Genomic DNA, 72089 nt, shown 5'->3' with positions numbered 1-72089 from the left:
TCATAATGCCTTGGGACAACCAAAGCTTGCTTAAGAATTCACGAAATAGGCAAAAAGAAAAACTGATAAAAGAAGGCAATGTGGGTTTCTCTTTCTTTCTTTTTTTTTTCCCGAATTTATTGCAGTGAAAATGACTGCAATATTGTCTCCCCCCTTTGTTTGGTCCCCCTTTCTGGTGCGGGAAGCTTCTTTACGCTTTCCTATGTACGGAGAGTTCCCTGTCTGGAAAGGGAAAAAGAAAGTAAAAGAAAAGGAACACTAGTTGACGCAAGTATGGGAGATCATAAATGTAGTAGTGTCTCTATGTACATGAAACTGAAAGATTTAACTCCTACAACGAAGTTAAAAGCTTCCATGGAAGGCAGCATCAATCCATCTCTTTCTTTTACTTCTCTTCATTATTTCATTTATACACCCACTGCATTTATTCTCAACATTCAATTGAAGATACATATATACATGCATGTATTCAGACATGCATAAACACACGTATACACATATACATATACATATACATATACATATACATATACATATACATATACATATACATATACATATACATATACATATACATATACATATACATATACATATACATATACATATACATATACATATACATATACATATACATATACATATACATATACATATACATATACATATACATACATATACATATACATATACATATACATATACATATACATATACATATACATATACATATACATATACATATACATATACATATACATATACATATACATATACATATACATATACATATATACATATACATATACATATACATATACATATACATATACATATACATATACATATACATATACATATACATATACATACATATACATATACATATACATATACATATACATATACATATACATATACATATACATATACATATACATATACATATACATATACATATACATACATATACATATACATATACATATACATATACATATACATATACATATACATATACATATACATATACATATACATATACATATACATATACATATACATACATATACATATACATATACATATACATATACATATACATATACATATACATATACATATACATATACATATACATATACATATACATATACATATACATATACATATACATATACATATACATATACATATACATATACATATACATATACATATACATATACATATACATATACATATACATATACATATACATATACATATACATATACATATACATATACATATACATATACATATACATATACATATACATATACATATACATATACATATACATATTTTAGGTCTAATCTTGATTTTCAATCTATCTATTAAATTGAAATATGAGATTTAATCTATCTACTTTGATACTTATGGTATTATAACATATGGATTCATATTGGAACTTAATAGCCACGTGGGAGAGGAGGCTAATATTTTTTTCTTGAATAATCTATAATGAATATATAAAGTAATATTGGTTCAGAATTTAGTAGATGAAGCTGTTCAAATCCAAATCTTTTAAGAAGAATAATATTTTTGTTTACGATTGAGACTACTCAATGAATTTATCCGCCAAAATATTTAAATGCCCCTTTTATGTCCTTTAAATTTCAGGTTAATCCACGGTTGATATTAAATTCTTACATTTATATAGTTAACGAATAAATAAATAATTTTTAAGGTGGTCCAAAAGTTTGTTAGTTTCTTTTCACCCTTAAATGTGAAAAAGAAGCATTTATTGAAAACGATCAAAGGATCCTTAATCGGTAGCTACAAAGTATAAACAGTTATAGGCAAACCATAATCATACGCACATATATCATCTATGGCATTTCTAAAAGATAAATACTCTGAATCTAACAGTTCAGTTATTATATAATTTTTTTACCCATTAATGATTCATTTGCCACCATTAATTTTGCAGCATTACCAACTTCATATAACCTCCAAAAACCTTTAAAAAAATTTTTGCACCAGCTATATAGTAATTTAAACAACAAATGATAATTGAAACTAATGAAGAACAAAAAAGAATCATCAAATTTCATTGCATGGCAGAAATATGTACTTAAGAAGTTAAGATATGAAGAATTCAATGATTTAGAACAAAATTTCAGCCTCTCGTTTATCTCTTTTCAAGATACTTAAACCCTTTATTGTTATTAATCTTAAGTTGTGCACTTATTAAGAGAACCGCATTAAACACAATTTCCTATACATAAAATTCTCATAATCAGTTGCTTAAACATTGTACAAACCCATCCTAAAAGAGTGTAAAATTTGTCAAATAGTTTCTTACCTCTTGAAAGTATACCCATTTGCATACATCAGATGTGGGATTAGAATAATTTAGAAATCTGTTCTTTTTGGGGGGAGCTTTCATTACCTTTATTGAGCTTCAAACCATAGCTTTCCCAATAGTTCTCTCCATCGTTCATTAAGAAGCGAAAGCAACTGTCATTTACACCATTGCCAACTGTGTTGAAGTTAGAAGGGGAAGAGCCATCATTTTCTTGGAGTCTCAGTGTTTCACTGTAGAGTGACTCATTGTTCTGATAATAGCCACAGTGATCTCTTGTGTTCTCCTTTCGCTTTTTATTACTCTCCTTTGTTTTCATCAAGTAAGCGCCAATGCTATCCCATTTCTCTTTGCACATTAAAGCACTCTTTTCAAAGCCTAAACAAGCCATCTTAGCAGCTATTTCTTCCCATAGAATCTCCTCAGAGCACCCTTCCATGGTGGTTCTCAGCTGTATTAGCTTAGAAATCTCAGTTTCTTGCCACCCATCTGCAATAACGGTGTCCTTTAACGTTTCACTTTGGTTTTCCATTTCATTAGCCATTATCACTACAGATGATGAAACACCCTTCAATTGTTTCCCAGTCAAATTCTGCAAAGCCTCCATTAAAGCAGAATCTCTAGCTTCAATCCAAGCTCGCTCTTTAGCCCAAAACTTATGCTCTCTATCAGTCCTTGCAGCCTCTTCTTTCCTCCATTGTTCCTCCCTTAAAACCCTCTCTTTCTCCTTTTCTTCTAGAGTCTTTGTCAGCTTCTCAAGCCATGCCTCTTGCCTCTCTATTAGTTTCCTCATTTGTGAATCAATAAACTCTTTTATCTTTGCCTTCCAACACCTACTACCACCCCTTTTCTTCCTCAATGAAGTGACATTCTCCATTGCAGCTGCAGTGCTTAAACCATTGTCATCGGAGGAAGTAGGGTCGAATTCAAAGGAATTTGAGAAGCTTAGACTATCACAAAGCTTTTGAGAGTGATAGACATCTTGATTTGCTTGAGTAATATTGCAGTTTTGAGTGGCATGGAACCGAAAATTGTTGCCAACGAGTTGAGTTTCTTGGCCTGAAACTGAGTTGCTGGTTTCTCCATATAAAGCGTCAAGCTGTCTAAAGAATCTATAATGCTTACCATCTTGTCTTCCAGCTTTCCCTTCCTTAGTTTTCTTGTAATACTTATACAAGTTCTCAAATTTCTCCCTACATTTTTTCCCACTCCTTTGGTACCCATGATCCTCGCACATGATCCTACAGTAACAAGAAAATGAATGACAATTGGGATAATAAGTTGAAATTATAAATGGGAACACTAATTCAAATTTGGTAACTGAAACATAAAAGATGACTATCAAAAGGTCATGTGATGATTTTTACCAACGTTATGAATAAAAAAAAACTGGGTTTCCCTTGCTGAACATTTTGCAGTTAACCCAATAAAGCATGTTATTGACCATTCAAATATGCAACCAAAGATGGATAAAACTAGTAGATGTGTACTTAAACATCCAAAAGGTTAGTCATTTTTATAGGCAAATTAAAAAAGAACAGTTGAAAAAGCTTTGCACGATAATGAAGGCAACACACTTTCAAAGGAAAAAGCAAGTCAGTTGGAGACTGTTGATTATTGAAATGATCAACCATCCTTCGTTTTCTCAATTAAATATAAAAAATAAGAAACAACACCTGGTTCACTGGTCCAGAACTGAACTTGTTTCAGCATAGTCGTTTTACTAAAACCCTGAATTTGTTTCAAAAGTTTGCTCTAACAGCAAGAAACTCTATGACTAGTCATGTTTTCTTTACATAAGTTAAGATTTGAGATACATATCTTTCTGTGGGAATCATGTAAGAAGAATGAAAGAAAGAAGAAAGGGAAATCTTTTTATTTTTCTTTGTTGGGTAAAATTTGTGATAAAATGAATAAAAAGGCCCCATTTTCATATCAGTAGAGCTAGTAACAGTGAAACCAAAAGAACCCAATGTAATTGATAACTTGAAGAAGAAGAAGAAAAGAAACCCTTTGCAAATGAAAGAAAGGGAAAGGGAAAGAGAAGAGAGAGAGTTAGGGTATGTTTATTAGTTAGTGAATACCTGGAAACTTCCTCCCACAAAGGACCCTTTTGATTAGCTTCTTTGAACTTGGGATCAAGCCGAGATCTAATCTCAAGAAGTGTTAAAGTCTCTTGACGAGGCCATCTTCCAGTTTCTCCATCACCTCCAAAGGGAATAGCATCACCATCGAACCCACAACTGGCACTAGGAGTCGAACCACTGTTGACAGCCGCAGAAGCCGTGGTGGTAACATTATTAGCAGTAGCATCTGAATGGAACTCGTGATGAAGTCCACGAGGCATCAATTCATGACTAACTTGCCTACCCTCGGCCATTTGCATCATATAAAACTGGTGGTGGTGATGATGATGGGGAGGTTGAGGGGACGGCACATTCCGGTTGCCGTAGGAGAATAACTCAGGACCCTGAGGAACTGTTTGGAAATGGCTTGGTCTTCCGTTGAGCAGTTGCCTAAGATCAGGCATGCCATATGGATGATGATTCTCCGTTTCCATATCGAAGAGAAGCGAAGCGAAGCTACAAAGAGAGAGAGAGAGAGATAAAAGGTATCGAGAGAGAGTGGCAGAGTCGGATCGTGTCTTCCACGAAAAAGCTAGAATTTCAAGCAAAGGACAATGGCCCCATATACGTGTATAAATGTACGTATTGCGTAAGTGAGACTGTGGGAGCGTAGGGAGAATGGGTTTTCACTGGTTTGGACAAAGTAAAAGGAAAGTGGAGAGTTCAACACCCGTATGGCAGCATCAGCAGCAGGAATAGAGAAAGGGAAAGAAGAGAGAGTAATGAGTGACAGAGGGACACATGGTTAAAGCTAAGGAAGACGACGAAAATATATGCAGGAGAGATATGTGAGTCGTTTGCTGATGCATACACAGTATCTAAGCATCCTTCCTTTTTGACCGCCCAATATCCCTCTCTCTCCGCTCGTTCTAGCCTTGTAGGGATTCATTATCATTAGCTTCCTAATTCTACTAATTTAGAATTAATTGAGTGGCTGTTGTGATTTCTAAGTGTCATATTTCATTATTTATGTTTACCGGATGTGTATATTATAAATGATTAAAAAATTAAATAGATATTAATTATTCAAAAAGAATTTAAACTATTTAAAATTAAACAATTAAATTATAATGATAGTCTATTTATTTTATGATTAGATTACTTTTAATATTATTCTTAAAATAAAATTGTAATACTATATAATTTTATTTGGACCACTTAATCAAAATATAAAATTATGGTGATTGGACGAGGGATGTAAAACTATCTAAAGACACATTTTATTAAAATATTTTTTATAGAATTTGTTTTCTTTAGAACAAGTTTATTTTTTTAATAATTTTTAGTTTCAATTTCATTGAACTATGATAAATTATTACAGTTCTTATTTTTATTATAATTTGTATATTAATAAATAAATGCATGAACTCTTGACCGAGAATTATCCACTCAGTGTGAGTAAACAAAGTGATTAACCAGTATGCAGCCATAGCATTAAGATGTCTCTCGATTGATGAGGGTGTTGAGCCACCTCTGTTATACTTTGACTAAAATGATTTTCTCATTATCTCTACATCATCCAGCCAATATTTGAGATGACTTTGTTACGAGCAAGTAACATCGAGATGCCTCTACCCATTTCCTGCAATATTCATCCAAAAACATTGAGATGTTTCCACACATTCTGCAGTCTCCCTACCCAAGGGGTCGAGTTGACTCAGCTTCAGCAGTAGGAATGCCTCTATTGTATTTTAAAGAGTGTCAAAATGTCGTTGCTTTTATGATTGTCAAGATGCATTTGCCCTAGAAAAAGGAAATTGAAAATCCCTTATTAATTCTATCAAGGATAAGATGCTTTCGCCCACGTACATGATTTTTCAGAGTGTGTGGAGTTGCCTCCTATTTGACCAAGAGCATGGAGATGTCTCTACCCCACCTTAACTAAAGAGACTATACCATAACCTCTATGACAACCGACCAAAGAGAGTCGAGATACCTCAATTCTAGTAATATGAGTTTCTCTATTACGGCTAACAAAACATTGAGATGCCTCCAATGCTTGTGCAAGTGTTTCTTCATAAAGCATGGAAGATTCTCAGCTATATATTACCGTTGATGAGCCTTCGTTCTTTCTACAGAGTTTCTCTAAGGATGTTGAGATGCCTCTCATTCTAGCTACTACAACTTAAAAAATCCTTAAAAGAGTGTTAGATGTCTTTACTCCAGTAATAAGAATTCTCCATTGCTTTATAAGTGTTTAGATGTCTTTGCCTTAGCGAGGATAATGCCCCATTGTTTGTACCAAGGAAAAAATGCCTTCACTCATCCTCTAAAACTTCTATAAGGGTATCGAGTTGTCTTCTCATTGACTAGAGTGTTGAAATGCCTCTGCTCCATCCTTACTAAAGTGAATTTTTGCTATCCCTCTGATGATCGACCAAAAACAGTTAAAATACCTTCTCTACGATTATAGAAATTTATCTATTTCCCTTGTCGAACATTGAGATGTTGTTGTTTCCTTCATTTCTTCTTTACAAATATCGAGATTCTCTGTAACATATTTAACATTGAGATACCTTTACCCCAACCCTCTCATTATCTCATCAATATTTTGTCGTATATTTTAGGCATCGAAACAATCCCACTCAAAATTCTATTTGATTACACAAAGGAGGCTAAACCAAAATATTGCCAACATAAACCTCTGAATTACAAAATGTGTTATCTGTAACTATAACACCCCAACCCGTACCCGATCCGGATACGAATCCGAGGTGTCACATTGACCTTTCAAAGCTCATACATTTAAAAAAAAACCATAGTAAATTTAAACTTTTATTAATACCAAAACTATATTTACATCGTTAATTTCAAAACATTACAAACTTGATCAGAGCTTACGTACCATACAACTCTATTTACATACCAACAAATAGATTACATAAACAAACATACTGTGCAAGAGGCTTCTGATCTTCAAGTTGTGATAGCTGCTCTGCTGCTCCTAAGACTGGTCTTCTTGCTTTTCTATACCTACGTGTAAACCACTTACACACTAAGTCATGGACTTAGTGAGACATAAACTCGTAATAATGCATCTCTTATAAATATGAACATGCAACATAATATTCAGAATTCTATATCATTTCATATGAATCATCATAAACAATATTAATACTATAACATATAAGGCAATACACACTTTTCATATGATTTATAGGCCCATGTATATACTGAGAACTTAAGGTATTCGAGTACATAGAGGTTGTGCTCATCTGTTGTCACCACAGCTCGTATAAGTCCCACTGACTGACATATGATATTTGTCCCGAATGACCTATGAATATGTCCCGAATGACCTATGAGTATGTCCCAAAGGACCTATGAAACCCTCGACTCTTGGCATGCCAACTATACCTAGAGCTATCATATTACATAACATGGGCATTAAGATTATACTTCATATAAACATGTACTCGTGTCATTTCCCTTGTAATCACATATATCTTTTCTTCTTTCGCATTCCACATATGCATATAATCATCCATATCATATTCTATAACACAAGTATTTGAATACATTCATATGATTCATATACCATGTAGTGAATCATATGTAAACATATATGACTTACACACATTTAATAAAGACTATGATGTATGCATGTTCATACTATTATACTATAAAATTTATCTCGGAAATAGACTTATCGCAAGTCTTATTTCCATTAAATTATACATATATTATGCACTCACCTTGGCCTTGCTTGCGTTGATTCAATCCTAATTCTTCAATTATTCTAAAAAAAATTATGTTCTATATATACACAATAATACATGGGTTCATATCAATATTCGAATTGATATACTCTAATCGTTCATTCCTTAAACTAAAAGAAAGGCTACTTTCATCTTTTATTTAAGGTATGTATCGGTACACTCTGTAGTGTATCGGTACATTCCTTAACGTATGTATCGATACACTACCTATGTATCGATACACAGTTTACATTCGATGTTTTCATTTTAAGGGGTGTATCGATACACTTCTTGTGTATCGATACACACTGAATAATTTCTGGAAGTTTACCCTTGATGTATCGGTACATGTTGAATGTGTACTGATACACACCAACCCAGAATTCACATTTTATGCATCATATTTCATCCCCCTTATATATTCCTAACTCACATCCATATACTTAAATCTATTACTACTTAATTATTACCTCTTAAACTTTAAAATCATATCATTCATATGTAATTCAAGAATTACACCCACTTTGCAACATGTTCTAAATCCAACTCTAACACTTCATATTCTTTAATTAGATTGATGACAAGTCAAATTTAGTCTCAAACTTCATTAGAGAACCCTCTTCCAAGATTTCACTTATTTCCTTCTTTTCTTTAATTCTCTCTTTTCTCTTCATCTTATTGTTTCAAGACAATTTAAGCTTTCCTTAAGCTTAATTATTACCTAATAATCAAAACCAGACTTGAATTTCAACTAATTATCAATTAACAATGAAACTTAACTTTACTTGGCTCTCACGTAGGAAAGGAAGGAAGAAAGAAGAAGAATAGAACTATGGAACTTATTTTTGGCTTCTTTCTTTTCCACCTGGGTTAATATAATACCATCCCAAATAATTATCTTGCTATCAAAAGACACTCTTGTCCTTCTATTCCTCATTCTTTATAAATTGTTCCTATACAACATTTTCATATAAGTCCTTGAACTATTTCATTATTCTACTTTAGTCATTAAATTCTGAAATTTAATAATTTGGTCACTAACCCGGTATTGAGGATGTTACAAATCTCCCCCTTAAGAAAATTCGTCCTCAAATTTTCATTACACAAAGAGATGGGGGTATTGATTCCTCATATCTTCCTCACGTTCCCACGTTGCTTCCTCCACTTTGTGATTCCTCCACAAAACTTTGACCAGCGGAATAGTCTTGTTTCTCAATTGTTTAACCTTATAATCTAATATTTGAACCGGTTCTTCTTCATAAGTCAAATCCATTTGAACCTCGATCTCTTCTGGTGTTACGATATGGGAGGGATCAGATCGATACTTTCGAAGCATTGAGACATGAAAGACATTGGGTATCTTTTCAATTTCAGGTGGCAAAGCTACTTGGTATGTCATTGGTCTCACTCTTTTTACAATCTCATATGACCCAATAAACGAGGACTCAACTTTCCTTTTCGACCAAACCTTAACACCTTCTTCCATGAAGACATTTTTAAAAATACTTTCTCTCCAACTTGGAATTCAATTTCCTTTCTCTTTAGATTTGCATACGATTTTTGTTTATCTACTGCAACTTTGAGATTACGCTGAATTACTTGGACATTTTCTTTCACTTCCTGAATCAACTCAGGACCCAGAACTTCTCTATCTTTGAGCTCATACTAGTTCAAAGGCGTACGACAGTTTCTTTCGTATAAAGCATCATAAGGAGCCATTTTAATGCTTGACTGATAACTATTATTGTGCGCAAATTCAGCAAGTGGAAAATATCTTTCCCATGATCCCTTGAATTTAATCATATAGGCTCTCAATATGTCATCTAGGATTTTGATCGTTCGCTCAGAATGTTCATCAGTCTGAGGATGAAATGTTGTGCTAAAATTCAATCGAGTCCCCAATACTCCCTGTAAAGACTTCTAAAACCTTGATGTGAATTTAGTATCTCGATCAAAAATAATGGAAACATGTAAACCATGTAAACGTATAATCTCCCTGATATACAGCTCGACATATTTATGCATGGACAAACCAGCTCGCACTAGAATAAAATGAGCTGACTTAGTCAATCTGTCTAAGATCACCAAGATTGAATCTCTTTTGTTCGGAGTCAAAGGTAACCCCGTTACAAAATTCATCGTTATATTCTCCCGTTTCCACTAAGGAATCGACATGGGTTGCAATAATCCTGACGGAACCTGATGCTCAGCTTTGACTTGCTGACGAGTGAAACATTTAGACACAAATTCCGTAATATTTCTTTTTATTCCTGGCCACCAATAATGACTCTTGAGATCCATATACATTTTGTTTCCTCCTGGATGCATTGTCAAAAGACTATAGTGAACTTATGTTAACAAATCATTCTTTAATTCATCATTATCTAGAATTACTAATCTCCCTCGAAAGTATAGATTCCCATCCGATTTAACCTCGTAATCAATAAGTTTTCCATTTTGTACTTGATGTAACATTTTTAAACATTATTCATCTCTAGCTTGCAATTCCTTGACTTTGTTTATCCATTATGGCCGAAGGGATAATTTCGCACATAAAGCACCATCATTACTCAATGACAACCTAGCATCCAGAGCTCGTAAGGCTGCAAACGTCTTCCGGCTTAAAGCATATGCCACTCATTTTCTTTTCCATGATGGAAGTCAATTACTATATCATAGTCTTTTAGAAATTCCACCCATCTTCTTTGCCTTAAATTTAACTCCTTCTGAGTCATTAGATACTTCAGACTCTTATGATCTGTATACAAATAACATCGTTCACCATACAAGTAGTGACGCCAGATTTTAAGAGCGAACACCACGACAGCCATCTCCAGATCATGCATAATTCTTCTCGTGCAGTTTTAACTGCCTTGATGTATACGTAACCACTTTACCTCTTGCATCAATACACATCCTAAACCATTATGGGACGCTTCACTGTACACCACATAGTTTTTACTAGACTCCGGTTGAACTAGTACTGGAGCTTCTGTCAAAATCTTTTTTAACATGGTAAAATTTTCTTGACATTCAGGAGTCCACACAAATGTTACACCCTTTCTCATTAACTTAGTTAAGGGTAAAGTGATCATCGAAAAGTTCTTAACGAACCTTCGATAATAACCGACAAGTCCCAGAAAGCTTTGAACTTTAAATACATTCTTGGGAACCTCCTATTCAAGAATAGTTTTTACTTTTTTAGGATCTACTCGAATTCCTTCCACAAAAATCATATGTCCGAGAAATATTACTTCATTCAACCAGAATTCACATTTGGATAGCTTGACATATAACTTTTTTTCTCGTAAAATCTGCAACATTGTCCTCAAGTGTACACTATGATCTTCTTTCGTCTTTGAATACACCAATATGTCATCAATGAAGACCACTAAAAATTAGTCTAGATACGGTTGAAATATTCTATTCATTAAATCCATAAAGGTAGTCGGTGCATTTGTAACTCCAAAAGGCATCACAATGAATTCATAGTGGTCATACCTCATTCTAAATGCAGTCTTTGGAATATCTTTTTCCTGAACTTTCAACTGATGATATCCAAATCGCAAATCAATCTTAGAGAAAACAGAAGCTTATCTCAACTGGTCAAATAAATTGTCGATCCTAGGGAGAGGATACTTATTCTTAATGGTTACTTTATTGAGTTTCCTATAGTCGATGTAGAGACGCATTGACCCATCATTCTTTTTCACGAACAACACTGGAGCTCCCCATGGTGAAACACTCGATCTTATGAATCCTTTGTCCAATAGCTCCTATAATTGTATCTTCAACTCTTGCAACTCTTTTGGAGCCATTCTATATGATGTCATGGCAATAGGTATTGTTCCATGCATTATTTCAATCTGAAATTCTACTTCTCTATCCAGAGGTAACCCCGGTAATTCTTCTGGAAAAACATCAGGAAACTCATTTACTATTAGAATTTCTTCTAACCCTTTCTCTTTGGTTTTAATATCCAGTACATTAGACATGAAACCCTGACATCCCTATAACAATAGCTTCTTTGCTGACATCACTGAGATGACATTTGCCAATGGATTCCATCTTTCACTAAACACTACCACTTTCAATCCATTTGAACTAATTAATGTTACCCTCTTCAATCTACAATCAACATTTGCATGATAGCGATATAACAAATCCATTCCCAATATCACTTCAAATTCTTCAAAGGGTAATTCCATCAGATTAGCAGGGAATTCAATTCCCTGAACCTGTATGGAACACCCCCGACTCACCAAATTCACACGAGCAATATGCCCTAATGGATTTGTCACTATCACCTCATTGTTAGTAGCTTCTAGCGGAATGTTCAGTTCCCTCACTAACTTACTACTAATGTATGAATATATAGACCCCGGATCAATCAATACCATAACACATTTATCAAACAGTAGGAATTTACCTGCAATTATCTCTGGATCATCCCAGTCTTTATTAGTTTTGAGGTTATATACTCTAGCAGTTGAGTGAACTTCCTGCTGAGTAGAAGATTCAGGTTGACTTCTGCCTCTTCCTCTACCTCGTCCCCTCTGAGACATTGAAGCAGATCTTTCCGGTGAAACCTGTTTCCCTACATCGGAAACAAGCTCTTATTTTGACCCTGCATATCCCGCTATGGTTTCTTCCATAAATCTGACACTACCTAACTTGACTCTGTTGTGCTCGCCCATCACCAGACCCTAAAGATTGAGTCTATCTAGCTCTTGCCTGATTTGATCCTCTAGCAGAGGATGCCATAGATTCTGACCTCGCTTGAGATCAAAAGCCAGGATCTCTATCTCTCTTGGGTGGTGCAGAACTAGATGGAACTCTAGTTCTTTTTTACTGTTGAGATCTTTATTCCCCAAACCGTTCACTCTGAGATCTCTCTACAGTTTTAGCACGGTTTACTACCTCTTGAAATGAAGACAAGTTCAACACAATCAACATATCTTTTAGCCTTGGACGCAAGCCCTCAACAAACTACTCGTAGGCATCTTTCTCTCTAGGCACCAATTTTACTGCAAAACGACTTAACTTATTGAATTCACACTCATACTCATATACAATGCGGTTCATTTACTTCAAATTTAAGAATTCCTGCTTCATCTTCTTGATGAATGGTCTCATATATACTTATGCTGAAAGTCTTCCAAGAATAGAGACCATGTCACTTGATCACTGGTCATCCTCAAGGTGACATTTGTTCACCAAATTCTTGCTTGCCCACAAAGCAAGGAGAACACCTCATCCAGCTTCTCCACATCAGGACAATGAAGTCCATCTAACATGATCTTTACGTCATTAAGCCAAAGGTTCGTAGCAACAGGACCCTCCTCAGCTTCACTTTTGAACTCAGGAGCTCCTAATCCCTTGAGCTCATTTGCGACATTCATCCTCTGCGTTGAGGAGGCAGGAGGTTGGAAACGCGTCAAGATTGCGTCCAACGTCCTGAAGAAGACATCTTGGTCTTGTACAGACACTCTAGAAGGTGTCTGCTCTTCACATTGTCTGGCCAGGACAGGTGAATTACTACTTTCAGCTAGACTCTCATCTCCCGCTTCACTTTGGGAGCTATCTTGTCTAGAAATATAATAAGATATAACCAAATATCTCTATTAGCTAAACAATATACTAATTACTCTTATCAGAGCAGATGTTCTTACTACTATGTTGGTATGTACACTTTTTAAGACACTCTAAACTTCGGTTTATACCGAGAATAGACTAAACCTTAGTTATGATACCATTAAATGTAACACCCCCGACCCGTACCTGACCTGGATACAAATCTGAGGTGTCACATTGACTTTTCAAAGCTCGTACATTTATAAAAAACATAGTAAATTTAAACTTTTATTAACACCAAAACTATATTTACATCATTAATTTCAAAATATTACAAACTTGATCAGAGCTTACGTACCATACAACTCTATTTACATGCCAACACATAGATTATATAAACAAACATACTGTGCGAGACGCTTATGATCTTATCTTCAAGTTGTGATATACTGCTCTACTGCTCCTAAGACTAGTCTTCATGCTTTTCTATACCTACGTGTAAACCACTTACACGCTAAGTCATGGACTTAGTGAGGCATAAACTCGTAATAATGTATCTCTTATGAATATGAACATGCAACATAATATTCAGAATTCTATATCATTACATATGATTCATCATAAACAATACTAATACTATAACATATAAGGCAATACACACTTTTCATATGATTTATAGGCCCATGTATATACTGAGAACTTAAGGTATTCGAGTACATAGAGGTTGTACACATCTGCTATCACCACAACTCGTATAAGTCCCACTGAGTGGCATATGATATTTGTCCCGAAGGACCTATGAATATGTCCCGAAGAACCTATGAATATGTCCCGAATGACCTATGAGTATGTCCCAAATGACCTATGAAACCCTCGACTCTTGGCATGCCAACTATACCTAGAGCTATCATATTACATAACATGGGCATTAAGATTATACTTCATATAAACATTTACTTGTGTCATTTCCCTTGTAATTACTTATACTTTTCTTCTTTCGCATTCCACATATGCATATAATCATCCAAATCATATTCTATAACACAAGTATTTGAATACATTCATATGAGTCATATAACAGGTAGTGAATCATATGTAAACATATATGACTTACACATATTTAATAAAGACTATAATGTATGCATGTTCATACTATTATACTATAAAATTTATCTCGGAAATAAACTTATCGCAAGTCTTATTTCCATTAAATTATACATATATGTTCTATATATACGCAATAATATGTGGATTCATATCAATATTCAAATTGATATACTCTAATCGTTTATTCCTTAAACTAAAAGAAAGGCTAATTTCATCTTTTATTTAAGGTAGGTATCGGTACACTCTGTAGTGTATCGGTACATTCCTTAACGTGTGGATCGATACACTACCTATGTATCGATACACAATTTACATTCGATGTTTTCATCTTAAGGGGTGTATCGATACACTTATTGTGTATTGATACACACTGAATAATTTCTGGAAGTTTACCCTTGATGTATCGGTACATGTTGAATGTGTACTGATACACACCAGCCCAGAATTCACATTTTATGCATCATATTTCATCCCCCTTATATATTCCTAACTCACATCCATATACTTAAATCTATTACTACTTAATTATTACCTCTTAAACTTTAAAATCATATCCTTCATATGTAATTCAAGAATTACACCCACTTTGCAACATGTTCTAAATCCAACTCTAACACTTCATATTCTTTAATTAGATTGATGACAAGTCAAATTTAGTCTCAAACTTCATTAGAGAACCCTCTTCCAAGATTTCACTTATTTCCCTCTTTTCTTTAATTCTCTCTATTCTCTTCATCTTATTGTTTCAAGACAATTTAAGCTTTCCTTAAGCTTAATTATTACCTAATAATCAAAACCAGACTTGAATTTCAACTAATTATCAATTAACAATGAAACTTAACTTTACTTGGCTCTCACGTAGGAAAGGAAGGAAGAAGGAAGAAGGAAGAAGAAGAAGAAGAGAACTCTGGAACTTGTTTTTGGCTTCTTTCTCTTCCACGTGTGTTAATATAATACTATCCCAAATAATTATCTTGTTATCAAAAGACACTCTTGTCCTTCTATTCCTCATTCTTTATAAATTGATCATACACAACATTTTCATATGAGTCCTTAAATTATTCCATTATTCTACTTTAGTCATTAAATTCTAAAATTTAACAATTTGGTCACTAACCCGGTATTGAGGATGTTACGGTAACTACCTTGAAATCTAGACAAAGTCATTTCTAACGTCACATATGAATCTAGATTTAGATCACTTCTAGCCCTATCTCACTACCTCACTGGCCTCTAGGGCAATACAAGTCGACATTCCCTCGATTAGGTGCGACAGTTGTTATACCTCATTGGGACCTCCTCCAAAGACTGCACTCCTGTTTCCTTTACTCCATCTGTCAAGTTATGAGGCCTCCGAAGTTTGTAGTAGCTCTCGAAGCCCTATATCCTCTAAGATTTCTCGAATTCTCTTGGGCTTCATGCCCTTCGAACGGTTACAGACCCTTGACATGACCTCTAAAATAGTCATGTGATCTATAATCTAATATTTGATAGTCAGATCTATTTAGTTTGTCGACCTATAAATAGTCATCATCACCCTAGGTCTACCACCAACATCAAGGTCATGTATACGCAAGACTTAAAAAGGGAATTCTCTCTCTCTCTCTCTCTCTCTCTCTCTCTCTCTCTCTCTCTCACTCACTCCCATGTTATCTCTTAATGACTGTTCATCATCGTCTTCAGTCTGTCTACTCTCTATTTCTCCTCCATTAAGTAAACAACCACAATTGTCTATCTAAAAAAAAAAAAAGATGAATCACTAAAATCCACCATAATCCAATTTTCCCATCAACAATTATAAATAAAAATTAATTTTAATGTAAATATTTAAAATATGCTAAATTTTAATGTTTAAAATTTTAACAATATAAAATATATTAGTGTACTAAAGAAACATATTAAAAATAATATATGTTAAACAAAAATAATATATTTAAGAAAAACATAAAATATGAATGAGTTAAATAGGTTTACATAAGTTATTAACAAAATGAGCATGTTTATATTAAATTTAAGACTAAGGAAAGTTCACATAATTATGCATAATGTTGTTAGCATATATGAGCGCTAGAACGCGACAATGAGTCCATACACTTTTTACTGTATTTTGGTTGCGGGTCTTTCTACCATTAGTTAGAAATTGAATTTATTACCTAACTATTCAATTTCAAACATTAATTACCAATTTGCGTTGTTTAAAAAGTTAAGGTAAATTACACTAATGACCACTTAAGTATGGACAAAATTTTGTTTTAGTCATAAATCTTTTAATTTTATCAATCAAACCACTTAATTATTTAAATGACGTTAATCAAATCATCTTTCATCAACATTTGACGAAGATGCTAACGTAGCAGTTAACATAATTGATATCATTATGCATTTGATCCTCATTATTTATACATCCTATCAATTTATCCTTAATTTTAATTTAATTAAAAAATAATCCTTCAATCAGGTGATGAAACATATCAATAATAACATGTGTTATGACCTAATTCAAGGGAAAATAACTAGAAAACAATGGTGTTAGAGAAGACTTAAACATGGGATCTAGAGAGAGGATAAGATGTGCCCTAATCACTGCGCCAAACCCTACTCATTCCACATGGATTACAACATAATATTTATGACTTGTACTATAATTAATGCCAAAAAAATTAAAAATGGCCAAATGAGGTGTTTAAATCCAAGTCATTTAGAGAGTATGAAGCACCTAAATCACTAAAGTAAATTTAATAGTTTTTTTATTAAAAGTAAATTTAGTAGTTAGTTTATAATTGTATAGATTTTATATATATTTTAAAGTGTAGTTAATTCAAGATTAAAATTAAAAATGAATTTAAGATGTTTGATATTTTAAACTAAATTTATTTTTTTTCTTTTCCATGATTATATATATAAGTATATTGAAAAATCATTTAGCAAAATCAAACTCACAAGCACAAATTGAAATCATAAGATAAATTTATAATTCAAATCTTAAATATTTATCATGAAAAAGTTTTTTGAGAATTATTTCTCATTTACATGCAATCAATTTTAATCATGTTAATGTTATAACTTAAATTACACATTTTTTTACTACACAATCCAATAAAAATTAATTAAAATATAAATGAGACATACATTTTTTTATTTTTAATAAAAAATAATTTTTTTAATTAAGTTAAAAATTTCAATTTAAATATTTAAATGGTTTGATTTATAAATTTAAAAGATTGTCTGTCACAAAATGTGAGTTTACTATGCACAATAGCTATTCAAACACCTGCTAAGGGCAAGGTTCTCTAGAGATTTTTCATCAACAAAATTCATAAGGAATGAAGTGCGTGCAGGACATTTGTAACGCCTGGAAATTTTAGGTCTTCGAACTGATAGTGATCCGAAGAAGAGAATCATCAGTGGAAGATTTAGAGGTATAAGAACACTGCCTCATTGCATAAACGATTCAAATAACAGTAGAAAGCCACTGGAAGTGGCCTAGGGCTGAACAAAACATCGAGACAAGTTGAGATCAAGGATTAATTGGACGTTGAAAAGAGGGAATAGAAGGGTGACCTATAGAGTAAATTCCCCTAATTCCTTGAGAGTCTGGACTATGTAAGAGATCAGATGAGGAGAGTTCCACCCCACTTCCTCTTCTCCTCCAACACAACTCTCAAACTCTTCCTTCTACCATCCTTCATCCCAATGACGAGAAAGCAAGGTAATACCATTTGTAGCCCAATGAATTATTAAGTGCAGACCATGATTTAAATTGTGGTTCCAATTGCATTTTCAGTTTTGTTCTTTTTTATTGTGGTTGTAGACATAACAAATACTATTGCAATCATTTTGGTTATCATGGTGATGATTTAAAATAAAATCATACAACTTATTTTAAAACATAATAATTTCAATTACCGCAACAAACTTCTATATTAAGAGATAAATATTCTAGTTTAAAACTTCGTATGCAAATATGTGAAGTACTAAATAAGTAGTTTTTCCTATTTTAATTCATAGTAATTATCAGTTTCCATTTTAAGAGATAAATCTTCTAGTTTAAAATTTCGTATGCATGCCATTTTTTATGGAGCCAAACTTCTATGTCAAGAAGTTTTCAATGGGTTGTCCTTGTCATAGACAACAGAGAAAAAGCTACAAGCCTACAACATTTAATATTAAAACGTAGACAGAAGCTTCATACCTGTTGTTGCCTGTTTGCAATTCTAATCAGAAAACAAGTGAAGATATATCTGTTTTTATATGTTTTGCCATGTACATGTACAATCTAATATATTAAAGTGCAGATGGTGGGGTTATTTAGACTGTCAAACACTTGTAAAATATAGTGTCTGTAACTATTTCATGTATAAATATATAAAACATGAAACCATCCATAAATCATTGAAGTATTAAATGTAAAATAAAATCATACGTGAAAATTTAAAATGATGAAATGCATGGAATTATAATTGAAGGTAGAGGCATGCAGAAAGAGGTAGAAGGGCGGTAGGGGACAAGAACTGAAGAGAAGAATCTCAGTGCTTTGGGTTTGGTTGTGTAAGTAAGACAAAGAGACAGAAGCAAATGGGGACAGTGTGGTCAGAGGGCAGGCCTCAGTCTCAGGTCTGATAGCTTGTTATCCAAGTAGCCCCAGAACGTTCCATCCATGCACATGCATACTATACCCTCTCTTATCTCTCATACTTCATACTACTACTCCTTTTCTCTTCTTCTTCTTTTTCGCAACGTATTTATACTAGTTACTAAATATTTGATTTCCAAGATTAGATATTTTCGTTTAAGAATTCAGTTAAATTCAGTGGACCATAAAATTAGCCGATGAGGTGTCAGGTTGTGCTGGGGCTGACGTGGCAAATCATTAGGTGAATGATTAGGGTAATGATGAGATTAAATGGTGTGATCCAACTTAGACAATAATGGTCAGCTCATGTGGGTCCTCTCCCTTAGCTGGATATCAATCAATCTCTCCATTGATGGACATGATGTGCGAATAATGAACGGTAATGGATTGGGATTGAGTATTTCGTTTCACCCGGCCCTCTATCTTTTCTTCGGCACTCTCGATATATATTTTAAATTGTTGAATCACATCATATTTAATTTAAAATAATAATGGACTAAATTTTATTTAATTTGCTACCCTTTATTGCCCTAATAATGTTGTGGGAAAATTTTCCATTTAGAGTATCCTGTAAATTATTTCTTAAAATAAGGTAAATGTGACGGTATCACTTGAAAGACATTGAAAATATATTGTCTTTAGTTTTTCTGGAAAAAAATGCATGGTTTACAATGTGTGTTCCTCATGGCCGACCATGTTTTCTTTCTCTGTATTTCCATGCGTTTTGTTCAAAAAAATTGAAGACGAATTACAATACATGCATCTTCCACGGCTGAACTGAACACGCGTAGTACCCCATGCGTTTTCCTCACTACTCTGTAGCATTCATCCTAATCTAGAAAATAATTCTTGAGGTACACTATGTGAGAAATTCTTTTTTCCAAAACATTATCTCGCCCATTTTTCCCATTTCACTGATTAAAAGAAAGAGAGGATCCTAAACAATTTAATCATCCTTTGTTAATTAGTATAACACTTTCAAATTGAATAATTACAATTTAATCTTTGATAACTTTAAATGCAATAGAATTTACATTGTTATAATATATTTTCCATATTGGGTTACAATTTAAAAATAATTGATATGGTGTTTACAATCTATTGGCATCTATTTTGGTAGATAAATTGTTCATATAGCATGTAATTAACGGCCCCTTTACTATTATTATAATGGAGTATTATTATTAGGTAATGGTCCTTTCTAGATTTGACTCGTGAAGTTTGTCTTCAAAACGTTAGGCAGCCAACATATTCACGACTTACCTCCTAATTAATGTGGGTCTCAATATCCGAGTCAACTTCCCATATTGTTGGTTGATTATTAATAACCAAGTTCAATTTTTTTCCATAAATAAATCAAGGAAATAAGAGTACATTGAAGAAATAAAAAAAACAATGTTTTGAGAAGTTTACGATTGTTTTACCAATAGCTTCGACCCGGCCAACATTTAAATATTCCATTAAACTGAGAAAACCATTACATACCAATTACCTTTGATAATAAATATAATCAATTCTTTTAAATCGCTGCTATTCAACATATCATTGTAGTGGTAAGCCGGGATGATTTTAATAAATATATATATATATATATATAATGTAAAACTCTTTTAATTTTATATAGATTTAAGATCAATAGATGAATGAAAATAGATAGTTTAAATTAACTCTTTTTTTTAGTAAATATATTCTCATTTTCTACTGTTAATTTCAGTCATTTATTTGATTTCATTTAACTATCCTAAATCTTTATCAAATTAAAAAAAATATTATGTAAGTGGATCTCTATGTATATTAGGTTGAAAATATGCCTCGTAAAAATCAAATAGATAATTATGAAATGAAATAAATGTTACTGTTAAGTGGGGTCGCATTGTGCATGTCTTGCATTCTTGGTGTTACATCTTCATCTTTGTGTTGTAAAATTAACACTGTACCTCAGTTTCTCAAGGTATGATAAAACCCATCCTACTTTTGATGTAAAATTTGTACGCTTTTAGTTTAGACTTTTGTGTTATAAATGGATTTTACAAATATTCCAACATAATATTAGTCAAAAAGATTAAGTTTGAATAAAAATATAAGACTGTATATAAATATCTGTTGGACCTGATGAATTTAATACATATTTCTAAATGATATCATTTCGTTTGATTTCATAACATTCGTTAATAATAAATATTATTTGAGAATACATGAATAATAATATAATATCATAATAATCTGCTTTTTAAATGATATAATATTATTATGGGAATGTTATATTTTATTCTTGAAATTTATTATTTTATCAATTTAATCTTTATAAATTAGACATGTGTATGACATATAAGGAGCGATATGTTAGAGCAACATTTGCGCAAAGTGTATGATGATAGAAGGGCCTACTTAAGATATTAGGCTAGTGAAAGCTAAGCTCATCCAATGTCTCTTATCTTGCATTTACATTGGGGGCATTTGATGAATGGTTGTGATCATCCTCATGACGAGAATTTTCGATTCATCGAGATCCCATGTGGGCCACGTTTAGGCTACTAACCCCATGTTTGATAATGAGGGCGATTGCTCGCACCAATGCAGAATTAATGAAACATGGGAACTAAACCTAAATAAATTAATTCTGCTTTTCCTTTTTTAACTTTCCCGTTTAAAGTTTAACCAAAGGAGAACATAGTCAAAGAAAAGGATGATTGGTGGACGGAAAACAGACGCAAAGAGAGGTAGGAGCTGGTGACTACGGACGAGAGTTTTTTTCTTCTCTTTTTTAGAGAAACGGTCAGTTTTATTAAAAAAAATATCTAGAATTATAATAAAAATTTATAATCATATGTATAATCTAAACAAATAATTAAGATGTTTTTGTATAAAATCATTGACACAAAAACTAGTCACTTAAGATCATGTAAGGAAAAATTTTAAAAAACCCAATAGAAAACTCGAAGAAAAGATAGATATGAACAAATTTGATTGAATCGGAAAACGAATCATAAAAAAAGATTAACTATTAAAACACCACCGACAAATCACAATTTAGAGTCAAGCGACGTGAGAAAATTATATATGAATACAAATAACGTATCAAATCCAATCCGAAAGTTCAAAGCAGAAAAAATCAACATGATAACAAATAATTCTAATTTTTGACTAATCATGACGATGTCAAATTAAACTATAAGACAAACAAAAATAATAGTTAAATAATTGAAAACTTACTGAAAGATAAAAAAAATATGTCACCAAAGTAGAGAAAAATCTATCATAAATATAAAATTATTAAAAACTAAAATATAAGAAAAACAAAAATATAATATAAAATATATATAAAAAATAATAAATATCGATATCACGACTAATATTAAAGTTACATCACCACCTATCAATTAAAATTGAAAAAAAAGGTTTTGGTTTTGGTTTTTTTTTTTTTTAAAAAAGAGTTTTGGTTGATTGCAGTAAAAAGTTGTACCGATTTGAGGGCATGAGTTGTCACCCTTGCAAAGCTTAATCATGAAGCATAAAGAAAGTTGAAAGGATTTGATTTAGGCATTAATTAATTGAATTTATATGTGAGTTGCTGTCCAATTTTTTTATTTTTTTCAAGTTCAAAGATATTGTGGAAGAATATCTTTATTTAAACAATCAAAATCCCACCAAATGTTGACAGGTGTCTTCCATAAGCTACAGTTTCAAATGTTTTCTATGTGATGTTTAAGTTCCGAGAGTTCATTACCAGCTTTGATTGGTTGATATGATGACAACTTTAGTGGAATATCAAAGAAAATAAAGTGAACCGATTTGTGCCAAATTTAGTCAACCGGCATTAAAATGAAAGGGCAAGAATAATGTGAAATAATAGGATTAGAACATAACTATAAAAATAATGATTGTATAATAAAATAGATATTATTTAACATATAAATTTACTTGTTTTTTTTAAAGAAAATCACGAACATAATATAAGAAAATTCATTAATGTTAAAGAAAGAAAAATACAAGAGGAATCTCTACAGGTAATTTAGTCTCTGTCTCTAATACTTGTTATCTATTTATAGAGATAATTACTTGATGAAACATCCAAACTCAACAATAGAATAAGTTCTCCATATCAATAAATAAATAAGTTCTCAACTTCAAAAACACATTCTTCATATTCTTTCACGAAACATCTTAAAAGGTAATTATTTAACAATGATGACCAATCGAATCCAAGTCTTACCAAAGCTTGGATGTACAAGGTAATTTAGTCCTCACACCAATAAGATCATCATAGGTGTCAACTTTGCTCGCAATTATATCACTACGAGTAATATCATGCAAAACACGATCTTGATTATCAATGACAATTCTATCCTTAGCCACCATAACACTTTAGCCTCATTAAATCTCTGTAGATGTCTAGTTTATTTTCTATGCCTACTCTCGATAATAGAACATTGTGAAGAAACAATCATTCCTTTAGCGTTATTAATCTCGGTGGCAAATTGAAATTTCTTTCAAAATTTTTTATACTCGCAAAAATTGAATTTTTTACTTCTCGAATTTGTTCTGTCCATGAAATTGAACTCTATTTTACTTCTCAAATATGTTATGCTCACATAATTAAACTCTTTTCTACTCTCAAAGACCATTATGTATTGTCTTGCTCAATAAAAAAAAGTCTCCATTACTTGATTCAGTTAAGACGTGTTTAGTATTAACATCATCATCTCTACCTACCACAAAGTGAATATAGTGTTGTGATCCAACAACGAAATTTCATAGTTGAAAGTTGAAGAATACAAGAAGAATTTTCATAGATAACATGATCTCTAATCCTAACCCTTAGTATCTATTTATAAGGATAATTATAGATTACAAAGGAAACTTAATTAATAGAGATATATTAAAATTAGATTATTTTATTTTAATTTTAATCAACATTGAAAATATATATGTTTCTTATTTCCAATTAAATTAGGTTTTTTTTTCCAATTTTCTCTTAATTCACATTTTCATTAATTGAATTAAATTAAATTAAATTCAAGCGAAACTCTATCAAATAATTCCAAATTTAAAGCCTGAAAAATACTCTGATGAGATAAAATCAAGTATGGTATATAATATGAAAATAGACAGCTTATTTCAACGATACTTGTGATTATAAAAGTGGGCTGCAGTCCAACACTGTAACTGGCAAGTTTTATATAGGAACCCAAGATACTAAAAAGTAGTCCTACCTTACTCGAAAACGACTGGCTCGTAGGCTCAATAGCCCCTTGGATGGTAAAAATCCATTAAAGAGAATGCCAAATGAAATTCGAATTTTACAAGGCAAAAATGCTTTCTACAATTTTACGAAAAAAATGGCTTATTAATAACTTACAATACATCAACTGTTGTGAAATTGTGAAGCTAGTCGATCAGAACCATCATACTTGCCAATCAACTATAAAATCCACAAAGAAATCATATAGCAATTCAAATGCCAAAGCTTAGTTGTTGGGCCAATAAGATCACTAACCCAATAAACCTGGCAATCTAGTTGGTGTGAATTACACTGTCTACTTTACTCCGACCGTTAATCCCTCCAAATAGCTATTTAGGAGTCATCTCCCATGAATCTATTCAAATACCTTAGTGATATAAGTGAGTGTTATTTTTTTTAGATGTCACGAGTGTGTTATTAAGAAACTAAAATTTTGAACATATACTATTTTATAATCATTCCAAATTATTACAAAAGTTAAAATTTCAATTGAATTTTTAATTTGAATAAATCGTATATGTAGGTTTCAGGTTTATTTTTATTTAATTATTTTGATTTTGAGATTTTGGATATAATGAAAGTATTTTAAGTTTAGATAACAATGGATATGTTATTTGGAAATCGGGTTTGGGCTTTGTAGAGTCCTCATTGGAAGGCAGATGCGGATGCTGAATATGAAGCTTTCTTGAAGAACAACACATAGTAGCTGGTTCCATTGTCTAAAGATAGGAAGATAGTCATCTGTAAATATATTTTCAAGGTCAAAAGAAATCCAGATGGTACAGTAGCAAGACACAAATCTAAGTTGGTTGTGAAAGGTTATCTGCAGGAACCTGGGATAGATTTTAATGAAGTTTATAGTCCTGTTATCAAACCTTTTACACTTTGAACAATTATTTTGTTAGATGTAACTAAAGAATGGATATTGAGGCAAGTTGATGTTAACAATGCTTTTTTACATAGGGATTTACTTGAAGAAGTTTACATGACACAACCTCCTGATTATGTACAAGTTGGCTTGGATGGACAACCTTTAGTTTGCAAACTGAACAAGGCTATTTATGAGCTTAAGCAAGCACCGAGAGCATGGTTTGAAAAAATTTGAAGTATTTAGTTTATGTTGGATTTAGTCTTAGCAAGTCTGATATTTCTCTTTTAGTGAAGAAAACTGTCACTTCTTTGATTTATCTCCTAGTGTTTGTAGATGATATCATGATCACTGAGGATAACGTTGCTGAAATTCAAGATGTCGTAACAAAATTGAATGAAGCTTTCACTCTTAAAGATCTTAGTACACTTTATTATTTTTGGTTATTGAAGTTCATTATGAGTCTGATGGGAGCTTGCTTATAAGTCACAGAAAATACATTATTGACTTGTAGTAGTATGGTTTTGACAACGCCAAAAGCCTTCCAACGCCCATGGTTACAAGCTGCATGTTGTCTCTTGACAATGGAAGTTCGATTCAAAATGTTATTGAATTAGAAGTATTGTTGGAACGCTTCAGTACATTGTAATTACTCGGCTAGAAATAGCCTTTGCTGTCAACAGAGTTTATCAGTTTATGCAGACTCCGTGCCATGCTCGTTTCTAGTTGTGTAGCGCATGCTTCGTTATTTACAGGGCACTATTGATTTTGGCTTGAAATTTTCTCCTCATCGTTGTTTGACTATTACAGGTTTTGTGGCAACCCTGTCTAGTGGATTTCACGAAAATAACAAGTTTTTGCTCAATCTACTGTTGAGGAAGAGTATCATTGTGTTGCATGTGTTGTGTCTGAAGTAATGTGGCTTCAGTCTTTGTTAAGCGAGGTAGTTGTGTCATTTAATCCAGTTATGCATTCGTAGTTTAAACATGTAAAGTTGGATTTGTTTTTTATTCGTGAACAAGTTGTAGCTAAGTAGCTGCGTGTGAATGAAATTTCTGCGTATGACTTGGCAGATGTTCTCACCAAGCCATTGTCAGCTCCTTTGTTTCATAGGCATCGAGCTAAGCTGTCTGTTGTTCATATGCGTTTTTAATTTTAAAAACAATGAATATATTTTTTCAAAAAATAAATTATTAAAAATTGAACACAACTTATATATATATATTTTTAAATTTTGGGTATGTTTATTTAATTGTAATTGATTTTTCATAAAAATATTTTCTCATTTTTCAGTGTTTGGTTGGTGAAAAATAGATGACTAATGTATTTCATTTTCCTAGTTAATATAATTTCCTTTTCGTTTTTTAAAAATGACTTACGATCTCATTTTTCGTAAGTCATTTTCTGAATTTTTCACTACCAAACATAAATACTCAAAATAATAATATTTTATATATTTAATATTAATATACTATTTTAGTACCATTTCAATAAAAATATTAATTATTAAAATATATTTATTAATAATTTTAATGTAGAATATTATATTTTTTAGTGTTATAATAATATATTTAATTATATTATAATAATATATTGTATTTTTATTTTAACAATATATAATTATTTATATTATTTATTATAGAAATAATATTTTAATAATAATATTGACATAAATATTATTAAATAAATTATTTTAATATTTTTAAAAATATTATTAATTTTTTAACAAATAATATTATTTATTTTTCTATATTTATAATTTTATATATTTATAATAAATATTTTCTAAAAAATTTATCAACCACTAACAAATGATTTATACAATACCATGTTAGAAGTTAAACATGATTTTTGACTCAATATGTCGACAAGATTAAGGTGGAAAAGACTAGATTTTTCTTGATTAATAAAGCAAGATCTTATTTAAGAAGTAAGGATGCAAAGTAAACATGTAGAAATTGAGTTGATAATGGAAGCATTATGGCATCAATTTGATGAACTTGCAGCAGCAAATTAAAGTGGTAAATGCTTGGGAAAGAAATGAAAAAGCAATTTAAGGTTTCAAAATGACAACAGTAGCAAAGTTTGAAAATCTATTGAAGGTCCAAGTTTTGACAACACACGCAAGCAGTAATTGGTAGCATTTAGAGTCTTTATGAGGCGGTTACATACCCTTATAAATATGTATCCTTAGCATTAGTTTATATGCATGTTATGTGAGTGTTAAAAAAAAAAGAGAATGAAAGAGTAGAGCTTAGTCAATCTTTGATAACGAGGTTGTGTTTGTAAACTAGCCACAACTAGTGTTTGTATCATATTTATATTTTAGTTCGTATTAATAATATCGTGTGAATTATAAGTTAATGAGTGTCTATTCACGCTTCTAACAAGTGGTATCAAAGCTTGGTTCGAGTTTAACATGGCGAAAAAATTGGTCAAGATGTTTAACCACAAATCTCTAGATTGATAAAGGCGAACTATGACAATTGGAACATTCAAATGAATGTGTTATTTGGTTCCCAAGATTATTGAGATATCGTCGAAGAATGTTACGTCGATCCCGAAAATGCAGCAGAAGTAGCCCTATCAAATGAAGAGAAAATGATACAAAAGAAATCCCAAAAAAGATAAAAAAGAGTTGTTCTTTATTTTCAAGGTGTAGACAAATCTACATTTGAAAAATTTATGATACAAAGATCGCAAAACAAGCGTGGAGATTTTACAAAAAATCTCTTCAAGGTACAGAAAAAGCAAAAATGTATGTTTACAATCTCTTAGAGCTGAGTTTGAAATGTTAAAAATGAAAAATACAAAAAATGTTGATGATTATATTAGTCGTGTAAAAGCAATCGTAAACAAAATGAAAAGAAATGGTGAATCACTTGACGAGGTTAGAGTGATGGAAAATATTTTGTGGTCGTTGACATGAAAATTCGATTACATGCTTTGATTCAAAAGATTTATCTCAAATATCGATCGATAAGCTTGTGGATTCACTCCAAGCCCATGAGTAGAAGATGAAACAAAAAGAAGATACTAAAAATTTAAAGCAAGCTTTGCAAAGCAAGATGAATATCAATGAAGAAGAAGCTAGCAGCAGCTACACACGAGGTCAAGGTAATCATGGAAGATACAGAGGCAGCCGAGGAACATAAGGACGTGGTGGTTGATCATATGACAACACTCAAAAGAGTGAAAATTACCGGACATCAGGTCATGGATGAGGATTTAGTGGTCGATGTCAAGGCATATATCAACAATGAAATAAATCATAGGTACAATACTATAATTGCAAAAAGTATGGTCACTTTAGTTATGAGTGCAGATCGACTCCTAAGCATGAAGAAAGAAATAACATAGAAGAAGCCGAAGAAGAGAAAATTTAAAAAATCTCATGTATTCCTCAATTATAAAAGAAATGAAGAATTCAAGAAAAATATTTGGTATCTTGATAATTGTTCTAGCAACCACATATGTGATCGAGAGGAGATGTTCGTGAAGTTAAATGAAACGATCCATGGTCGAGTAACTTTTATTGATTACTCACACACAGAAGTCAAAGGAACAGATGAAGTCACGATTACTCAGAAAAATGAAGAAAAGAAATACATCTCAGATGTGTATTATGTACCACTTTGAAACACAATATCAGTAGCCTTGGTCAGCTATTGGAAAAGGGTATAAAGTGCAGATGAAAAATCACTCACTCACCATCAAAAATAATGAAGGAGAATTGATTGCCCAAGTTGATATAACTCGAAATCGTCTCTTTACAATTGATATCGAATCGGGTGAAGTTAGGTGCATGAAGACTGGGATTAAAGATGATTCATGGTTTTGGCATTTACGATATGGACATCTTGGATTTTTGGGCTTAAAGCTGTTATCAAAGAAAAATATAGTGAATGCACTGCCAGAGATCAATCCTCCAAATCAATTAGGTGGGGCTTGCATTAAAGGAAATCAACACAAACAAAGCTTTTGAGAATATTATGAAAAACCGTGATAACTCCGTAAAAAAACTATATTTTAAGTCTTTTTACTTAAGTTATTGATTGTCTAAAAGCATTTGACATAGCATTTTAGCTTCATATAGTTTCATTTAGGACATATTTTCATGTAGTGGATAAGTTTTGCCGAGGCAAAGTTTATTTGATTAAACTGATGCTGTTGATGAGAAAGGTTGTTTGTTGATTGTGATGATGCAGAAAATGTCTGAGGAAATATTTCTTTGCCGAAACAAATTAATTTGATAGGGCCAATGGAACACAGAAGACAAAGACAGTAAAGAACATATTTTCCTTACCAAGGAAAGGAAAATCTTGCAAGTCTGACTCGAATCTGACGAACTGCTGACGTCACCTGCCAGTTGTCTGATTGACCTCAAGTGCAAGAAATCCCCCAAAAGTTTGACAACAACCAGCCACTTTTCCATTTATAGCTTGGAAAAGAAAAAAATGATTATTTAGGGAGCATTTAATGATGTGAAATCCTAGAAAAATTCCCATTATAAATACCCAGTCACAACCGCCAAAAAAAGGGGAGAGAGGGGATAATCATACAGAGAAAATTCCACAGGTTTGGAAAAAGGCGGTTGCGACGTCCTTTTTTCCACCGCCCCCACTCGTTCGTTCTTGGTGCCCTCCATAACCAGACTTCGCCGGGGCGGCGGCCAGACCCTCGAGAGTGGCTGGTGCGCTTGAGCAGTCATGGTGGTGATCCGATGTCATGACAGAGCTCTATTTTAGGAGTTTTTCTTCCTCTTGTTCTTCATGCTTTATTTTTAGAAGGGCTTGTACTTAACGAATATTTTTGGGATGATGTTAACCACACCATAAACTATTTTATTTGGTGTTGGGAATGCTTGGATGATATTTTATTTTATCGTTAATGAATGATTAAGTATGTTTTTTTTAAATGTTGCTTTGTTCACTGTTTTAACCTTTTGCCTTGACACTGTAAGAGCTTCGAGAGATTGCCTGGTGCCTAGGCAGAATATTTCTAGACCTTGTAAGAGCTTCGAGAGATTTTTGTTTGTCTAGATATTGATTCTTAGATACGAGAGAATTAAGATAGATCTACGTGAACAATGAAATGGATCCGGGATGGTGATGTTCTAACTTGTCTACCTTAGATATAAGGAGAGGGTTTTAATCGACAAAAAGGGATATACACTTGAGTAGGATAGATAACAACTATAGTTCACGCTGAGGGGTATTACCGCAATAACAGTTTGACAAACGCCGAGTAGTATTGCCATAGCATATGTCTAAGAATACTCAGTAATCCTGTCGGGTAGACTAAGCATAGCATACCAAATCATTCTTAGCATGAAATAAATTCTCGCCATAGCAAAACCAACCCAAATGCTCCGTTAGAAGTCTAATTGTGAGAGGTTTCCAGTTTATTTACAAAGTTTTGATAACTTTAGCCTTGACAACTTTTATTTGTTTACCTTTGCATATTTTTCTTGTCTTGACTATACTTTTCTCGATCTGTTCATACCATTTGCCATTGCATATTTTCCTTGTTTATATCATTAGACTTATATACTTAGGATTAGTTAGTGAAACCTATTCCTAGCTGTAGCAATCTTTTAAAAGCCATCAAATCCATGTGGAGACGATAACTCACTCACTACTATATTACTTGCATCGATTGTATACACTTGCACAAATTTGCTTGCCTTAGCATATATATTTACAAGCGATCAAGTTTTTTGGCGTCGTTGTCAGGGATTGGCAATTGAGGTTTTTAAAAGTTTTGTTATAGCATTATCTTTTTTATTTATTATTGTATTTTTATTTTATTTTTTTGGATTTATTTGCTATTTTTGGTTACCCTTTTCAGGTGTTGAGTGGTTGCATAACTTGTAAAAGTCCCAAAGAACCATTATCTCATTTTGAACCTGAGATTGAAAAAGAAATTTGTCCAAGAAATTATATTCAAGGAGCTCAAAAAGCAATATACAAAGTTCAAAATGAAGTGGAGGAACCTGAAGAATTAAAGGTCACGACAAATAAAAATGCGAAGAATGTTACAAGACCACGAACTATTAGAGATCACTTAGCTCCCACCTTGGATGACCTTAAGCCTGCTATTATAGCTCCCAAGATTCAAGCAGACCACTTCGAGCTCAAACCGGTTATGTTTGACATGTTGGACTTGATTGGACAGTTTGGTGGTTCTCCTTATGAGGATGCAAGGCAACATGTTCGAGCATTTTTGGAGGTCTGTGACTCTATTCGACCGTAAGGTGTGCATGAAGATGTACTGAAATTGAAGTTATTTCCATATTTTTTGAAAGATCATGCCAGGGCATGGCTTAATGAACTACCTTCAGGCTCGATAAGGTCTTGGGTAGACTTGTGCAAACGATTTCTGTTATGGCATAATCCACCTAATATGAAAAATCATTTTAGGAAAGCCATAACATCTTTTTGCCAAGGCGATGAAGAGTCTATGTACGAGTGTTGGGACCGATACAAAAGTTTGCTTCGTAAGTGCACCAATCATGGATTCCATGACTGGACTCAAATTGTTATGTTCTATAATGGAGTCAACGCACCCACTCGCATGATGTTGGATGCCTCGGCGAATGGTACTCTACTTGACAAATCACTCAAGGAAGCTTTTGGTATCCCTTATAGGATAGCCAATAACGATTATCAATTCCCGTCTACAAGGCTGGGAACTGAAAGAAAAATTTCTGGGCCATTTGAACTTGATGACAAGGATTCAGTGTCTGCCCAACTTTCTGCCATAACAAACATGTTGAAAAATTTGCAGCGTTTCAGCGAGGTGAAGGAAGTCAAGGTAACCAGCTCAACATACAATTTTTACCACGACAACCATCATGAAAGTAAATGCCCAGAAAACCTAGAGTCCATCAATTTCGTGGGCAATTTTAATAGAAGCAACAACAACTCCTACTCTAATACATACAGTCTCGGATGGCGAAAACATCCAAATTTTTCTTGGGGTAATCAAGGGACCAACAACAACCATGCATGCAACCTTAACATACCACAACAAAGTATTTCTGAACCTATAAATTTTCAGCATCAGCAGATGCCCTGGCAAAATATTAATAAGGGTTCAACATCTTTCCAAAATTCTAATTCCCTCGAAGCTTCACTGTAAGATTTTATGGCCTTGACAAAAGATTTCACGACTTCAACTAAAGCCTTGCTACACGAACACTCTTCAACAATTAAAAGACAAGGGATACTGTTACAAAGTCAGACAACTTTATTACGAAGTCATAGCTCATCTTTGAGAGTATTGGAGAACTAAGTGAGCCAAATTGCCACGGTGTTACATTCTCACCTACAAGGAAGTCTCCCTAGTGATACTAAGGTCACTAAGCCTCACAAAAATGAGCAATGCAGTGTGCTTAGAATGAGGAGTAGTTCCATCTCAATCAAGAAGACAAGTTTGGGGGGAAGAATCAATAAAAATTTTGTCGTGGCACTGTACCAGAAGAATCTAAAGGTCAAACTGAACTTGTTGTACAAGAAAAATTACCTATGGAAAAGAAAAAGGATGAGGGTTTAACAAGACATCCTAATGATGGTGGAAAATTTATTGCTACGGTAAAAGTTTTACCCCCACCTACAGCAGATGAAGTTAGGCCCCCTCCACCATCCCCTCAACGATTGAAGAAGCATAACGAAGAGATCATATTCCACTATGATTCAGCTGCATGCGGAGAACACTTTAAAGGAGAAAGGACTACTGCAAATGTCCTACAATTCAGATGTTGAAAGACATGAAATACCAGGGAAAAATATTTTGAAGGTGGAACTATTAAATGTGTGGGGAATTTTGGTCTATACTGGTGCTCCAATCGAAGGCGACAAAATCGTCATATTAATTCAAGATGTTTGGAGTTTGCATCCCTTTAACCCTTTTTATTTTATTTTATTTTTTTCATGGCAAAATTTTTATTTTGTTTGTTTTGTTGGTGTGTGTTTTTTTTTCTTTATTTACTTTTAATACTAGTTTTTTTTTTATAAGAACAGGCTCCCAAGCATGTGGACAAGAGTAAAGCCCCTGTGGATGTTGCACCCACTTAGAAAGAAGACTCAATTGGTGTTGGCACAAACGATGACATTAATGATTATGTCCACCCATCTGCACAAATGCCAAGGCTAATTGCAACACCTCTGATCAATCATCGCCTGAAGTGAATAAAAAATCACGTTTGGACTTATCCACCTGAAGAATCTGCGTAAAATAACCCCGCCACCATCAAAATATATGTTAGTCAAGGTACCTTGCATTACATTTTATCTTTAATTTAGTCTTCATGCATTGAGGACAATGCATCTCTCAAGTTTGGGGGAGGTGTTATACTCCATACTTAGTTTTTTATTTTTGATAATAATTGATTGAAATATTTGTTTTCATGGCATAAGTTTCATTAGGATAGTTGTTGGAAAAAGTTGATGATGCCCAATGATGAAAGCAAATTTTATTGCCTAGGCCAGAATTATTTTACATGACTGTTGAAGGCTAGAACCGACCTTAGGACTTGATTCTTTGTGACTTTTTGAACACGATTGTATGTTTTCTCTGCTTAAGGTGCTTAGAAAATTTTTAGGAAATAACTTTTTGCACGTCGTGGCATTAAATGTTTGAAAGGCTAAATTGAAGTCCTTAATGTTTTGAATTGTGTGAATTACAAAAAAATGTTTCGGCATAACTGTAGAGGGACACTCCTCTGTGCAATGGCATGACCTGAAAAAATCCCTTAAATAAATGGTTGCCTTGGCATATGAGTGAATGAAAGTAGTCACGGGATGACTCTACCAGACTAGCTCGGGGGTGGAATGTATGCTCCATTTCACCTAGAGTGTGGGATGGTAGGTGTGATGGGCTGACTCCCCTCAAAGCAGTGTGAAAAAAAACTCTACCTGACTAGCTCGGGGGTGAAAGGTATGCTCCCTTTCACTTAGAGTGTGAGATGGTAATGTGATGAGCTAACTCTCATTGTAGTAAAAAAAATTGAAGTTACATGTTGAAAAACAAATAGGAGTGAAACTATGCTTGATGAATAATTTGATGTCTTGGCAAAACAGAAGCGCTTACTTATGAGTTTTCTAACTACGTTAAAGCATAGACTGCTATACAATCACGCACACACACCGACAAAGAATCTTGACCTAGGAAATGTACTTGACTTCTCGTACAGTCTACCATGTTGAGGTTAAACTTTTTGCTAAGGGATGAAATTTTAAACCACATGATTGTCTTAATTTTTTGCTTTTCCATGGCAACTTATTTCTCAATTGCTTATTATCAATTGCTTGAGGACAAGCAATAAATTAAGTTTGGGGGTGTGATAACTCCGTAAAAAGACTATATTTTAGGTCTTTTTACTGAAGTTATTGATTGTCTAAAAGCCATTGACATAAAATTTTTGCTTCATATTGTTGCATTTAGGACATATTTTCATGTGGTGAATAAGTTTTGCCGAGGCAAAGTTTATTTGATTAAACTGATGCTGTTGATGAGAAAGGTTGTTTGTTGATTGTGATGATGCAGGAAATGTCTGAGGAAAAATTTCTTTGCCGAAACAAATTAATTTGATAGGGCCAATGGAACACAGAAGACAAAGACAGTGAAGAATCTTGCAAGTCTGACGCGAATCTGACGAACTACTGACGTCACCTGTCAGTTTCCTGATTGACCTCACGTGCAAGAAATCCCCCAAAAGTCTGACAACAACCATCCGCCTTTCCATTTATAGTTTGGAAAAGAAAAAAACGGTTATTTATGGAGAATTTAATGATGTGAAACCCTAGGAAAATTCCCATTACAAATACCCAGTCACAACCGCCAAAAAAAGGAGAGAGAGAGGAGAATCATACATAGAAAATTCCCCATGTTTGGAAAAAGGCGGTCGTGGCGTCATTTTTTTCATCGCCCCACTCGTCCGTCCTTGGTGTCCTCCATAACCAGGCTTCGCCGGGGCGGCGGCCAGACCCTCGCGAGAGGTTGGTTCACTAGAGCAGTCATGGTGGTGGTCTGATGTCATGACAGAGCTATGTTCTGGGAGTTTTTCTTCCTCTTGTTCTTCATGCTTTATTTTTATAATGGCTTGTACTTAATGAATATTTTTAGAATGATGTTAACCACACCATAAACTATTTTATTTGGTGTTGGGAATGCTTGGATGATATTTTATTTTACCGTTAATGAATGATTAAATATGTTTTTGTTAAGTGTTTCTTTGTTCACTGTTTTAACCTTTTGCCTTGACACTGTAAGAGCTTCGAGAGATTTTCTGGTGCCTAGGCATAATATTTCTAGACCTTGTAAGAGCTTCGAGAGATTATCGTTTGTCTAGATATTGATTCTTAGATTTGAGAGAATTAAGATAGATCTACGTGAACAATGGAATGGATCCGGGATGGTGATGTTCTAACTTGTCTACCTTAGAGATAAAGAGAGGGTTTCAATCGACTAAAAGGGATAGACGCTTGAGTAGGATAGACAATGATTATAGTTCACGCTGAGGGGTATTGATGCAACAACAGTCTGACAAACTAAGGGTTGTAGCTCACGCCGAGTAGTATTGCCTTAACATCTGTCTAAGAATACTCAGTAATCCTGTCGGGCAACCAAAGCATAGCATACCAAATCATTCTTAGCATGAAATAACTTCTCGTCATAGCAAAACCAACCCAAGTGCTCTGTTAGAAGTCTGATTGTGAGAGGTTTCTAGTTTATTTACAGAGTTTTGATAACTTTAGCCTTGACAACTTTTATTTGTTTACCTTTGCATATTTTTCTTGTCTTGACCATACTTTTCTTGATATGTTCATACCATTTGCCATTGTATATTTTTCTTGTTTATATTATTAGACTTATATACTTAGGATTAGTTAGTGACACCTATTCTTAGTTGTAGCAATCTTTTAAAAACCCTCCAATCCATGTGGAGACGATTACTCACTCACTAATATATTACTTGCATCAATTGTGTACACTTGCACATATTTGCTTGCCTTAGCATATACATTTACAAGCGATCAAACCACCACACTTGATAGTGGTGAGAAATTGCACATATATATATATATTCAATTACATAGTGTATAACTTAATTACAATAAAGACATGTTTACAAAATAAATAGAAAGAATAAGCCAAACAAGCTCTTATAATTGAGGGTCAATGGTTTTATATGGAATGTCGTAGATTATGGTAGAGGATCCTCAACACCCCCCGCAAGCAAAGCGTCGGTTTGGAACAGACGTGTAGCTTGGATGTGAAAAATTGAAAAAGAGGCCTATATACACTTTTGGTGAAGATATCAGCAATCTCCAAGTGTGAGGGCACATATTGTCTCTGAAGTTTGCCAGCAAGAATAAGTTTACGAAGAAAGTAGTAGTCTAATTCAACATGCTTGGCCCGCTTATGAGAAATAGGATTGGAGCTAAAAGAAATGGCACTTTTATTGTCGCATAGTAGGAGAGGTCGTTGTGGAAGAGAAACTTTGAGATCACGAATGAGATGCGTAAGCCAAAGAAGTTTTACGGCAGTGAGAGCAAGGGCACGGTATTCAGACTCACATCTGGAACGAGAAACGGTAGGTTACTTCTTGGCACTCCAAGAAACCAAATTGTCGCCAAGGTAAATGGAATAACCAGAGGTAGAGCGACGAGTGTCAGGATATCCTTCCCAGTCAACATCAGAGTAACCAACTAAAGTACCGAAAGTAACAGATGGACGAAAAGAGAGGCCAAAATGCAGTGTGCCCTTGACATAGCAAAGAATGCGTTTGACAACAAGAAAATGGTCATCAGTCAGAGAATGTAGAAATTGATTGATATAGTTGACAACATGAGCGATATCGAGACGCGTGATGGTTAAATACTGAAGAACACCAACAAGAGATCGAAAAATAGTAGGATCCGAAAACAGAGAACCGTCTGAAGATAAGTGATGGGAAATAACCATCGGAGTGTGAACATGCTTGCTTTCAAGTAATTGAGCATGACTAAGAATGTCGCGTGCATATTTCAGCTGACTGAGAAAAAGGCCATCAGTGGTTGGTGTAACTTCAAGACCAAGGAAGTAACTGAGATAACCCAAATCCTTAGTAGCAAACTCAGAGTGAAGCTTATGAGTATAGCTGTCAAGACTAGAGGAATTGTTGCATGTAATAACAATGTTATCAACATAAAGCAACAAATAAATGATGTTGGATTGCATGTGAAAGACAAAGAGTGATGTGTCTGCATGACTACAAGAAAAACCAAGGTGAATTAGAAAGGAACTGAATCATTGAAAGCAAGCACGAGGTGCTTGTTTGAGGCTATAAATAGCTTTCTTCAACTGACAAACATGATTGGGAAAGGGATGATCAATATACCCTGGAGGTTGTTTCATATAGACTTGTTCAGTAAAATGACCATTGAGGAAGGCATTTTTGACGTCAAGTTGGGGGAGAGGCCATCGGTTAGTCACCACAAGAGAGAGTACAACACGGACAGTGGTAGCCTTGATGACAGGGCTAAAAGTATCCATGTAATCAAGACCAGGTACCTATGTATATCCCTTTGCAAAAATACGGGCTTTGAGACGTTCAATAGATCCATCAGGCAAATATTTGGTCCGAAACACCCATTTGAGCCCACAATATTAGTATTGGTAGGGTGAGGAACCAAAATCCAGGTACAATTATTTTTCAAAGCTTGAACTTCTTCATCCATGGCGGCAAGCCAAGCAGGATTCTTGGCAACTGATTTGAACCCTTTAGGCTCAGTGGATACTAGAAGAGCATAGAGAAGGCCAGATGATCCCAAGACAACAAGATTCGACGGGTGGTGAGGTTTGAAAATACTAGCCTTGGCTTGTGTGAGCATAGGATGAGAACTCATCAGAATAGCAACAATAGGAGCAGTAGAGGGCAACTCAGTAGACTCAATAGAGGATGAGCCAGAATCGGAGGACTGCAGAGATGGACCTGCAAGAGAATCATGGGCCTACAAAGACTTATCCATGGGATCAGTACAAAGAACACATGAACGAGATCCAGATTCAATAATATGCTGGGAATGGGGCACAAGAGAATGTGGGGGTTATAGTGGTGGGAGGAATACTTGGTTCCAAAAAATTTGAAAATTGAAGGGAGGATAATGGTTGAGCCTGAGAGGTATCCAGAAAGGGAAAATGAGTCTCATCAAAATGAGCATGGCGGGTTATATATATCCTAGAGGTAGTGGGATCAAGACAATAGAACCCTTTATAAGAAGAGTTGTATCCCATAAAAATGCAAGGAATACTACGAGGGGAAAATTTATTAGGCATGTAATCACGTAAACAGGGATAAACACGACAACCAAATGGGTAAAAATTTTCATAATTTAGAGGGGAACTGTATAGAAGCTTAAAAGGGGACTTACCTCCAAGAAATGGCGTGGGCAAGCGATTGATGATGTAAGCCGCAGTGCTAAAGGCGTTAACCCAAAATGAGGAGAAGTGTGAGAGTGGAAAAGTAGAGCCAAACCAGTTTCAGTAACATAACGATGTTTTCGTTCAGCGCGATCATTTTGGGCGGGAGTATATGGACAAAATAGTTGATGATGAATGCCAGAAGTACGAAGGTGTGTTTTAAAGAAGTTACTAGTAAATTCTGCACCACCATCACTTTGAAAATTTTTGATACGAGCATAATATTGATTTTCCACAAATTTTTGAAATTGAATAAAAGTAACATAGAAGTTGGATTTAAATTTCAATGGATAAAGCCAAGTGAAGCTAGAATAATCATCGATAAATAAAATATAGTAAACAAAACCCAAATTGGATTTTACTGGTAAAGAACCCTATATGTCACAGTGAATAAGATCTAACACATTGGACAACCTATTTTCATTACGAGAATAAGGCAAACGATGACTTTTTGCAAGTTGGAACGTATCACGTAATTTAGGAGATGACAATAAAGAGGTAAGATAAAGGTGTCTTTTTTTATTCAATAAAGAAATAACAGAATGATATACATAACCAAAACGAGCATGTCATAAATCATATGAATCATAAAGAGATTTATTTTTAAGGACATAAATGAAAGTAGAATTTCCACGCTCTAGCACATATAAGTCGCCATCACGTTTACCGGTTGCCACCACCTTTCCCGTTTGGAGATTTTGAACAGTAAAAAATCATTAGTAAAAGTAACGGATAAAGGAAAATCATTAGTTAATTTACTAATGGACAAAAGATTTTTAGTGAGATGGGGAACAACCAAAACATCCAACAATTGAATATCCGGGAGAAAGGAAATTTTACCGGTGTGGGTAATGGGTAGGGACGCACTATTCCCTACAATTACAGAATCCTTACCCCTGTAGGTGGAAGACTGATCCAAAGTGGAGTGAGCTGGAGTCATGTGGGTTGAAGCCCCTATATCCAAAAACCAATCAGAAGCCTCACTTTCGGATAAAGAGCACGAAGAGGTAAAAGCCTCTGCAAGGTGTGTCGTGGATTCAATCTGATCATACTGCTACCTACACCGATCGGCAAAGTGTTTTTCCTTCCGGCAAATCTGGTAGCGTGGTGGACGGCGACCATGAGTGGCATTGGTACGGCTTTGTCCATGATTGGAGTTATTGCACTGGCTATTTTCACGGCCACAGTGTGGACGAGAACCACTTCCACGATGAGAAGAGTTTCGGGTAGCAGTAAACGCAACGGTTGAGGACGTCGAAGTCTATAGAGATTTTTGAAAATTTTCAAAACTCTCTGGTTTAGATAAAAGATCAGAAAAATAGGGGAGGGGGTTTGTGCCATCTGGGAAGTTGAGAAGCTAGAGAATTCGGGACCAAGACCACGCAAGAACCAATGAACTTTGTCGGTTCCATCAACCGGATGACTGATTGCATGTAGTTGATCACACAAAGTTTTGAAAGCACGGGCATAGGCAGTAACAAAACGAGTGTCACGTTTCATCAATTGGAGGTCATATTTGAGGTGAAGTTCATGGGCTTTGGAGCAGTGGCTGAAGGTATTTTCGAGGGCAGTCCAGACCTCACTGGATGTAAAGAGGCCAACGGCTTCAGCCGTTGCTTACTCGGTAAGGGAGGAGAGGAGAATACTAAGGAGGCGTTGGTCGGTTGCTTTCCACGCCAGATATTTGTTATTTGGCGTCTGAGAGGTGGGAGGATCAAATAGAGGTGGCGACATAAAGGTGTCATCAACGTGACCCAGTAAACCTTGGCTTTCAATGAGGGGAAGGAGTTGGCTCTTCCATAGAAGATAGTTTGAGGAGGAAAACTTGATGGTAACCATGTGGATCATGGTGTTGAAGGGAAGGAGGGTGGGAGAAGAATCGGAAGAGGAATCAGCCATTGAGGATCATGGGATGCTAATCCAATTAGACTCTTGATACCATGAGAATATTATGAAAAACCACCACACTTGTTAGTGGTGAGAAATTGCATATATATATTCAATTACATATTGTATAACTTAATTACAATAAATATATGTTTACAAAATAAATAGAAAGAATAAGCTAAAGCTCCTATAATTGAGGGTCAATGGTTATATATGGAATACCATAGATTATGGTAGAGGATCCTCAACAGCTTTGAAGTTGGTAGATCCTAGTGTGCCCAAAGGCCGTTGGAAATAATACACACAGATATAGCTGGTCCTTCTGACATACCGTCACTTGGCGGTAACAAGTTCTACTAACTTTTATTGGCAATTTTAGTAGAAAATGTTGGATTTATATCTTGAAAGAAAAATCAAAAGCGTCAGAAAAATTGACAGAATTTAAAGCAATGATGGAAAAACAAAGTGACCAATATTTAAAAATACTCAGATCTGGTAGAGGAGATGAATATACGTTAAATTTATTTGAGGACTTTTGTAAAGAGCATGGCATAATCCATCAACTAACAGTCAGATACACGTATCAAAAAATTGGAGTTACAGAAAGGAATAACCACACAATCCTTGACATGGAAAGAAACATGATAAAAGGTAAACACTTATCAAGAAATTTTTGGGCCGAAGTAGTATGATGTGCAGTTTACCTGATAAATCGATGTCCAAAAAAGTGTAAAACATATTACACCAAATGAAGCATGGAGTGGTAAGAAACCAGGACTTGGACACCTCAAGATTTTTGGATGCATAGCATATGCCCACATTCCTGAGCATACCATAAAGAAGCTTGATGATAGAGGAGAAAAATGAATTTATATTGGCTATGATGAAAGAAACAAAGCTTATAGACTATATAATCCTCTTTCTAAGAAGATAATAATTTCAAGAGATGTCAAGTTCGATAAGGCAAAATACTGGAGATGGAGCAAAGAAGAAAGAAAGTTGAAGGATTATTTTTTGACGAAGATAAATATGATGATGATCTTTTCAATCAATATAAACAAAGTAATGATCAAGGTCCTCAACAAAATGCACCATCGTTATCAAGCAACCACAACAGTGGTAGCAACATAATAGAAAGTTCTGAAGTTCCTCCAACAGAAGTTCGAAGATCTATGAGAGAGAGAAAAATACCATAAAGGTACAATTATTATGAATTACAAAATGTTTAACTTTTCTGCTTACTTGTAAACAGTGATCCAATAATATATGAAGAAGCGGTTGAAGATGACAAATGGAAGAATACAATGGATGAAGAAATTACATCAATAGAAAGAAATGATCTGTAGGAGCTAACAATCCGACCATAAGGTAGCAACCCAATTAGAGTTAAATGGGTTTATAAGACTAAGATCAACAAAGAAGGAAATGTCGTGAAACACAAAGCAAGACTAGTTGCCAAAGTCTACAAACAAAGACAAAGAATAGACTATGACGAAGTATTTGCTCCAGTGACAAGAATCGAGACTATCAGACTTCTCACAACAATTGCAACACAAAACAAATGGAAGATTTATCAAATAGATATGAAGACAAAATTTCTTAATGGCTACCTAGAAGAAGAAGTTTATATTAAGCAACCACTTGGATACATTAAAAAGGGCATAAAGACAAAGTTTATCAATTGAAGAAAGCTTTATATGGATTAAAGCAAGCTCTAAGAGCATGAAACACGAGAATAGATTAATAATTCCAAAGAATTGGGTTCATGAAGATTCCATACGAGCATGTCTTATACACGAAGAAAAATGAAGATTGTGATATCATGATCGTGTGTTTATTTGTGGACGACATGATTTTCATGGGGAACAATCCATGCATATCTAATGATCTCAAGAAAGCTATGACTAAAGAAATTGAAATGACAAATATTGGTGAAATGTCATACTTTCTTGAAGTCGAAGTGAAGCAAATGCAAGATAGAATATTTATATCATAAAAGAAGCCAGCAGAGGAAATTTTAAGAAAAATCATAATGAAAGACTGCAAGTCGATAGTTATTCTAGTAGAACCATGCTTGGGAAAGAAATGAAGTGGAAGCAATTTAAGGTTTCAAAATGACAACAGTACACTACAGCAAAATTGTTCTGTAGCGGCGCTTTTAGCGGCGTTTGGAAAGTAAACACCGCAAAATTTAAACATATAGCGGCGTTTACAATCCAAACGCCACAAAATGATACTTTAGCGGCGTTTCTTAAACAAACACCGCTATAGAGTAGTACTATAGCGGCATTTTTATATAAACGCCGCAATAGGTACATATGTAATGACGTTTTTCAACAAACGCCACAACAGAGTAGTACTTTAGCGGCGTTTTTATACAAACTCTGCAATAGGTCCATCTATAGTGGCGTTTTTTCTAACAAATGCCGCAAAAGATTTATACTTTAGCGGCGTTTTTATAAAAATGCCACAATAGAGTTCTCCTATAGTGGCTTTTTTTCTAATAAATGCTGCAACATATTAGAACTTTAGCGGCGTTTTTACACAAACGCCGCAAAAAATATGTACTTTAGCGGCATTTTTTAGAAAATGCCGCTATAAAATGATAAAAGGTGGCGTTTGTGTCAACAAACGCCGTAATATTTGATAATTTTAAATGTTCAAATCCCTTTCCCCTTTTGCATTTGTTCCCACAATCCCCTTTTCCTCTTACCCATCTCTGTCGAACATAGTATCTGCTATTCACTTATGAAATCCTTTCTTTCTCGCCATTAGATCTATTTTTCAAATCCCTTTCCCATTTTTCATCTTTTCCATCCACGCAAAACTGGTGCTGCTCGTCGCCGGTTGAAGCTGTTGAGGCCTCCAACGTGTCGCTATCAACGCTCGACTCTCTAATTTGAGGTGCGAATAGTATCTGCTTTCACCTTTTTCATCTTTTTTTCTTGTTGTTTAGCTCTGAAAATGCCATTTAAAAGCTTTGTTCGGGAGATTAGAAAGATATCAAAGGAAAAATCAGGGACGAGACATAAGCTTCGGCGGGGTTAAGCCCATATTATTCCAGAAGTTTCTCTCTCTTCTTCACCTGGTTCTTCACCTATACAAATCGAGCACCGTCAATGGGAAAAATTGCCACCAGAATTACTCGTAGATATAATCCAAAGAGTGGAATCAAGGGAACAATGTTGGCCTGGAAGGAGAGATGTGGTTGCTTGTGCTTCAGTTTGTCGCTCATGGAGGGAAATTACAAAACACATTGTTAAGACACCTGAACATTGTGGATTCTTAACTTTCCAAATCTCTTTAAAGCATGTAAATTTTAATTCTTTTTTCGCCCTTTATTTTTGAAAAATAAAATCAGTTTTTTAGTGTTTTGTGTGTTGTTTTAAGCTTGGGCCAAGGGATACGCCGATTCAATGCTTTATTAGAAGGGATAGCTCAAGTTCAACATTTCGATTGTATATGGGTCTCAGTTACGTAATTTTTTCTTCTTGAAAATGTGTTTTTTTGTTCTTTAAACTATCGGTTTTAACCTGGTAATTTGTTCATAAGTGATATTTATTTGTATGTTACGAAATATCCAAAAAATCATGAAAATACAGAAGGCACTATGGGTCTGGAGCTTGATTGTGGACAATATAACATCTTTATTGTGTGTATCATGGTCATTCTCTATATCTTGTTTGCCTATGATGTCTGCAAAATGGTAAGTATTTATTACAGAGTTTCGATTTATTCCTTTTATTTTTCTCCTCTATTTGTATGTCTCAACGTTCTTAATTATCATATTCGGATGTCAAATTGGATCTATTGTCACTGATATCTTTGCTTACGTTGATTTTGCCAGTAAATCCTAGCTTGTTTATTTAACGGCATTTGCTTTAGCTTATTCTGTGAACCTGGTGGCTAATTTTCTTGAATTCCTCGAAAATTCGATGTAATTGTTTACTGGAGAAAAGCTAATTTAAAGTATTTCTGATTATAGTACATTTTATTCTTGTTCGAGTGAATTTTGATTTGTAAATTTGAAGGAATGATATTTACTTGCTGAGTGTGTCAAATTTATCCTAGATTTGATTGAAATTATCTACATAAGAGGTTTAAATCTGATATTTTATTCTTGTTTGAGTGAATTTTGATTCGTAGGATGATGATGGAGGAACTGTAAGTGATGACATTGAGAATCTAAGAGGCACAGGGTTTCCAGGGGTTGGTATGTTTTGGTTAAAAGTGCTTGTTTGATTGCTATGCAATTTCAATTGTACAAAATTTCATCCTTTGTTTTTCTCAATTCTGTTTTGATTTCCATTGATATACAACTTCCTTAAGTAATGTTCCTCCAAGGGAACAAGCCAAGTGGAAACGCAAGTAAGATCAACTTACAAGATTTGTTTTCCTTTTACTAATATTAGCTTTAAAAAACTGAGAAAGATAAAAAGTTGATGGTTTTTCCTACCTTGATTAGGACAATTGTTACACTTGCATTGACTTTTCTTACAAGTTCACAAGCAATACTTATTGTCTGGTCGAAGATAGCTGGGAAGTATGAGTATAATGTTACCACAACGAACTTTATGGTGAGTAGAATAGTCATCTTGTGTTATGACTTGACATGGTGCCAATAGGATTGACCTTATACTGTTATTTCGGGAAACAGGTGAAGACTTTGAAATGTGCCTTGTCACTTGCAGCGTTGGCAAGAATATGGAAAAGTGAAGGTGTTACAGATGATAACAGGTAAATCTTACTTGCGATTGCTTATGTCTAATTTTTTCTATTAACATGGAGACGATGAACATACATTTTTCCTTTATTATTAAACCAGGTTGAGTACAACCCTGGATGATGTTATTGTTTATCCTATTCCTGCCTTACTTTATCTTGTCAAGAATTTGCTACAGGTGGATTTTGATTTTTGGTTTCCTTGTGAGTAACTATATCTTGGTCTTATTTTTCAAAATGTAATTGTATGTTCTTTTCAATTTTATGTTTGCAGTATTGATTTAAAATATGTTTGGTCCGATAAGCTGTTAGAAGTTATCATGAAATTCAAGCTTGGATGTTTCTGCACAATTATTAAGATCTATCTCTATATTTTGCTTATCATCATGATGGTTGCCCATGCCATAGAGTTGTTGACTGCTGGGACTGACCATGCAGGAATGTGTTGTTAACTTTTTTAACGTAAGATATAATGGATTTTCATATAAACTAATGATTTATTTGGATATGAAACTAGAGATCGGGTTTGCATTGCCATAGATGGGGCCTTTTCAAGTGGCATGCCAATTGGAGTAAGACATCATGAAGCAAAATATATGTGCAAGAAATGACAGGACGATACTAGCTCTGCATCATTGTTTTCCCATATAAACTGGATTTATCTCTTTGAATTTAAGCGCCTCATTGTGACAAAGAGTTTTGAAGAATGTGTAAGATTAGAAGCAAAATATATTAGATATTATTGTTTATTATAGTTAATAATGTTGAACTACATTATATTTTACGTTAATGTAAACTTTGATTTATTATTATGGATTTCATTTTTCTTGTTTTGGATTTTAAGTTTGTTGTTATGGATGTCAAGTTTATTGGAAAATGCTACAGGTTAAATTTGGGTAATAAAAAAGTAGAAAACAACATTTGACAAATTAGTTTTAATTTGCAAAATCAATTTCTTTTAGCTATAGAGAGGTAATTAGCGTCGTTTGTATCTTAAAATGCCGCTATAAATATGACCTTTTGCGGCGTTTGTTCTAAAAAACGCCGCTATATACCAGATCTTTTGCGGTGTTTGTGGGAAAAACACCGTTAAATCTCAAGACCTATTGCGGCGTTTATGGAAAAAACGCCGCTAAATCTCAACACCTATTGCAGCGTTTGTGGGAAAAACGCCGCTAAATCTTAACACCTATTGCGGCATTTGTGGGAAAAATACCGCTAAATCTCAACACCTATTGCGGCGTTTGTTGGAAAAACGCCGCTAAATATCAACACCTATTGCGGCGTTTGTTGGAAAAACGCCGCTAAATATCAACACCTATTGCGGCGTTTGTCCAACAAAAACGCCGCTATATATCGTTACCTATTGCGGAATTTTTTGTTACCAAACGCCGCGAACTTTAGCGACGCTATTTTCAGCGGCGCTTTTTGCGGCGTTTGTCATAGCGCCGCAGGTGTTTTTTGCGGCGCTTAAAAACACCGCTATAGGTAAAAAAAAATACCGCAAATGTACAGTTTTGCTATAGTGGTAGCAAAGTTTGAAAATATGTTGAAGGTCCAAGTTTTGGCAACACACGCAAGCAGTAATTGGTAGCATCCAGAGCCTTCATGAGGTTGTTACATACCCTTATAAATATGTATCCTTAGCATTAGTTATATGTATGTTATGTGAGTGTTAAGAAAAAAAAAGAGACAGAGGGAAAGAGTAGAAGCTTAGTAAAGCTTTAAGAATGTGGTTGCGTTTGTAAACTAGCCGTAACTAGTGTTTGTATCATATTTATATTTTAGTTCTTATTAACAGTAGCGTGTGAATTATAAATTACCGAGTGCTCATTAAGGCTTCCAACATACCATCCAAACACCGAATTTCTAAAAATTATTTTTTGACAAATATAATTCATTTCATAAAAATTATTTTACAAACGAACCATTAAAGAAAACTGGAAGGGAAGGCGGCCCAACGTCCACTGTTGCTATACATCGAATACATCTTTCATCTAAATATGTTCTTTCGTTGTATCATTACGTTTGATGATGATTAATTAGACTGACCAAATTCATACCGACATAGCTTCTTGTTTCATAAAATATCAAATTTGAATATTATCAGCAATAATATATATTTAACGTTAAAATATTTTTATATAAAATAAATTATTAATATTTTATAACTGTCGTTATTAGTTAATTGATTAATTAATTTAAAATAAACGAATAAAATATAAAACTTAATACCGGTAATACGTAAAATCTAGTTTTAACTAATATAAGTGGGATACTTTATCCGTTCTATATATAAATATGAGTGAATTCATATTTAATTTAATGTGATTTTTTTCTTTTTATTAATCCTCTATTTTATTAATTTTGTTCATCTTACAATTCTGTTGATGTCTATCTTATATAAAGTTTTATATTATTAATATATATATATATAATCTTAAAAATATTTATCGCTATTGTATATAAATAATACAATGATATTGAGACGTTATCGGGGTTGATTTCCCTATCAATAGAAAGCTCATAAAGAGCTGCGGATCGTCGAGGAAAACAAAGGAAATAACATTCAGGTTTCCATATTGTCTCAAGTATAATAATTAATTTCAAAACTTTTAAAAGTAATATCGTCTCAAAAAGATCACTGTTAAGGTAGACGCAGTTATATTCAGCAGCCAAAAACGCGATCCAACCCATATATCCAACATTTTCCCAACTATTTGCAATAATAGTTCATCAACAACTGGTTTGCACTTTGGCAGTAAACTTTTTGAATCTTTGGGAAATCTGAACTCTTCTCATAAATGGATTCTCCCATTGACATCTTCAAACCCCAAGTCCTCAAATCACCATGCAATCCAACGAAAGTTCTGGCAGTGGCAGCAGTTCAGCTGCAACAGGACGGCACCCGGTGTATAAGGGCGTAAGGCGTAGGGCAAGTGGGAAATGGGTATCTGAAATTCGTGAGCCGAGAAAACCTAATAGAATCTGGCTTGGTACTTTTCCTACACCTGAAATGGCAGCCATTGCTTATGACGTGGCGGCACTTGCCCTAAGAGGCCAAGGTACGGAGCTTAACTTCCCCAACTCATCTTCTTCTTTACCAGTGCCTGCCTCGACCTCCCCTCGTGATATTCAGGCGGCGGCAACGTCGGCTGCAGCGGCTTTAGGGGCTGCAAACGATGCTTTAGTCGGGAATGAGGGTAAAAAAAACAACTGGATAGCCGCGGAGAAACCGAGTGCTGGTGATGATTTCATCGATGAGGATTTGATATTCGATATGCCTAATGTTCTTGTCAATATGGCTGAAGGGATGCTTCTTAGTCCTCCTCGATTGGGCGTTGATTCCGATCAGCCTCCTCCCGCCGGAAACGACGGATGCTCCGAGACCCTATGGGAATTCCCTTGACATATTATTAGTATACTAATAAACTCTCTTCAATATAAATTCTCATCTGTCTAAACAAGAAATGAAGGATGAGCATGAATATCAGCGTCAGCAGACACTGTTAAAAGTATATGACAGTGTCTATCATGAATGAAGTAATCCACAAACATGGATTCTGTGTGTTTTCTTAGTGGTTTTCGATTTGTTTGAACTTTGGGATTGGTATTTTCTACAAGATTTTTCCATTTATGAGATTCATTTTTGGCCAATCCATTTATGGTATTCTCTATCTAGTTTTATGTTGTGTGGCCCTGGTTTGTGTCCGTACATGCATGCTTGAAGCTTGAAACCCCGTAGCCATAAAAAAAAGTTTTGCTGCTTGTTCGTTCATGCATAACTCTCTAATTAAACATTTTTCACACACACATATATGGAAAAAATTAATTATATAGTGTAAAACTTTTCAGTGTTAAACAAATTAATGATCGTTTGATGAGTATAAATAAAATACTAAAATTAACAGTAAAAAGATATTCACTAAATGGAAAAAAAAAAACAAAGAGCAGTATCATTTAATCAAAGAAACAATCAACAGTTCAATACTAAAGCTTATATACATGCAAAGCAATTACAAAACCCGAAGAAGAAAGTTAAGACAAAAATTGAATATTAGTTGGGGTAAATTCCACATTCCCAAATAATTTCAAAATGACAACTAAAATTTTATGAAACTATTATAAAATAATTATTAAATTTATTGAATGGTTATATAATATTTTTTTTAAATAAGACAATATTTATACAATTAACTACTAATGACATCTGAAAGTATTATATTCAAAATACACATCGGTGATTCATAATCATAAAATAAAGCAAAATTAGCTAAGTTGTGAGCGGCATTGTTTGTGGATCAACGAATTCCAATGACCCAGACTGTAATGAATTCACCATGAATATTAATCAATTGTGCATTCTAACGAGGCTCATTCGGAAACAGAATTCACCACAGCGGACAGTAATGATACTTAAATATATTGAAACTTATTATTACTATTCTATGATGTGCAGTGATAATTTCTTATAGTTTCATGAATTTAGTGATTATTTTATAATTTTTAAAACTTTAATGATAAAAAAATATTATCTGTATGGTGAAGAAAAAAAAAGAAAAAAAATCAAAGACAAGTTGGGACTAGTTTTAGTCGATAAGAATAATTAACACGTTGATTTAAGATGTAAGTTGAATATTTTAAGAGAAATTATTATCCAGAACCTTATCCTAAGTTATAAACTCAACGGATTAATTTAATTTCATATTTTTCTACCTCATATCCTTTATCATATTTTTAACCGTAAAAGTGTTTTACTTAATTTTAACAGTGTACGGCAAGTATATTTATTTTGATTTGTTAAATTATTCATCTTTATTTTCTCATATTCTCTTAGATTATGCGTTCTAGACTTGTTAGAAGCACCCCTTTCTTTCCGTTAAAGTTTTTATTCTCCTCCCCTCTAAGTAGAATTAAAATTATATTTAGAATTTGTAAAAAAAATATTAACATCGTAATAAAAATTAATTATTTATACATTAACATAATATGAAAAATTATAATATCAGATATTATATCGATTGACTAAATTACTTAAATACAAATTTACATTTTAAGGATTTTTTTAGACATGGCTAAACGAAAATCACTTAAGCATACCTCACAAGCACATAACAGAAAAACACACGATACTATTAATAGAGGATAAACTTAGGACGTGCATAACTCTAAGGAAACAATATTTAAACTTAGAGGCATCAGACACGAACGTAATAATTTATATTAAAGGTATAAATTTATAAAATTTTAAAAAATAATAATTAAAATTTTTAAGACACGGTTATTCTCACTCGTTCTCTCGAACCATCCCTCGTGGACAGATTAGACAGAATCATACTATGGCTCCAGAAGTGTGTCTTGCTGGAGCCACGTGATGCATGTTAGGCGAAACCATGCTGTAGCTCTAAAAGTGCGCTACAACAACATGATGAGAAATAGTTTCTCGGATGAATACGTGTGGTATTCGAAAAATACCCAAAATTCTTTGAAAGAATTCCGCTTCCATCTCTTTCAAACACTTGTCGATGAGAAGAAAAAAATATTTTGAAAATTATTTTGCTCGATAATTCGTCGTCAAAAATTGTATTAGTGAATAGAGATGAAAAATAGATAAAACTTCATCAAAGATATTGCATTTTATCAAACAAAATTATGGATTTTTTTTATCAACGGCATTTCATAGAAAGAATAGTGTTACATGTTGAAAGTCAAAATATCATGGGCGTCTATACAAATTCAAATGGGTCTGCTAAATTGATTATGTTAGGCAGCTTGAAAATGTTGAATTTTGAATTGGTAAAATCACAAAATTTAGCCATTGAACTTTAGGGTATTTACAAGATTAGTCCTTAAGTTTCAACTATAAATACCCTAGCTCATTTAGCTTCAAGATCATCCCAAAGCATTCTAGCTTTCTTCCAATACTAGAGAGAATATTAGAGAGTTTTTTTAGAGTTGTTTTCTCCTTTTTATCAAGAGAGAATTATCATTGTTTTCTCCTTGGTTGATCGAGAGAAGTTGTAATTCCTATTTTCTCATAGTGAAATTCTTCTACCGGTGCCCGTGGTTTTTACCCTATATTATTTAGGGGGTTTTCACGTAAATTTTGTGTCTTCTTTATCTTCATTTTTATTTTCTCAAATTATCAGTTGCGATTTTGCTCTATCCGATAGCCGTCTTCCGCAACTATTGGTATCCGAGCTAGATTAGAGTGTGTAGTATCTGCTTATTGTCTTTGTGGTTGCCACCAAAAGGTGGATCCTCCAACATAAGAAAATAAGAAGTTATTACCCATTCTTTGAAGGTTCCAGAGAACTATTTATGATAGTGAAATAGTGGGAGCTATCCGTAAAAGAAGCTATGACAACGAAATTTGATATTGAAAAATTCAATGGGAGAAATTTCTCATTGTGGAAATTGAAGATGAAGGCCATCCTAAGGAAAGATGGGTGTCTAGCGGCTATCAATGAAAGGTCGGTGGATTTCGCAGATGACATCAAATGGAACGGGATGGACGGGAATGTTATGGCAAACTTTCATATAGCATTAGCAGATGAAGTATTGTCAAGCATCGAGGAAAAGAAGACAGCTAAGGAGATATGGGATCATCTCACCAAATTGTACGAGGCCACATCGCTGCACAATAAAATTTTCCTTAAGAGGAAATTGTACACTCTCCGTATGCCAGAATCTACTTCAGTGACAGAGCACTTAAATACACTGAACACCTTATTTTCTCAGCTTACATCCTTAAGCTGTAAAATAGGAGAACAAGAACGTGTTGAACTTCTACTTCAAAGTCTACCGGATTCGTACGATCAACTCATCATCAACTTGACAAACAGTAATGTCACCATTCTACTCTTCGATGACGTTGCAACTGTTGTTCTACAAGAAGCAAATCGGCGCAAGAACAAGGAAGATAGACAAGTAAATCTGCAACAAGCAGAAGCGTTGACTACGATGAGAGGGAGATCAACAGAACGTGGCCAAAGCAGCAATCACAAACATGGTAGATCAAAGTAGAGGAGCAAGAAGAATTTAAAGTGCTACAACTGTGGAAAGAAGGGTCACTTGAAGAAGGATTGTTGGAGTCTAAATAAAAGCTCCAATCCACAAGGCAATACAGCAAACACTTCAGATGATGGAGATGCTCTATTCTGTGAAGCGTCAACCACCGTGGAAGGTAGAAAAAGATTTACACATATATGGCTCATTGATTCGGGAGCGACATATCACATGACCTCAAGAAGAGAATGGTTCCATCATTATGAACCTGTCTCAGGAGGATCTGTGTATAGTTGCAATGATCATGCCTTAGAGATCATTGGCGTGGGAACCATCAAATTGAAGATATATGATGGAACAATTAAAATTGTTCGAGATGTGCGGCACGTGAAAGGCCTGAAGAAAAATTTATTATCCTACGGATTGTTGGATAATAATGCAAACAAGATTGAAACACGTAAAGGAATCATTAAGGTGTTCTGTGGAGCGCATGTGGTGTTGAAAGATGAAAAGATAGCAGCAAACTTGTACATGCTGAAGGGAGAGACTTTGCTAGAAGCAGAAGCCTCTATTGCCTCATGTAGTTAAGATTCTGCAATGTTATGGCATCAAAAACTTGGACACATGTCAGAACAAGGAATGAAAGTCCTTATGGAGCAAAAGCTACTTCCAGGCTTAACAAAGGTATCACTTACTTTGTGTGAGCATTGCATAACAAGTAAGCAGCACTGGTTAAAATTCAACATGTCAAATTCTAGAGGAAAAAGTGTTCTAGAATTGGTTCACTCTGACGTATGGCAAGAACCAGTTATATTCCTAGGAGGAGCAAAATATTTTGTCTCATTTATTGATGACTACTCTAGGAGATGTTGGGTGTACCCTATTAAGAAGAAGTCAGATGTGTTTTCAACTTTCAAAAACTTCAAAGCACGGGTGGAACTTGATTCTGGAAATAAGATCAAGTGTTTCAGAACAGATAATGAAGGAGAATACACAAGCGAAGAATTTGATGACTTTTGCAGGAAAGAAGGCATCAAAAGACAGTTCACACTGGCGAACACTCCTCAACAAAATGGAGTGACAGAGCGGATGAACAAAACCTTGTTAGAAAGAACAAGAGCAATGTTGAGGGATGCAGGCCTAGAAAAATCATTCTGGGCAGAAGAAGTCAATACCGCATGTTATTTGGTAAATCAAGCTCCATCAACTGCAATAGAGCTGAAGACACCAATGGAGATGTGGACTGGAAAACCAGCTGATTATTCAAACCTCCATATATTTGGAAGTATAGTGTACGTGATGTACAACTCCCAAGAAATTTCAAAGTTGGATCCAAAATCCAAGAAATGCAAATTTTTGGGGTATGCTGATGGAGTAAAGAGGTATCGCTTGTGGGATCCCACTGCCCGTAAAGTGATCATTATTAGAGATATTATCTTTGTAGAAGATAAACTACAAAGAAAAGAAGACGATGATAGAGCTGAAAAGTCAGAGACTACTCAGATACATGTGGAAAAAGAGTTTGAAGAAGGAGATTCTTCTGAAGCAGAACCAGCACATGATGAACAAGAACTAGAGAGTTCTGAAGCTCCAACAACTCGTCAATCAGATCGTGTGAGAAGACGTCCCAATTGGCACTCAGATTATGTTATAGAAGGTAATATTGCATACTGCCTTTTAACAGAGGACGGTGAGCCATCAACATACCAGGAGACAATAAACATCTCAGATGCTTCACTGTGGATGATGGCGATGCAAGAAGAAATTGAAGCCCTTCATAAAAATAATACATGGGACCTTGTGCCACTACCACAAGGAAGGAATCCAATTGGTAACAAATGGGTTTTTAAAATCAAGCGAAATGGTGACGATCAAGTGGAGAGGTATCGTGCAAGACTGGTGGTCAAAGGATATGCTCAGAAAGAAAGTATTGATTTCAATGAAATTTTTTCTCATGTGGTTCGATTAACAACAGTTCGAGTAGTCTTGGCAATGTGTGCTACATTGAATTTACATCTGGAACAGCTAGATGTTAAAACAGTTTTTCTTCATGGAAATATTGAAGAAGAGATTTATATGCTCCAGCCTGAAGGTTTTGAAGAAGACGAAAAGAAGAACTTGGTTTGCAGGTTGAACAAATCTCTGTACGGTATAAAGCAGGCGCCGATGTGTTGGTATAAGAGATTTGATTCCTTCATTATGTGCCTTGGATACAACAGACCTAATGCAGACCCTTGTGCTTATTTCAAGAGGTCTGGTGATAACGATTTTGTTATATTGCTGTTGTATGTGGATGACATATTGGTTACAGGACCCAACAAAGATCATATTGAAGAATTAAAGGCACAACTGGCTAGTGAATTTGAAATGAAGGACTTGAGATCAGCAAACAAGATTCTAGGGATGCAAATTCACCGAGACAGAAGTAATAGGAAGATTTGGCTTTCACAAAAGAATTACTTGAAGAAGATCTTGTCACGATTCAGCATGCAAGATTGTAAGCCAATTTCTACCCCTCTTCCTATTAACTTCAAATTATCCTCCAGTATGAGTCCTAGCAGTGAAGAAGAGAGGATGGAGATGTATCGAGTACCGTATGCATCAGCAGTGGGAAGTTTAATGTTCGCTATGATATGCACAAGACCAGACATTGCACAAGCAGTGGAAGTGGTTAGTCGGTACATGGCGAATCTAGGCAAAGAGCATTGGAATACAGTAAACAGGATCCTGAGATACGTCAAAGGGACCTCAAATATTGCATTATGTTACGGAGGATCAAACTTACTAATCAATGGGTATGTAGATTCTGACTATGCAGGGGATTTGGATAAAAGCAAATCTACTACAGGATATGTGTTTAAAGTTGTTGGTGGAGATGTAAGCTGGGTTTCAAAATTGCAGTCAGTTGTGGCTACATCCACAACAGAGGCATAATATGTAGCAGCTACACAAGCCAATAAAGAAGCAATTTGGTTGAAGATGCTATTGGAGGAGCTTGGGTACAATCAAGAGCATGTTTCTCTGTTTTGTGACAGTCAAAGCGCCTTGCATCTAGCAAGGAATCCAGCATTTCATTCAAGAACAAAGCACATATGAGTTCAGTACCATTTCATTGAACGATAGATATGCAGAAGATCCATACCAAAGACAACATAGCAGATTTCATGACGAATGCGATCAACGCTGATAAATTTACCTGGTGTCGATCCTCTTGTGGCCTGTCAGAGACGTAAGCAACAAGAAGGTACAAGGTAGAAAGAATAGTGTGAAGATATGATTGTTCCAATCAAATCTTCAAGTGGGAGATTGTTGAAAGTCAAAATATCATGGGCGGCTATACAAATTCAAATGGGGCTGCTAAATTGATTATGTTAGGCAGCTTGAAAATGTTGAATTTTGAAGTGGTAAAATCACAAAATTTAGCCATTGGACTTTAGGGTATTTACAAGATTAATCCTTAAGTTTCAACTATAAATACCCTAGCTCATTTAGCTTCAAGATCATCCCAAAGCATTCTAGCTTTCTTCCAATACTAGAGAGAATATTAGAAAGTTTTTTTAGAGTTGTTTTCTCCTTTTTATCAAGAGAGAATTATCATTGTTTTCTCCTTGGTTGATAGAGAGAAATTGTAATTCCTATTTTCTCATAGTGAAATTCTTCTACCGTTGCCCGTGGTTTTTACCCTATATTATTTAGGGGTTTTCCACGTAAATTTTGTGTCTTCTTTATCTTCGTTTTTATTTTCTCAAATTATCAGTTACGATTTTGCTCTATCCGATAGCCGTCTTCCGCAACATTACCAACGATAACGCTAAATGCAATTGATTATTATTTTATTTTCAAATAGTTAAAGCGAACCCTAAATGCACTCATCACCGTCTATCAACATTACTAATTTTATGCTTGCATGGTACTATAAATACAATGCAACATCAGCCTTGGAAATTCTCCCAGGGTAGAATAATCTATTGACTCTCTCATTCTTCCTCTCTCGCCTACAACACACTTGAGTATTCATTAGTTGTTAGCTTTTTCTATTATCTATCTTGGTAAAAATGTCTGTTGGATCTCCAAAAGTAGGATTCACCGTGAATTATCCTTAATGACAATATAGTGTATGTCCTATTTGCAACCTCATATTTTTACAACACTTCTTGTATTGAGTATTGAAACAAAGGTCGGTTTTACATGGGCAAAAATAAGGAAGCTTAAATAGGATATCATTTATTAAAGGTAATGAAAAGTGGCGATAACAACACAAGCCATAATTTCTAATGGCAGTGGTGACAATGAACATGAATGAACTGGTTAGAGATGAACTAAATGAAGCTACAAGAATCAACAAGATATTGGTTTTTAATTCTTTTAAATTGGGGATTTAGTCATTCACCGACCTTAAAAAAATATTTGAAAAAGATAAAAAGAAATATTGGGTAAACTTCAATTGAGGAAAAGAAAAGGAAGGAGACAAAAGAGGAGGGTGGAGACAAGGGGATAGAGATGGTTAGAGTTATCGTCGGCTGAAGAAGGTGTTCGGATCAACATCTATAACAATGACAATATGGCCTAAAGAAAGATTGAGGCAATTTTTAAATTTTTGAAGAAGATGAAAAATAAATGAAACAAAAGTTCATGATTAAATTGATATTTTGTCTAAAACTCAAGAGTTAAATTAGAAATTAACTCTTATTATATTATGTGAAATTATAACAAATCAATAACGTAAATGACTTAAATATAATTTTTAAAAATTCGATGATTAAAATAAAAAGAAATCTAAACAAAGATAACATCATCTATGATTTACCCTAAAATGTATTACTAAAGGCTAACGTCAAGAAAAGTTGGAATAGAAAGAAAGTTTTGGCATTGGTTTGAATCGTCTACATTCATCTATGGTACTTTCATGTGGCATATAAATATAGTTTTAAGCATAATTGTGGACTTAAGCTGGGGGCAGGGGAGCCAAACCGTATGTTCAGTTTTCAAGGGTGAGTAGGCATAATTCCATTAATGAGCACATTCAATTAAAGTCATAATTAGGGATTAAGCAATGATTTAACATTTAAGGACCACAAGAAAGGTTTAATCAGCTCCATCAAAAGCCTAATTATCAATTATTGACTGTGCTTAACCCAAGATTTCGTGCTTCTTACTATTCATGCTTGTTGTGACATTAGCTTATCATCATGTTTGGGTGCCTAGCAATTGGTAGCTAGCCTTATGCCCCCCCCCCCCCCCCCCCCCCCCGCTTGAGCTCTTTTTAATCAAATATTATATTATACAAATCAAAATACACCTATTAAGGATTTTAAAGATTCGGTGTTTAGTTCTTTTGATTCTTTCCTCACTAATATGGAACCACTAGTTATTTGAAAATAATTTTTATATAATATAATTCTATTAAATACTTAATTCATATTAAACTTTATTGACTGAATGCCGATTAATATTAAAATAAATGTCAATTTTTATTAATTGTTTCATTTCATTTATATATATATAAATAATCATTGACAACATACGTCATACAAATACAATTGTTTAAATTCAAAATTTCTAAAAAAATAACACTTTTTTTAACCGTTAGAATCACTTAATTGATTCAATTAATTAATATATTTTATTTAAAATATAATGTAATAAGTATATTGAAAAGTATACAAATATCCTAAGATGATAAGAATTTTGAATAGTTTATGGTCCCATATAACAAGCTGGTTAATATCGGGTTATTCTGAAATGACAAATAAATCACGTCTTTGAAGTGATTGCTGAAATGAAAATAATGTTACTTCTGTCTTGCATTTTTTTCAATGTTCCCCAAATATAAATTGACACGTTTTTAGCCACCTTAAGTGTTGAGTGATATTTTATTTTAAATAATTAATTAATTAAATAAAAGAAACATCAAAACCAATAGGAGGAAAAAAGAGCATTTATAAAAAAGCTATCAAAGACTACAATTGTGTAATTGAGCAACTCAAGCATTCCCAAGATAAAGACAGGGTACTACACGTCATGCCGACATGTCCAAATTTGAATAATCCTAAATTGATTTTATATTTTTTTATTAAACTAATATGATTATAAATTAGTATATGTTTTATATATTCTCAACTATTTGATAATAAATCACCCTTACAGACTGGTGCTCAAGCCCATAACTTCTAGAATCAACAACGATTTCTTTAACCATTGAAATAAATTAGTTAGTGTGATTAGTGCGATTTTACATTTTTTTATACTTATGTATTTATAGTAACTTTATAAATATAAATATTACATAAATTATTAAGGTTATCTAAAACGATAAATTATTAAAATTTAAACTAATGAAAAATGAAAGAAGCATCATCGACATACTTAAACAAGCTCATATTTTTATTGTGCTTAAATAAATTAACAATAATCTACTCCCAAATAAACTCTTAACTTTGAATAAGCATTCGCCCTTTCCCCTATTTATGTGTTTGCAGAACTTTGGATATGAGCTCGTCAAACACCTTCTTAATCTGCCTTGGTGTTAGTCTTTCTGCTGGTTTTTGTTTTGTGTCTTTTGCTGATAAGTGTTTAATTTTATTAATATTTTACTTTTAAATTACTCCTTAACTATTAATTTTTGTGGTTTATTTATTCGTTTTAATTTATTTTTTGTGCAGGACGTTAGATTCTGGAAATTGCACTAAAAAGAATGCATTCTGTAATTTTTTTATTATTTGGTCATGGCTGGAGACATGAGCACGACTCTGGGCATGACACGATCTGACGTGACAGTATCTAGAAGATCCAGTCAGCGTTTCTAGAAGAAAAAATTGATTGGCCACACGTTTCTAGAATTCGGATTTGAATTAAACTCAAGTTTAGGATAATATTTTAAACATTATATTTTATCTTTGTATTTTAGTTTAAATAGGTTTTAGTATTTCAATTAGGATTTAGGATATTATTTAAATAATATTTTATTTTATCTTTGTTTTATGTATTTTAGTTTAAATAGGTTTTAATATTTCAATTAGGATTTAGGATATTATTTTAAATAATATTTTATTTTATCTTTGTTTTAGGTATTTTAGTTTAAATAGTTTTAAGTGTTTTAATTAGGATTTAAGATATTATTTTAGGAATTATATTTATCTTATATTTAGGAATTTGAAAGCTATAAATGACATCTCAATGTAAGCCTAAAAACATATCTCTCTCATCTGAGAATTAAATCTTTTTTTTTTCTCTCTAACTTTTTCTCTATTTTTCGCATACTTTTCAATTATGTTAAGTATGACTTTGGTCATGCTTAGCTAAATTTCTTTTAAGCCAAAGGCTAAAGCGAAGGCTCAATTCCAAACGTGAGAATTGTAAGGTACATAAATCGTTTCGGATTTTTCTCTCTGTTTTCTGAGCTTACTTTTTAAATCAAAACGATTTCGACAATGGTCTGGATGCTGTTATGGTTAACGTTTGAAGAAGGATTGACTTATTGAAGCATATTCGACTTCTCGATAACACACTTAGCAAAATTATTTGCTAAGAAGAAACTGAGATCGGAACCAGTTATTATTGAAATAACATAATCCGAGTCGACAGCAAAGAATTATCCTTGTAAGCCGACGTGAATCTTGAAGTAAAAATCTGTTTCGATGATCTGAGGAATTTGAGGCAAAGCTGAAGTCTCAGGCTGCTTACACTATAAGTTTCACTTTATCTCAATTTCTTTAAATTATTTATTTAATTATTTTCTTTTATTTAATTCTTATCTTTTATTTTAAAAACATCTTTTAAAAACCCTTTTTATCTTTACTACTATTATTTATTATTTTATTATTTTCCCTTTTATTTATTACTATTCATTTTATTTTATTATACATTTTCAACTTTACCTGGAATTATATCTTTCCCTAAAATCAAGAAACAGTTTTACTAAATCACAAAAATCATAGTCCATGTGGATCGACCCTGCTTCTTTATACTACATTTTCCTTTCTATTTATTAAGAATCCAGGAATTATTTTGATAACAAAACGATGGCTATCAAATTGGCGTCGTTGCCAGGGACTAACGGCAAGTACTGATTTATTTTTCTAGTTTTTGATTTACGACCAGAAGGAACACATGTGAATTAGCAGATCTAGATCCGGAGATCGAAGCACGAGCATGAAGGATCCACGCACAAACGCTTCGAGAAAAGAGAAAAAGACAAGAAGAACAAGAGCAGAGTTCAAAAGCATAATCAAATCCAGAGACAAACTCTGAAGCAGACGCATACAACGAAGATCAAATCCCGATGGCAGAAGAAGAACAAACGATCCGAGAGCTAGCCATAACTCCTGTCACTCAGACGCCATTATGCATTAATTTTCCTAGTGGTTGGACTCTGTTTCAATTAAAGACATGACTCATTCATATTCTTCTCATTTTCCATGGCTTTTCCACTGAAGATCCACAAAAACACTTGTTAAAATTCCACATGGTTTTTACTAGTATGAAACCATAGGGAGGTACCGAAGATCAAATTAAATTGAGGGTTTTCCCTTTCTCTTTAGTCGATTTGGCTAAAGATTGGTTATTTTATTTACCTCCGAATTCAGTTCATTCATGTGCTGACATGAGTCAAAGTTTTCTTGACAGGTTCTTCCTAGCAGCTAAAGCAAGCGAATTACGAAGGAGCATTCTTTCCATTCAACAAAAGAGCGAAGGAAGTCTTTATGACTATTGGGAATGATTTAAAAAGCTTTGTGTACGTTGTCCGCAACACAGATTAAGTGAGAAAACGTTAATTCAATACTTTTATGAAGGCCTTTTTTACCAATGGAAATGAAAATGATAGATGCCGCTAGTGGAGGAACATTAGTCAACATGACCCCCAACAACAACAAGAGAATTGATTTCAACCATGACAGCCAATTCTCAACAATTTTCAAGTGAACCCAGCCGACGGGTTCACGAGATAAATACATTTTCTCTTGAAAATAAGTTAGACAAATTAACTGAAGTAGTAAATTCACTTGTTGCAGGAAAATCTGGAGCAACAAGAGCATGTGAGATATGTACGAAGCTAGACCATCCGACAGACTACTGCCTGATGATACAAGAAGGAGGCAATGCATAAATCAATGATATAGGAAACTTTTCAGGTCCTCCACAAAGACCATACAACCCATATAACAATACTTATTATCCGGGATGGCGAGACTACCCAAATTTCTACTATGCGACGAATCAAAGGTCAACTTATCAACCAAGACCTCCTCCTCAACAGCAAATGCAAAATCCATCATTAAAGGAAATCATAGGAAAGTTAGCAATTACACAAGAAAAATTGGTTACGTCCCAGGAAAAACTAGTTGAATCCCAGGAACAGTTCCAAAGTCGAACCGAGACACATATTCATGAGTTGGATAACCAAGTGAGCCGACTAGTTCAAACAGTGGGAAAACTGGAATCACAAGGAAGACTACCTTCTCAAACTGAGGTAAATCCAAGGGAGAATGTCATTGTCATCACTCTTCGGAGTGGTATAATAGTGGCGCCACCTGTTCCAAAAGATGAAGCAATCCAAAAAGGGAAGAAGACTATAGATTCAGGATCCAGAAGAAGAGTGACGAAGTACAAATGGATCCAAAGCCATCTCCCTATGACGTGCCACTACCTTTTCCATCGAGGTTAGTAAAAAGGGATAAACAAACTGAGGAAAAAGAAATACTAGATGTATTTCGGAAGGTGGAAATAAACATACCTCTCATTGAGGTTATCCGAAAGTTTCCAAGATATGCCTGATTTTTGAAGGACCTTTGTACAATAAAGAGGAAGCTTACCGGGAATGAGAAGGTAAATCTAGGAGAACATGTCTCAGTTGTATTCCAACAAAAGTTACCACCGAAACTGAAAGACCAAGGTATATTCGCAATACCCTGTAAAATGGATAAAGTTGGGATAAAATGATCCATGTGTGATCTTGGCGCCTCTATTAATGTAATGACTCTCTTTGTTTACAATATGATTACTAATGAGCCCTTGAAAGATACAAAAATATCAATTCAGTTTGCCGACAGATCAGTCATTTACCCGGAAGGACTCTTAGAAAATGTGTTGGTAGAGGTAAACGATTTAATATTTCTCGCTGATTTTTATGTAATTGACAAGGAGAATGATCGTACAAACACTTCTTCCAAAATTCTATTGGGATGCCCTTTTCTAAGTATTGCACAAAAAAAGATTGACGTAAGAAGTGGAACTTTAACCATAGAGTTTGATGGTGAGATCGTTAAATTTGATGTGTACAAGAAAATGAAACACCCAGACAAAGTGGTGAGCATAAATTATGTTGGTATTATTGATCCTTTGGAAAATGAGTTTGTAGAAACTATTTTTTCGTTTAATCTATGCAGGGAGTTAGAAGATCATGATGAGGAAATCAAGAAGTTGAAAAAAATAATTTCAGATTGTGCCGATCTAAAATTGATTTATGCTAAGTCTAATGTTATACTTTCTGTTTTGCAGGAACTTGAGATAGAACTGAAACAAATGCCAAAAAACTTAAAGAGTACCTTTTTAGGAGAAAATGCTACTTCACCGGTTATTTCGGATAAGCTGTCAAAGCTAAAAAAGATCCGAAGAATAACCTATGAGAATGAAAAATTCTACAAGGAGAAAATAAAAGAATTATACAATCATAGAATTTCTCATAAGGAAATTCTTAGTTGGAAAAATCATATGAAGTGGAAGAAGTATTTCTCTTAGAACCTGTAGTCTGAATCAGGTCGTCGAGCTAACGACGTTAAACAAAAGCGCTTGATGGGAGGCAACCCATTTCGTTTTGTTTTTGTTTTATTTTCATTTTAATTTCGCTTTATTTTTAGCCAAATTTATTCTATTTTATTTTATCAGATGCTTAATTTTATTTTATTTTTCTCTAAACAGATTCGAATTCCGATCGAATATTTTTTACCTTCGCCAGGGCTCGTCTCGACATGACCGTGGCCGCGGTCACCACTAGATCGGGGAGTATTCTTTTTCCCTCTCTTTGTTTTTAAATTTGACATACATTTTGGGACAAAACAGATTAAGTGAGGGGGGAAAGATAAACATGTCGTCAAATTTTTCTTTGACTTGTTTGATTGTTTGAAATTGAGTTATTATGATATTAATGTGTTGAGATCGTTGGTTACTAGTCTTGAACTTCACTTTATACTCTTGCTTCCTTTTGGATTGTGATCATGTTTTGATCGAATTTAATTTGCATGATTGGTGATTGGTATAGCTGGTGAATATTTTGTTAAGTATTGATATTTCATGCTTTTGTCGATTGAGATGAACTTGACTCAGTGCATATAAACTTTTCTTGTGAGATTTAAGCCTAACGAGCATACATTTTCTTTCTTGCTCATTGTTTGACTTGTGTGTACCGAACTAATTAGGATGTTCTAGAACTTGTAATCATAATGCTTATCGAGACTACATGTTGAACGTAATGTTTTAATGTGATAGGGGCACCTAGGATAAACCCACTTTTCCCAAAAAGCCTTGTAACATCCTCAATACCGGGTTAGTGATCAAGTTGTAAAGTTTCAGAATTTGGGGACTAAAGTATAAGAATGAAATAGTTCAATGCTTATTGGATATATATGATGAAGGTTAATTAGTAATTATTAAAGGAAATTAAGGGTTAAATGGTCATTTGACCAGAAAGATTTTTATATTCCTTTTTAAGGGTAATATAAACGTGGGATGTGTGAGAACCATCCAGAGTGTTCTTCTCCTTTCTTCTTCTTCATACGTGGGGGAGCAAGGCAAAGGTAAGTTTAATTTCAGTTGGTTAATTCTTGAGTTTTAAGCTTAGTTTTGATTCTTTGGGTATTAAATAAGCTTAAGGAAAGCTTATATGGGATTTAAACAATAAGATAAAGGAATTATGAAGGAATTTGCCATATGAGTTTTAAGATGAAATTTTGATATAGTATGGTTGTTGAAGTTTTATGGATGAATTTGACTTGTCATCAATCTAATTAAGAAGTATGAAGTGTTAGAATGGGAATTAGAACACATTGAAAATTTGGTATGATTTTTGAATCTTATATGGATGATAGGATTTTGAGGTTTAAGATGAAATAAATGAATATAGATTGGTTTAAGTATGTGTACTAGAGTTAAGAATGAAAAGGGAATGATATATGAAGTGTTTGAGTGGAAATGAAGTAATTTTCGGGTTGAAAATATGATTTATGGGCAAGGGGAATCGGTACCCATTCAAGGGGAACCGATACCCCTTCAAACGACAGAATTCCAGAATGTCTTGAGGGAATCGATACCCCCATGGTAGGGAACCGATTCCCCCTAAAGAAAAATGTTAATATTGGTTTAATAAGTTCGTTTAAGTTGCTAGTATCCAATTACAAGGTGTAGGTATCTAATGATTGCCTCAAAATGTACATGTAGGTAGATTCTACGCATAAAGCAACTCCGGAACGTTTGGCAAGTAAGATCGATCAAGGAAAAATAACAGATCGATATTGACTAGTGAGGCCAAGTGAGTGCATATTCAATAGTATATGATGTGCGATGGGAATAAGACTTGTGATGAGTCTATTTCCTGAAGTGTTACACATGAATGCATGATTAAAGGCATGAGTTGAATATGCATGTATGTATGCTTGATTATATGGATTGATCTGTTCTTTTATGTGTTAGATGATAAAGTATAAGTAATTACATAAGAAAAGTTATGAATTATATGAGATATAAACTATGTGATCATAGTAAAATATAATTATTATTATATGATAAGTGAAATAAGCTAGATGGGAAAGATTCATATGTTTAAATAAAACTATAACACATGGGTTGTATGATAGAAATTTATGAAGTTATATGAGAAGATTATAGGAATTATATGAAATTGAATTAAGTAAACAGATTAGATTATATACCTAAAGAAATAATAGAAGTGAGATATGTTTATAAGTCTGCCCTAGATGAATATGAATATGAATTATAAGAGTGCTATATGATTTATATTAGGATAAATCTTGAGGATATATATATATATAGATAAATATGAAATGAAATGAAATGAGTTATATGAATACATAATTATGTGATGAAATGGTGGATTACCTGAACATGTGAATATATATGTCTAAGAGAAGGCATAAGATTAAGATATAAGCAATGTGACTATAAGTATATGTGCTCTAAGTGATATGACTTATAGGTATTTCTATTATAATGTTACATAATATGTTATGTATGTTAAATGAATTATGATATGTATAAGAATGATATGATAAGATATATATATATGTGAAAGTGTTCTAGGTGTTTTTATATATATATGAAGTATATGATCTTATATGAACAAGATATGATAAGTATGGTTATATGAATAAAGGTGATTGGGTGAGAAATGATAGAAATTATATGAAAACATGATATATGTGACATGTATATATGGAAATGTGTAAGTGACTATGTGATAATATGAAAAGAAGCTATGTGATACGTGATATGTGAAAGTGAATTACAAGTTTATGTGAATATTTGAAATGAAATAAATGATAACGCCCATGTTATGTGTCATGAGAGCTAGGGGTATAGTTGGCATGCCAAGAGTCGAGGGTTTACCTATGTTCTACGGAACATATGGACAGTTTTACCTATGTCTTTCGAGACATATGGACAATATACCTATGTTCTAAGGAACATATGGACAGTTTACCGAGGATCTTTATGACCTCTGGACAGTTACCGAGGATCTTTATGACCTCTGGATAGTTACCGGGGTCTGTGTGACCTCTGGATAGGTCCTTCGGGACATTTATATGAGCTGTGGTGACAGCATAGTGGTGCACAACCTCAATAGACTCACATATCTACAGTTCTCACAGGTGCACATGGGCTAATAAGAGATAACATGGAATGTAATGTATAAGATATATGTGATGTATATACTTATGGTGATATGTCATGTGTTGCTTGAATTATAATGATGTTGATAAAGATAATAATATACATGGGCAATGCAATTGGAAGACAAACGAAAAGTGAAAGTAATACAAGAAGATATGTTGCGTGTGTGTATGACATGATTATATATTGTTATCATGCAATAGATACATGCATATTGAAATGTCATGATTCAATGGTATGAATGCACGTTCATGAATTTATTGTTATATGTTTAATTATTGCCTCACTAAGTCAACGACTTAGCGTGTGATTGTTTCACACGTAGGTTTCGAGAAGAATAAAGAGTAATGCGGAGCAAGACAGGTCAGTTCTCCTTACCAAATGTCAGATCAGAAAATGTATGTACTGTTTACAGAGTGTAGTTGGCATGTAGTCTAAAGATATAAATGGTATGAACTCTGATATCTGTTGTAAACGTTTTGAAATAATTTAAATGTTATCAAAGTTTTTAAATTACTCACTATTTTATACGAATAAATGTTTGAAAAGTCAATGTGACACTTCGGACTCGTATCCGGGTCGGATACGGGTTGGGGGTGTTACAATTAATGGTATCAGAGCTATGGTTTAGCCGATTCTCAGCATAAACCGAAGTCCAAAGTGTCATAAAGGGTGTACATGCCAACATAGATTGAAAAATTTCTGATCTGATAGTGTAAGGAATATGTTGTCTTGCTAATAGAATAAGAATAATTTAATACAGTAGAAATCCGATCATGATAATTTCGAAGTAAGTGAAAGGTGATATTCCTGATTGTGATAGCTATTCACTTGCCCTGGCCAGGCAGGATGAAGAGCGGACACCTCAGGAAATGCCTAGTAAGATCAAAAGTTGATTTCAGAAAGCTGAAATCGTATCTGAATAATGATAGAAAGTTTTCATCGTTTGGAATCGGAAAAACGATATAGAGTTATTATGTGGATAAGATAGAATATGATATTATAAGATGAAAAGTACTGGGATTATAAGATTATAAGATATTGTCAGGATATGATAACCAGATCTGCAATGGATCTGGATATAGTTGCATATTTGGATTATAGTAATGTGGTATAGTAAAGGAAAAGGAAGTAAGAATTTGTATATTTAAGTAAAGCTGAGGATTGATAAGAAGAGTTTGAGAATGTGTATATCAATGATCAGATTATAGGACACAGGAAGTCAGAATGTTGAGTTTGAGCAAAAGAAATTTCAGGATGTATGAGAATTGAGGTGAAATTGATAAATTGAGTAAGCAAATGTTGAGATAATTTAGATTGGAAAGAATGTATATGATTGGTATAAGAGGGCTTGTGCCCTAGACTGAACAAAAGTTATTATCTAGCTGTCAGAGTAAAGGTGCTAGAGTTATAAGATTGGAGGAAAGATATAGTGGAGTTAATTGATTATGATGTGAATTTGAATATAGTTATATATTCTGAGCAGATAGCTATGATGTAGAAACAGAGATAAGTATTTGCATAGAACCTTCAGGAAGGAAAATACAAGTATAAGAAATGATAAAGAATGAAGTTATGTATAAGAAATGGGTTATCAGAGTAATGAGGATGCAATGAAGATTGGTACATAAAGATGAGTATAAGTGATAAGACAAGAGTATGTGAATATGAAAGGAAATATATGATTTATGTATAAGGAATAAGGAGTAAAGAAATGAAAGGGATTGATTTAAAAGAATCAGATACGATAAATATGGAAGTACAGAGGACAGTTTTGATATAGAGTGATGAGATGAATGTTACTGTCAACGTGATGAGTGACATTATATGGAATTTTAGAAAGTTCAAAGGAAAAATGCATAATTGAATGAGAGAAAAGACAACAATGGATTGGTATTACTGGTTATTGTTTATATGATAAACAACAGAAGATGAAGGTATAAACGAAAAAGATAGTCGGAAAACTAAAGGATTAAAAAGTAAGTTTCTGATGATGACAAGAAAGAATAAGTCAGGGAAGCAACATAAGAACATTAGAAGATATGTTCCTAGTAAGATGTGCAGTGAAAATTCGAGGACGAATTTTCTTATAAGGAGGGGAGATTTGTAACATCCTCAATACCGGGTTAGTGATCAAGTTGTAAAGTTTCAGAATTTGGGGACTAAAGTATAAGAATGAAATAGTTCAATGCTTATTGGATATATATGATTAAGGTTAATTAGTAATTATTAAAGGAAATTAAGGGTTAAATGGTCATTTGACCAGAAAGATTTTTATATTCCTTTTTAAGGGTAATATAAACGTGGGATGTGTGAGAACCATCCAGAGTGCTCTTCTCCTTTCTTCTTCTTCATACGTGGGGGAGCAAGGCAAAGGTAAGTTTAATTTCAGTTGGTTAATTCTTGAGTTTTAAGCTTAGTTTTGATTCTTTGGGTATTAAATAAGCTTAAGGAAAGCTTATATGGGATTTAAACAATAAGATAAAGGAATTATGAAGGAATTTGCCATATGAGTTTTAAGATGAAATTTTGATATGGTATGGTTGTTGAAGTTTTATGGATGAATTTGACTTGTCATCAATCTAATTAAGAAGTATGAAGTGTTAGAATGGGAATTAGAACACATTGAAAATTTGGTATGATTTTTGAATCTTATATGGATGATAGGATTTTGAGGTTTAAGATGAAATAAATGAATATAGATTGGTTTAAGTATGTGTACTAGAGTTAAGAATGAAAAGGGAATGATATATGAAGTGTTTGAGTGGAAATGAAGTAATTTTCGGGTTGAAAATATGATTTCTGGGCAAGGGGAATCGGTACCCATTCAAGGGGAACCGATACCCCTTCAAACGACAGAATTCCAGAATGTCTTGAGGGAATCGATACCCCCATGGTAGGGAACCGATTCCCCCTAAAGAAAAATGTTAATATTGGTTTAATAAGTTCGTTTAAGTTGCTAGTATCCAATTACAAGGTGTAGGTATCTAATGATTGCCTCAAAATGTACATGTATGTAGATTCTACGCATAAAGCAACTCCGGAACGTTTGGCAAGTAAGATCGATCAAGGAAAAATAACAGATCGATATTGACTAGTGAGGCCAGGTGAGTGCATATTCAATAGTATATGATGTGCGATGGGAATAAGACTTGTGATGAGTCTATTTCCTGAAGTGTTACACATGAATGCATGATTAAAGGCATGAGTTGAATATGCATGTATGTATGCTTGATTATATGGATTGATCTGTTCTTTTATGTGTTAGATGATAAAGTATAAGTAATTACATAAGAAACGTTATGAATTATATGAGATATAAACTATGTGATCATAGTAAAATATAATTATTATTATATGATAAGTGAAATAAGCTAGATGGGAAAGATTTATATGTTTAAATAAAACTATAACACATGGGTTGTATGATAGAAATTTATGAAGTTATATGAGAAGATTATAGGAATTATATGAAATTGAATTAAGTAAACAGATTAGATTATATACCTAAAGAAATAATAGAAGTGAGATATGTTTATAAGTCTGCCCTAGATGAATATGAATATGAATTATAAGAGTGCTATATGATTTATATTAGGATAAATCTTGAGGATATATATATATATAGATAAATATGAAATGAAATGAAATGAGTTATATGAATACATAATTATGTGATGAAATAGTGGATTACCTGAACATGTGAATATATATGTCTAAGAGAAGGCATAAGATTAAGATATAAGCAATGTGACTATAAGTATATATGTGCTCTAAGTGATATGACTTATAGGTATTTCTATTATAATGTTACATAATATGTTATGTATGTTAAATGAATTATGTGATGGTATAAGAAATGATATGAAATATATATATATATGTGAAAACAAGTATATGTTATGAGATAAGACCTATGACTATAAGCTACGTGAAAGTGTTCTAGGTGTTTTTATATATTATATGAAGTATATGATCTTATATGAACAAGATATGATAAGTATGGTTATATGAATAAAGGTGATTGGGTGAGAAATGATAGAAATTATATGAAAACATGATATATGTGACATGTGAATTATATGGAAATGATCTACGTGTAAGTGAACTACGTGACTATGTGATAATATGAAAAGAAGCTATGTGATATGTGATATGTGAAAGTGAATTACAAGTTTATGTGAATATTTGAAATGAAATAAATGATAACGCCCATGTTATGTATCATGAGAGCTAGGGGTATAGTTGGCATGCCAAGAGTCGAGGGTTTACCTATGTTCTACGGAACATATGGACAGTTTTACCTATGTCTTTCGAGACATATGGACAATATACCTATGTTCTAAGGAACATATGGACAGTTTACCGAGGATCTTTATGACCTCTGGACAGTTACCGAGGATCTTTATGACCTCTGGATAGTTACCGGGGTCTGTGTGACCTCTGGATAGGTCCTTCGGGACATTTATATGAGCTGTGGTGACAGCATAGTGGTGCACAACCTCAATAGAGTCACATATCTACAGTTCTCACAGGTGCACATGGGCTAATAAGAGATAACATGGAATGTAATGTATAAGATATATGTGATGTATATACTTATGGTGATATGTCATGTGTTGCTTGAATTATAATGATGTTGATAAAGATAATAATATACATGGGCAATGCAATTGGAAGACAAACGAAAAGTGAAAGTAATACAAGAAGATATGTTGCGTGTGTGTATGACATGATTATATATATTGTTATCATGCAATAGATACATGCATATTGAAATGTCATGATTCAATGGTATGAATGCACGTTCATGAATTTATTGTTATATGTTTAATTATTGCCTCACTAAGTCAACGACTTAGCGTGTGATTGTTTCACACGTAGGTTTCGATAAGAATAAAGAGTAATGCGGAGCAAGACAGGTCAGTTCTCCTTACCAAATGTCAGATCAGAAAATGTATGTACTGTTTACAGAGTGTAGTTGGCATGTAGTCTAAAGATATAAATGGTATGAACTCTGATATCTGTTGTAAACGTTTTGAAATAATTTAAATGTTATCAAAGTTTTTAAATTACTCACTATTTTATACGAATAAATGTTTGAAAAGTCAATGTGACACTTCGGACTCGTATCCGGGTCGGATACGGGTTGGGGGTGTTACAATTAATGGTATCAGAGCTATGGTTTAGCCGATTCTCGGCATAAACCGAAGTCCAAAGTGTCATAAAGGGTGTACATGCCAACATAGATTGAAAAATTTCTGATCTGATAGTGTAAGGAATATGTTGTCTTGCTAATATAATAAGAATAATTTAATATAGTAGAAATCCGATCATGATAATTTCGAAGTAAGTGAAAGGTGATATTCCTGATTGTGATAGCTATTCACTTGCCCTGGCCAGGCAGGATGAAGAGCGGACACCTCAGGAAATGCCTAGTAAGATCAAAAGTTGATTTCAGAAAGCTGAAATCGTATCTGAATAATGATAGAAAGTTTTCATCGT

The 72089-nt window shown here is 33.7% G+C and overlaps 2 protein-coding genes and 2 long non-coding RNA genes across 4 annotated transcripts; 3 read left to right on the top strand and 1 right to left on the bottom strand.

Annotated features, from left to right (window-relative positions):
• Positions 1-2296: 2296 nt before the first annotated feature.
• LOC120200850 (trihelix transcription factor PTL-like) lies at positions 2297-5181 on the bottom strand. The gene is made up of 2 exons (XM_039201597.1): positions 4435-5181; positions 2297-3591 (listed from the first exon to the last, which is right to left on the bottom strand). Exons 1-2 carry the CDS (start codon positions 4908-4910, stop codon positions 2391-2393), a joined length of 1677 nt encoding a protein of 558 aa, XP_039057528.1. The 5' UTR covers positions 4911-5181; the 3' UTR covers positions 2297-2390.
• Positions 5182-44221: 39040 nt separating this feature from the next.
• LOC120200786 lies at positions 44222-66954 on the top strand. The gene is made up of 3 exons (XR_005523600.1): positions 44222-44429; positions 53406-53413; positions 66944-66954. It is a non-coding gene; the product is annotated as an uncharacterized LOC120200786 (long non-coding RNA).
• Positions 45272-45838, top strand: LOC120200785. The gene is made up of 3 exons (XR_005523599.1): positions 45272-45320; positions 45418-45689; positions 45778-45838. It is a non-coding gene; the product is annotated as an uncharacterized LOC120200785 (long non-coding RNA).
• LOC120200783 (ethylene-responsive transcription factor ERF024-like) lies at positions 48463-49083 on the top strand. Its single transcript, XM_039201536.1, has one exon. The coding sequence runs from the start codon at positions 48526-48528 to the stop codon at positions 49081-49083; it is 558 nt and encodes a 185-aa protein (XP_039057467.1). The 5' UTR covers positions 48463-48525.
• Positions 66955-72089: the final 5135 nt, after the last annotated feature.

The sequence above is a fragment of the Hibiscus syriacus genome, unplaced genomic scaffold (assembly GCF_006381635.1).
Source record: "Hibiscus syriacus cultivar Baekdansim isolate YM2019G1 unplaced genomic scaffold, ASM638163v2 tig00006570_pilon, whole genome shotgun sequence".
Classification (NCBI taxonomy): Eukaryota; Viridiplantae; Streptophyta; class Magnoliopsida; order Malvales; family Malvaceae; genus Hibiscus; species Hibiscus syriacus.
This window is presented reverse-complemented; position numbering and strand designations above follow the sequence as displayed.

What these genes read in the sequence shown, in the direction of transcription:
- LOC120200850 (XM_039201597.1), bottom strand. Translation starts at nt 4,910, where the DNA reads ATGGAAACGGAGAATCATCATCCATATGGCATGCCTGATCTTAGGCAA. An exon ending in TTGTGGGAGGAAGTTTCCAG is followed by an intron (nt 3,592 to 4,434) that starts GTATTCACTAAC and finishes TTGTTACTGTAG; the next exon opens with GATCATGTGCGAGGATCATG.
- LOC120200783 (XM_039201536.1), top strand. Translation starts at nt 48,526, where the DNA reads ATGCAATCCAACGAAAGTTCTGGCAGTGGCAGCAGTTCAGCTGCAACA.